General features: G+C 40.0%; 1 protein-coding gene across 6 annotated transcripts; it reads left to right on the top strand.

Annotated features, from left to right (window-relative positions):
• Positions 1-2106: 2106 nt before the first annotated feature.
• CACUL1 (CDK2 associated cullin domain 1) lies at positions 2107-54750 on the top strand. 6 transcript variants are annotated; one of them, XM_087764957.1, is made up of 10 exons: positions 2109-2576; positions 7811-7937; positions 12485-12587; positions 23110-23205; positions 28997-29099; positions 42441-42530; positions 43636-43685; positions 47142-47280; positions 50763-50806; positions 51812-54750. In XM_087764957.1, exons 1-9 carry the CDS (start codon positions 2273-2275, stop codon positions 50798-50800), a joined length of 1050 nt encoding a protein of 349 aa, XP_087621083.1. In that variant the 5' UTR covers positions 2109-2272; the 3' UTR covers positions 50801-50806; positions 51812-54750. The 6 variants fall into 6 exon arrangements, 5 of the variants coding, with proteins under 5 accessions (XP_087621086.1, XP_087621083.1, XP_087621087.1 ...); XM_087764960.1 differs by lacking the exon at positions 23110-23205 and having other exon boundaries at positions 2107-2576; XM_009476107.2 differs by lacking the exon at positions 43636-43685 and having other exon boundaries at positions 2111-2576.
• The last annotated feature ends 6198 nt before the right edge of the window (positions 54751-60948 follow it).

Raw genomic sequence — 60948 nt, 5'->3', positions numbered from 1 at the left:
TATGGGAGGCAAGAAAGAGCTTCTTGTTTGATTTGTAAGATGAGCTAGCTTGTTGCGCAAGGCAACTGAGGAGACGCTGTAGAGAAGTCCATAGTGAAATATTTCTTAAGCTTTGTTGGACTCCCGCCACAAGGGAGTGCAGCGAGTGTAGTCGCAGTGCGAGGAACATTGTGAAAGGGCTTAGAAAGGAAACATACCTTTAAAGATCATGGCAAAAAAACCCCAAACCCAAAAGACCTCAGCTGGTCAGTAAATTACAGAGATGGTAACAAAAATAGGTGTGTGCAACAAGAGAGTATGAAACAGAAAATAGGAAACCCTAGAACTGAAAAATGCTGGGCTTGTCTTACTTTTCCACTGCTCTTAGACGTTAACATAAGCGCTTTCGAAACTAGTAAGACAAAGCTAAAGCTGTGCTGATAAGTTCCTGATTTCTCCTCAGGTCACAGTGTTTTTAAGTACGGGCAAACAATCTGAGACCCGCTCCTGAGATCAGTGGAAGCGGATGAGGAGGAAAGTACGACGGGTGAAAGTACGACGGGTGAAAGTACGACGGAGTTGCTCTGCACGTTGAGAACACAAATGTGACTTTCTTGAAGCAGTGGAGATATGCAAACTTCATTTATGTTTCTTTGTGATTACCAGAAAATTGCAACACTTCCCTAAGCTAAAAATGGTTTGCTGCTTTAGCTTTCCAAGTTTAATATCCATTATAAATGACTCTACTGATATTCACATTGTATTACATGTCCCACTTGGTAAATGCAAATATGCAGCAGAGGTGAACAAAAACGTCCTTTTCCCAGCTGTGGTTAAGGCGTAGATAGAAATAAATCAACAGCCAAAACAGGCATGTGAATGTGCTGAATGCATCATCTCAGATCTACGTGTGATGCGCCAAATCAGCTTTTGGTCTCTGAGACAAACCGTGACCCGCTGGTGTTAACCAAGATAGAAAATGGAGAGGGCTGTACATTGGTCTGACCAAACCACTGATGTTCAGTGTGATCTTTACATCTAAGAAAAACACTGTTAGTTCAAATATGTAAGAAAAAAATGCAATAGGGACAAATTCTTTTCATCGCTTGCCTTTATCAAAGCAACTCGAGATAGACCTGTTCCACAGTGCAGCAAAATCAGTGGCATCTTCTGCTTTTATAAAATAGGGCAATTTTGTCTCATGCTAGAATAGAAATCAGTGTTTCTATTTGGAAAACAAATGACAGGCTTTTCACTTTTCATGAGACATTTTGGAAAGGCGGCTAGACACCTCTGCTTTTATCAGTTTTTCACTTTTTTCGTTTGCCAAGCAAGAGCAAGAACCCACACAGTGGAAACTTATTTTTAGTAAAAACCCACTGTTCATTTCTGTTCTTCCATCGCGGTAGCCAGAACGTTTAGTTGCAAGTGAAAATAAAACCTAAAGTAATTACACTGGAAGGAAACTATGCAGCAGTAAAAGCTTGGTTTTAGCTGTTACATTGTCCATTGACAATATAAATGATTTTATGGGTTATTTGTGCAGGCTTTTCCTCAGTAACAGGAGAGAGAAAACGCTGTAAAACAGCAGCGTTGCGCAGGCCCTTCACAGCTCACAAAACGAGAGAGGGGAGGGTGGTGTAACACCCACAGCCATGTTTTCAGTGTTATTCCCGTGGGGATGTTGCCGTGGCCGTGGCCGTTTCCCGCCTGGCCCCCGCTGCCTGCGGACGAGGCGGCGCTTGAACGGGCCGCTAGAGGGGGACGCAGCCGAAGGGCCTGAGGGGGAGCGCAGGCCCCGGCGGCCGCGGGGGCAGCTCCGCCGCTCTCCCCTCAGCGGCAAAAGGGAAGCCAAACGCGGGCCCTGCCGGAGCCTCCCCTCTCGAGGTAAAATTAGTGGCCAGGCCTGGCAGGAGAGGGAAAAGGCGAGCGCCAGCGCCAGCGCCATCCCCTCGCCACTCCGCCTCAGCGCCGGCGGACCGCGGGCCGTCCCACAATGCCCAGCGGGCGGCCCCGCCTTCTTCCGCCCTCCAGCCAATGGCAGCTCCTCCCCACCGGACTACGCTCCCCGGCATGCCCCGCGGTGAGGGTCTCCTGGCCCGCCCGCCGTCTTCCGCCTGCCGCAAAGTGTCGCGCTGCGCGGTGGGAGGCTGGGCTGGCGGCCGCGGGCCGTGCCCGGAGCCGTGCCGCGGCGAGCCCCGCCGGGCGGAGAGCGGCCGCCATGGGCGGCGGGCGGTGATCCCCCGCCCCGCCCCGCCTCGCTCCCCGTCGCGCCGGCAGGCAGGCAGCCGCCATGGAGGAGGAGAGCATGGAGGAGGAGGGCGGGGGCGGCTGCGAGGCCATGATGGACGACCAGAACCACAACAACTGGGGCGCCGGCGGCTACGGGCGGCACCTGCTGGGCCCCGCCGCGGTGCCGCTCGGTGACCGCCTCCTGCGCGGCCCCGCCGCCGGGCCCCCGGCCGGGCCGGAGCTCCCCGCGGTGCCCGAGGCCAACGGGGTGCTGCGAGGCTGCGAGCCGGGGAGCGCCGGGGGCAAGGGGGGAGCCGGAGCCATCGCCGCCGCCATCAACATCAACGCCTCGACCTCCAAGTTCCGTGAGTGACCGCCCTGCCCTCCGCCCCGCGGGCCCCGGGCACTCGGGGGGAGGGGGGGGCTTCTCTGTCACCCGCGGCCTCCGCTGCCCCCTGCTCGCTTCTCCCGCGGCTGGGCTCAGGTCTGCCCACGGCGGGTCCCTTACGGGGGGTCTTGGCCCGAGAGGCCTCTCCAAGCGAAATCAAATGGGTTAAAGCGTCTTGGAAGGAGAAAATAACCTTTCCTGCACGCACCCCAGCCTCTGCTGCTGCCATGTCACGGCAAGGTGATGTGGTAGGTCCGGCTGTAGAACTGGGAGAGCCAGCATAGGCAGGGCTTTCAGCTCTACAGAGGCACTATTGCTTTTCCTCAGGCTTTTGGCTCAGGTCGTGTTTTCCCAAAGACTTTTTTTTTTCTGCCTGAAAACCCCAAGAAGAGGTCCGAAACCTGTCCGTGATCACTGACGCAGTGGGATGGTGATGTGTGCGAGGCCTTTGCTATCCTGGAAGGGATGTGTGTCTGTAAAGGCCTCGTGAGAACAACAGAAGATGTATTTACCCTGCAAAAATCGCTCTGAAACGTCTTTTGCATGTAGCTTTTAACAGAAACGTCAGCTTTTTCTGTTTTGCTGAGCTAAGGTTGAGGGAAGATTTTTTTTTTGCTGTTCATTTCAATTCTACTTTTATTTCCAGAAGTCACACCTGTGGGCAAGATATGCCCTTTTCTCTAATGGCTGTTGGAAAACTTCGATTTGGCTAGTTGGAAGTATTCCTGGAAGTATAATCGTGTAACTGCCACGATGAAATTTGGATGGGAAATGCACCTTTTTTTCTTTGTTCCCCCCCTTTCCCCAGTGCTAGCTCACTTGTCTAGCTCCTCAGCAGCTCAGCTTCAGAGCTGATCGGAAGCTCAAAGTTCAGGCTTCTGGATCCCTGCTTCTCTGGTAGCCTGGGTTTGTGGCTCTAGGCACATTGCCAAGGCTGGCTGCTTTGAAGTTGAGGCTCCCAGACGCCATGAGCTCTCTGGCTCTCTGCCTGCCTTGCTTGTCAGAGCTCCAGGTACTTTGGGGTGGCTCGTAAACACCGAGACAGTTGAAATGAAATGTCGTTCAGCCTTGCTGAACTAAGCTTTTGAATTCCCAATCCAGAAATTTAGAGTCTTAGTTTTTCCTTCTATTTCAGAACAAAAATGGTTTTCAAGCTGGATCTTCACCAAATGGGAAGGTGACTTTCCAGCTAATCTACAGTTTATGTCTGAAGGGGAGAGGAAGTGGCTATGCATGATTGTGCTTAGGATGTGGTTTTTGAGTTCTTGTTTTCACTTCCCCAGCATTGGTATCCCAACACACTATCTGTCTTACTGATGTTAAGTATTGTTTTAAAGAAAATTAAAATTCCCGTAAAATACAAAATTCTCTGAGTTAAGTTCATTAGCACTTTTCTACACCTTTGTGTTGTGGATAGTTTTGGCGGTATGTGTATGTGAACGGAACCAGTCTAGTGAAGTAGTATGGACTGAGGAAGTACAGGAGCTGAGTTGGGATCCTGCCTGTTCTAATCCTGGCTCTGACAGAGGGTCCCTTAATCTCCTCTATTTAATTTTCATATATAGAAAAAGGGAGAAAGGTCACTTTCAGTGTAAACGTACAATGAAAAGGGAGACAGTGTGTGCTAGATCCCCTCCTGCCTGCTCTGTCTTAGCAACGGCAGCACATGTGTAGAGGAGCCGATTGTCAGTCTTAAGCTTGATAGGGAAGTTGTCTGTTCTCTGCTGCGTGAAGAACTTCTCGCAGTTGAATGAGCAAGAACTTATGCCGGCCTTGCTTCATGATGCAGAGGCTTAGTCTTAGTGTATCTTACAGGTGACCTTAAAATGTGGGTGACATACAGTTTCCAACAATCCTGTGATAGATTGGAGTGATTCTTTCTCCTGATTCTTTCCTCCAAAACAAACGAAAATCCAATGCTTGTGTTCCAATACATAATTACTTGCAGCATGTTGGTTTTGTTCATGGTCGTAGTTGCAGACTAAAGCTGTCTGGTGGGCCTTTTTTGGTCTAATTTAACTGGCAGAATAATGGGGGAAGAAGGTTAGATGGAAACCCTTTTAAAATCTTTCGAAGGGGCCAAATCCAATTATCCTTTCTTGAGATTTTGGTGAGACTGAGAACTAAAATCAAATGTAATAATGTGTAGTTCATTTAATAGCTTTTCTTCTAGTTAAAGCAACTTAAGAAAAATTTCCATGTTGTGGTAAACTTATGACTAAATCTTTATTTACAGTTGATCAGCTTCAGTCATAGTTATGGATTTATAAAGCAGTAGAGTTGTGAAAAATATTTTTCAAAGGCCATAAGAGAGAAAATAAGAGTAAGAGCATTTAATACTTTAAGCAAAACTCTTCTGTACTAGTAATTGCAGCGCATCTGAATTGTGGAGAAAATGGAGAGTTTTCCTTCTTGTTTTTTTTCATCCTTTTCAAGCAAGGATGACTATAAATGTATTTGATCCCAGTCCCATTTAGGATGGGCACATGTGGCTGTGAGCGTTGGCATATCCATTAAATCTGTTGACTGCCCTGTTGCGTAATGTGGTTCATTGCAATGCATGTGCGTTGCTGCGTAGGCAAATTGTCTCATGAAGAAAAAGTTTAACATTACTTTTACTAACCAGTCTTAACGCAGACTGAGAAACATGTAGTAAAAATAGACTAGAATTGAAAACAACTACAGGGCAGACTCATAAACTTGCTAATGTATGCTAGGATGCGTCAGGCAGGGGGGTATAGCAAAATCTATTGTGTAAACATGCTCATGACGTCTGAGAAAAAGGAAAGTGTAGAGGCACAGTGATAGCTACAAGTCTGTAGATTAGTCTCAGAGATCTGCTGGAAGAGGTTGTACACTTTGACAAAATATTTTAGGATTGTAGGGCGCATTGCTATTTAAGCAGTAAAGCTTTATATGTGTCACTTTACGAGATGAAATAAAGCTTCTGAAAGATGCCTAGCTGCTTTCTTTGATCTTTATTGTCGGAATAAATGACAGATAATTGTCAGACTGATGTCTGCTTACTTGACAGTAGGTTGGATTACCCATCCCGCTCTGTCCCCTGCTTTTTTAACTATAGCTTTAAAAGAAGGATGTGTTTTACATGTGAAAGTAGTAAACATTTTGAGTATGTGGGTGCGATTATACATTGACATCTTAAATCAAGACTTGGTCTAATATTTATGCTGACTTCAGTTTAATGTTTTCTGTGGAACAGAGCATTTCTATGGAGAGCCACCTTTTTGGGGGAAACAAAGTGAAATACAAATGCTCAAATTTTGCTGCTGAGTGTAAGCATGAATAGGAAAGCTACTGCATGGAAGCTGCTCCCGAGAACATCTGTCCAGAGCCTGAGCTCTGTAAGGGACAAGAACTTGAGCAAGTCATTGCGAGACAGATGAATATGGGATGAATTTACTGTCAGGCAGGTGTTGTGCTGTTCCTGACTTCATGGATGCTTTTACAATCGTGGAGCTGACTTGCTGAACATGTTAACTTACGTCCTGGTAGTTGTGTACCCAGACCTGTAACCTTTATCAACTTGTTAGCAAACGGTGTCGTACTTCCAGTTTGCAGGCTGGAGCGTTGCGACAGCATCCTGCAGCGTTTGGTGGTGGTGACCCGTTCACTAATCAGGCGCATACTATGTTAACTATGTTAACTAGATCCATTTCTGCAATAGGTATGAAGCAAAAGTGAACCAATGGCTAGCTGGGTGAAGAGGGGGCTAGGAGTACTGCACTAACGTGCTTCACTAAGCTAGGTTTCTGCTGAAATACCCTGAAAAGATACGCAACAGGAATCTGTAATATCCGCTCTTAAGATAGCGTGCAAACGCTTTCTTGTCTCACACCTCTCTTTATTCCACGTTCTCTTTATACTCTTCTTTTTCTCATGATAACTGTTAACTGTTTTGCCTGTTATTTCCCTAGAATTGTGCTTCATAGTGCTGCCAAAAGTGACTTACCCAGCTCCTTTCAACCCCTTGTGGAAATAACATTTCAGAAATCTTGCTCCTCAAGATTCCAGCAGCGAATCTACATTTACACATGCATTTAAAATGCAGCCCTATTCAAAATATTTCCAGTGCAGTGTCTAAACTGGATTGTTTGGGGTGGGAACTATCTTTATTCTCTGTTCCATACAGCCCAGACCCACATGGGGATTTCCTGGACTGGTTAGTTTTGATATGAAGCATACCCTGTGCTGTTACTTACCGAGGGCTTTGTTTTGAGTGGCTGCTGTGAAGCTATGGTGGTGTGACAAGCCAGCAAGGTAGTCCTGTGAGTACGTCTCTGAAGGGAAGGTGCTAACCCTTCTACCGTGGCTGCTGTTGAAACAGCCACGTGTGGTTAGTTCAGAAATCCTCCCTGAAAAGAGAGAGACTAAAGCTCTTCTGTGTCTATGAAGGCACAGAGTGGCTTGCGCAAGAGGGTGCAGTGGGGAAGCTGGGGAGGGAAATCAGGGAGTGATGGGGAATGATAATTTAAATGCCTCCTATTCTTCCCTGTCTTGATTGTTATCTGGAAAAGGAGTATTACTGTGCCTGCTAGAGGGGAAACTGTAATATGGATCCAAAAAAGTTGCCCGGGAGCTTAACTGCAATTGAAGGCAGAGGGAATTGCATCAGTTTTTAGGCCAAGGAAGTTGCTGGTCCCACCTGAGACTTGTAGAATGAATACATCTGCTGGGAAGGAGTATTCCAAAAACTACCAGTCTTGGCCAAAGCCTGTTCTCCTGCATGTGAGGACCCAGTGTTAATTGTTGATTCTGGACTCCCACAAAGTTGCGTACTTTATTAATCTGAACTAACTACTGAACTACTTTTAAAAAAATATTATCATTATTATCATTATTATCATTATTATCATTATTATTATTATTATTATTACTATTATTACTACTATTATTATTATTATTATATTGTCATGGTAGAACTCCCAGGAGTTTGTTTTTCCCTGCTACTTCGGCCCCTAAGAAATATCCAAGCACTGATTTGGCAGGTTTTCTGATTTTATTTTATTTTCTGTAAATAAAAAGGTACTAATTCAAGTCTGGGCTTTAGTTTTAGATGAGGTTATCATAGCGGAAGAACAGTTCCCAGTTCTTTTGGCCAGCCTATTGGTGTGATCTGAAATTGCAGAGCATTCACTTGCTTCTAATATTTTAGCTAAAGTTACTAAATGTAGTTTTGTCTTTTTCTTGTAGTAATGAATGTTATAACAATTGAAGACTATAGGAGCACATATTGGCCAAAGTTGGACAGTGCCATAGATCAGCTTTTAACTCAGAGTCCTGGTGACTACATCCCTATCTCCTATGAACAAATATACAGGTAAGGAAATCTTTTAAGTGCTACATTACTTTTTTTTTGTCTTTAAAGTTAAATGTTTGTTTTATCTTGCAGCCTATGTATATGTCATATTTTGTATTTATGAGGAGGAAAGTGGGAAGATTATGTGAACTACAGTATTGTTTAAATGGTTGGAATGAGTGAATAATAGATACATATCTTGACATCCCATGCTAAAGAATTAAAATGCGTAAGTGCTGAAAACATTAACATTAAAGTAAGCTCTACCACAGTTGCTTAATGTAATATATTAAGAAATGTATTAGTCTCAACATCCCTTTCCTCAAAGGGGAAGAAGAGGCTGGCATGGTAGGCGTTTGACTTATGGTTTCAAAAGGCTTCTTTGTCGTGTCTAATAGGAACCAATTTGGTGCAGTAGAGATGCAGAAGTAAATAGAAGCAACTGGTGCCGAGGTCCATCCCTGTAAACTGTCATTTGTGTGTTTTGCATCAGGTAGATTAGGTCTGATTTCCTCCTTGCCCAGCCATCTGGCTGCATGTGCAGTTAGAGGCTGTCTGAAGGACTGACACAAGGTTCAGTCCTTTATATCTCCATTCATATCTGGAGAACATTCGATTTGTACCTGGCCTGGAGTTGCTGTTTACTTTGCTTTAAAAGGGATCTAGTCACACACCAGAACTGCCCTGCAGACTAAACTAGTGCACAGTAGTGGGGATGATAGGGGATTTGCTTCAAAACCACACTACTGCTCTAAACCAAAATACTAAATGCTGTAGAGACCTGGCAGTTTCTTAGGAGATTGGTGAAAATGGAGATTTTTGTTCTGTAGGTGACAGGTATCCAGGGTGTTGGTAAATAGGATGGAAACTGGATAGCTGCTGCTGCATTTACTGGCCAAGATGCTGTTAAAACTGCTGGCCTTTGCCAGCAACAGAACTAGTGGCACTGCTGTCCTGGTTTTCTCTACCATAGTGTTGCACTCTATGAAATAACACTGGCAGCTCAGTCACTGATTGCCATTTTTAGAGGCTTTCCGCTCTGTTGTCTCCCGCCCACTTGCTCTTAGCCACTTTGTCTCTCCAGTTTGCAACTTTGGGTTAGGGAACCAGATCCAAGAATGGCACCTCCACTTAAAAACTTTAATAAACTTCCTCTTTTCTCTCCAAACTTTTGAAACTGCAGTTATCAGGACTCAGGCATTATCATGTGTATAAATAATTGAGATGGTCAATTTGAATTGAGAGACATTTTGCAGCTTTAGTGTAAGTAATCAAAATCCTTTTCCTTGCGTGACATCCCCAGTGTGCAAACAGCTGTCAGTAAGAGTTAAGCCAACATCTCTTGATGGTCATCTCTGATAAAGAGTAGGTGTGCAAAATGAATGCTTTAATACCTAGAGTAGATCTATACCTAGTTATGGTTTTCAGATAACTGCAGTTGATCTTTTGAATGTTTTTACTGCTCAAAAGTTTTATTTATTAAAGGAATAATGGGTTTTAAGTTTCTCATAGATAACCCTTATACATCAGGGTGACACTTGATGCAGTATTGTAATGATGCGCAGATGTCTGTTGCATGTATTTTACCAAAACAAAAGATTGTCTGTAGTTTAGTGTTACTGATAAAGCTAGTGTGTCAGTTTAAGTTTTCTTTTAAGAGTTGTATCTGTGGATGTAATTACTCTGACACAGCCTCTTCCATCTAAGAGGCTTTTTAACTTATTTTATTTTAGAGAGTGTCCCTTTGCTTGTCTTATAATCTAGAATGCTACAGAAAGTCTGTAGCAGACTTGAGGTTTAGATCCCCTCTGCTTCCCTAGGCTAGTTCTTTAGTCTGAAAATGGGGTGCTTTTTGAAGTGGTTCAAACAGCTACATAGCTTTTATATTTTTTTACAGTGAAACTGAGCTGAAAATACAGTGGTCTTTTTTTGTTTGTCTTTGTGCTGACTAAAGGAATAGAGGTTTCCATAATGCAAACTCAAAATATATTATTAGATACCCAAACTACTATATTTGACATGATCAGTGATAACTGTAGGTGTCTACTCCACAGCAGTGAAAGCTAGGAGATAACTTGAGGTGTGTATGCAGATATTTACTATGGATCAGTTTACCCATAAGGTATCAAAGTGTGAGTAGTGGCTGTTTTCATCTTTGAGTCCAACGCCTGCCTGTGCGTAGTCACTTCCTATTAAAAGGGTTAAATATATTGACAGAGGGATGTGACAGAAACTTTGAGATGAGGAAAATGTGAACAGCTAAGTTGTACTTCTGGCAACTGGTACAACTGCCTCCCAAGTACAACGCAATTAGATCACTATTCTTCAAGACAGCTTACAAATCTCGGGTCTTCATCCCTCTCAATAAATGCTTACCTTCTAGTGTCCTGCTTGGGTCTTCCTTTTCCTAAGGTGTTTGGTTATGCTAAAGGACTAACAGGCTGCTGACTTCTTTTGGGTAATAGCAGGGCAAGGATGATTCACAGAATCAGCCCACAATCAGGAACTGAAAACAGGATCTGAAAATGGGGAAGGAACCTCGAAATAGAAGTGTTCAAACAAAATGTAAACACACTCTGCATGTACATTGGAAGATTGGTGTTTGACTACAGAATGTGTAGCAGAAGTAGGTATAGCAATATTGTATGTAACACTAAGGAGATGTGTACTTTAAAATTCAGTTTAGTTACATCATTGCAAATGAAGTGGTCAAGTTGTGGAAGTGGCTATGTACTGGTTAGTTATGGAGCAAACAAACATACAGCCATTTGCTGTTGTAACCTAGCTGGCTGGTTTGTAAGAGATCACAGAAATCAGTCTGGCTTTTGTTATCAGTGTTTCTCTCTTTGTTCCAAATTAAATCGGTATTTTTGCTATTACTGCATCATACTAAAATGTCTTTTGCACTTGCTTGTTCCAAAATAGGATCTATTTGTAGACTGCATGTGATAGAAACAGGACTTCTTTGACTGTTATTTAAATAATATCAAACTACAGATAATCAAATATTTTCAAAATATAATAGCAGGAGAGGTATGGGATGTCTTGTGGTTTTTAAGAAATAACGTGGCTTGCCAAATGAGAAGACTTTGTACAGGGATGAATGCTATATTTTTGCTGCTTTTGAACTTGTCAAAGGATATAAATACATACTTCTGAAAGGTAAAGGAATGTTAAATCTCTTACTGATAATTCACTTGTAAAACCTTCTTCCAGAAGACTTTGAGAGTGGCAGTTATTGAATGAGAGTACTGTCTTGGTCCCTGAAGGCTTGGAGTTGGTGCCTAACCTCTCACTTGCATTAGAAAGTCCCAATAGCCCATAGTCTACAACTGTAGACTGTTAAAACAACTGTTTTAATCCAACCATTGCAGTTTGTTTGTCATTGTACCACCTTCTCAGTAGAGAATGGGAATGTCGTAATTCCCTTACAGAGACAGTGTTGCTGTACCATAGCTTTAGGCTTTCAGTGCTATTAAAAACCTGCAGAATCCAAGTCTGGGATGTAGACCTTGCTGGAAATAGTTTGTTTGCGCATGTCCTAAGGAGAAGTCTGTCACCTAAACTGCTTGCTGTCACAGTACTCTGTGCAGAGGGATGGAGGGAGAGGGGAGTGGAACAGAGGCATGGGGAGGAGTTTGGGCTTGCTGGGGATATCGGGTGAAGTCTTCCTTGTGCCTCTTGAGTTTTGGCAGCTAGCTTTCAAAATGCTGACTTCAAAGAAAGCAAGCACTCGAGGAGTAAAAGCTGCTTGGTACAGATAACGTTGGTGTTAGTCCTGGCAATGATGACTACCTTAATGTAACTTCTTGCTGAAAATGATATATGTATTTGTTTTACAGCTGTTGTAAATATGTTTTCAATACATAGCCTTATTTTGCAGATACGTTATATTGCAGTATGAGAGCAATAAAATGTTCTTAAAAAACAAAGGTAACACTAAAGACCAGAGCTAATATAGCCAAGCCATGGAATGTAGAATTCAAATTTTGTTGCTCTTTCTCTGCATCTTTGTTTATTACGAAAATGTAGGGTTTTCTTAGACTTTAAGTAACAAAGGATGGAGTAACACGCTTGGGTCTGTAATTTTAGAACTTTTGCTGTTTCCTTTTAAAACACTAGCACGGTTTTGGTGCAACTTCTATGACTGCTTGTCAGTGTTGCCCTTCTTTTAATAAGGGTTTTGCCCTAGAATATGCATATAATCCTTAAACCTGCTTATTTTAACAGAGGCTTGATTCACATAGGAGAGACAAAAGCCAGAATTAGGAGTGTGCTGTTGACAGAATTATCCTGGCTCTTCTGAAGTGCACTGTTAAGAGAACTCATTGCAAGTTAAAGTGAGGTCGGGGAGGGGGAATGGGATGCACACACTGGGGCCTCCAGGGGAGACTTACGAGCCTGCTGGAGTTCATTCCAAGCTTAGGGCTGTATTTAAAAGTTCAGCAATCATTCAGTTAACTCTATTATCCTCTAAATTGAGACTTGAACAAAATATTTTGAAGTCTGTTACCCTTCATTGCAAACTGTTGTAAGTTCATTGTTTGTTCCTATATTTGTTTCTGCAGTTGTGTGTATAAGTGTGTATGCCAGCAGCATTCGGAACAGATGTATAGTGACCTAATAAAAAAGATAACTAACCACTTAGAGAGAGTCTCAAAGGAGCTGCAGGTAAGAAGCTGCACAATCTAATTCTGTCTTTCCTGGGATCTGTGATTATATCAGAGCAGCATGTAGATGGCCCATGGAGGGGATTGCCATTAAGACTGATTTACATTAGCTTACTAAATTGTGGACTGTTTCATTCACTAACTGGCTGTCAGACAGAATACCAACTACTAGATCCAATTGTACGGCACTGATTAGCCTTAGAGATCTGAAGCATGTGGAGAAGAGTGGCTAAACTTGAATATGTAATATAGAATCAAAGACTAGAGAATGGGAGATCTACGGTATAATCGAGGATGTAAATGCTTCAGTCAAACATGATCAGCGCACATGGCATGGATGTCTGCCATTGCTGTGTTAATGTATATAAACGGTTTATGGTCCTTGTGCATCACAAGCAGCACAAAAGGGAAAATCTAAAGGAAAAAAATGAAGTAATTAATATGAATTGTGAAGTATAAATTAGGAATTATTGCATATGAAAGTTTTGTGCTACAGTTTATTCTGCATTTTTCTTGCCTATCTCTAGATGTCAGTGGTCTACAGCAGTCCTAATACAGTTTGTATATCCCTATCCTTCTCTGCATCTGATTTGTGCATCCATGTTTGTTTTCCTGTATGTTCCTTGTTGGAAATTCCTTTTAGGCTAGGATCTCCACGCATGTTCTTGAAATTGTCATTGCTGTAGCAGCAACACTGTTTTATTTCCCTACAGCTTTTGTCACTTCCATAACTGATGTTGGAGTTCTGTACTCACTTGCAGTGCGTCAAATAGAGACGCCAAATACAAAGGAATCCTAAACTACAGCAGCTCCTTCAGTGCTTCTAACAGTTGATAACTAATTTGTCAGTCAAAAGCAGTCTTACTACTTTTAACTGCATCAGGTACTTCTGGCTAAATGTGCATTCCCATCAAAATATAGAGCACTGTGATTGCTCTGATGTCCTTATTTCACTCATTTCTTCTTGTTGCTTTCCTTATAAAGCAAAATAACCACCCTGCATTTAATGGGCATGGTCTTTGGTGCAATCTTTGACTATAAAATAACTAGGTCATCTTGAGCTAGGTTCTTTGCTTCTTTTCTCTTTTACAATTTCTTTATTCCTCGTGGAATGACAGCCTTGCTGTTTTATAAAAATTGGTTAGAGTAGATAGACATAGTATTTAAAATAAAGCCTTCCCTTGGTTCTGCTGAGCTGGTGCAGCCTGCACATTTTTCTTCTGGTTGTGAGAACTACGAATCATTGCAGCTGTACAGGTTTGGCCAGTTCTTCTGATACATCCCATGGTAGTGTACTGCATTACTTTGCTTTGAATTTGGGAATACCCCAAATTCTTTACTCCGTGGTAGTCCTTGATTGTTTCCTCTAAAGTTCCAGAACTGACTGAGGCAGCTGCTTTTAAAGTTTCCTTTAGCACGTGGGTGCATTAAATGCTTCTGCCTAAAAACAAGGCTGCCTTCTGAACATCAGCTGTTGAAAGAATAATTGAGACAACTATTTAATGCAATCTTTGTCTTGCAAGAGTTTCCTTATGTAGGTTAGACACACCTTGGGGCAGGTGGCAAGAGGACTGTAATATAACGTGATATCATCTTTGTGTGTATTATGTGAGTTTTGTCTGATGTGATCATGGCTGTGGTTTTGGATGGTAAATCTGTCTTTTTGAGCTGCTTGAAGTAAAACTCATGTGCCTTAGAAAATTGTCCTGTAAAGAAACTGTTTTAACTGTGGCTTATGAAATTTACTCTTAAGAAATTACTTTACTACAATATATTTTATTATCCTGATACCTCTTTGATCTTAACCCATTTTGGTGACGCTCAGTCACTTGGGTTTGTTGAAAATGTTGAAAATGTGGTGCTAGGTCTTTACCCTAACAACAACAACAACAAATTACTTTATAAATGTTGGTCACTTGGAAGTTTCTGATTAACACAGGCAAACAATAAAAAAAAGCTATATATACAAAGCCTTTTAATGCACAATATGTGGTGTTTTGCTTTCTGTGACGTAAACTTATTCCACCTGCCAATGATATTTAATCTATTTGCAGAGTTCTGTTTAATTGGCAAGGTGTGACTTGATGCAAGATAATTTTTTTTTTAGATGCAGAGATGCAAATGTAGCCTGATATAAGCAGGAATCCTGGTTTGTGTGAGAAAGCAGATGATCATGAAAACTGAAATGTCAGGCAAATGCAATGTCTTATTCTGGACAAGCCGAGCAACTTCTTTGCATAGAAGCGCGACAGTTTAATGGCAGGTGGATTACAGAATATCTGCATGTAACCAACATGCCAGAGCAAGCTGTTTCTGACAAGAACCACTCATCAACAACAAAAGCAGTAAAACTGTCAGATACCAAACAGTAAAAGTGGAAGCATCTCAGGGGACTGGTCAGACTTGCTCTTGCATGGTTCTAGCCTTATTGGAGTTTGTCTTTTTGCATGGCATTCACTATAGAAACTCCCTTTTTTTTTTGTTTTGTTTTGTTTTTTCTTTTTTGCCCCCTGTGTGCTTAGCCCTTGGCTTGCCTGACCAGCTGGCCTCAGCCCAAGTCAGCAGAGTGGCGGGCGCTGGGGTGTCCTGAGCTGGGTGTCCCAGGCGCTGCCGCCGGGGCTCCATGGCCACACGGGGACATGCACACACTCCCTGGTCATCCCCTGTGTGACTTCTGCTCTTCCAGACTGCAGGACACCTTGTGTGGCATTGGTGTTTGTTGCCATGTGCATTCCTGAAGGTCTGCTTCACAGATTTTCATTTCAAAAAGATAAATTTTCAGTGGTGGCAGAGGCATTATGAAAAGGTGGGTGGGCTGATGTATTCTCTGCATGTTAGTCATTGGGTGAAAAGCAGTGAACATTGCCTGCTGAGTAATATTACGTTTAGATGAATTTCTTGTCATCAAACCATCAGCTCTTTGCTATGGGGCCTCCTATATCCCAAAACATTTCTACCTCCCTCCTTACAATGTGTGTAAATAAATGATCCTCTCTTCAGGCTGTTTCAGTTATGGAGAGGCTCTGAGGAAGGATTGCCTTCCATTCTTGCAATCAATGTCTGACCAGCTTCTCTGCATTAGCAAGACTGAGTTTTACCATGTGAAGCTTCCAGTAATTAAGAATTAAATTTCCCTAATTCTTGAGTTGATCAGAACTTTGGATTTAGTGTGCTTAAAAAAAAAAAAAAATGGGTGGCTGCAGAAAACACAAATGAAGATGTTTCCTGTTGTCTTGAGGTCTGTGAAGCCTGCAGTATACAGATTATTTTTCCAAGATGCTTTATTTGGAAACATTTTATTGGTAATGGACATAGCCCATTATGTTGTGGTTTAAAATAATGACAGCTGTTTTTGTGGATAAGTGCTGAGTCATTCAGATGTATGAGGTAGGGTGGATACACAGGCATATGCTTTCAAATTAAATACATCTCTCTTTTTAAAATGAATAAAACTATATTTGCATTACATATTAGTGTTTTTGGCTCTAATTTATTCTTATGATAAAGTCATTTAAAATGAAGTGCTCTGCCCATTATATATGTCTTCAGCAAAAGACAGTGGAAGCTACTTTAAGCATTGACAATCAAAATGCATTGAGGCATTGAGCTGGCCCATGACAGAAGTAGCTTTTTTTGTGCAAGTGCAGTGGAATATTTTCATTTGAGTTAGAATAATCTCAATAATTCCTTTAGGAAATGACTGAGAGCTGAAAAGCAGTTCTTTGTCATGTTACATTCTCTTTTATTTAGAGAAAAGAGAAAAAAGGGGTCTATAGTTTTCTGTTTGTGTGTGTTTGTTGTGGGTTTTTTTGTCTTGACCAGAAACAGTTGAATTCACTAACTGTATGTAATTTTTATGGTTGTTGAAGTTAATAAGTGAGAATCAGTCTTTAAGTAAATAAACACTGATTTGCTTGTGTTGTTTCTATTTTAAATCAAACAGAAGTGGTAGAGCTAAAACACCAGAATTTCTTGCTTAAATTCCATCTGTCTAAAAGCATTGGATTAAATTTGGAGCCAATTGCTGATAGCATACTTTGGCTCTTGAACGCTCCAGAGGGCTTGGGGTTTTTCTCCTTTATTATGTCTTGAGATATATATGAATGTAGATATGTTTGTGTGTATTTTTTTTTTTCCTATAATGAACATGACTGAACTGAGCCGTCACTGGTGTTGGCAGATGATTTGCATGGCTGCTGTGTGGCCCCCAGGACCTGCAGATTTAGGGTCTTCGCTGTTCAATGCCGGAAAGTTTTCCTGCCACATATTAATCCTTAAAACTTCTCAGCCTTCTGTCTTGACAGCTCTCAAACCAGTCAGTGCAGTGTATGAAATATCTTCTCACCTATTGTTTCCTTGGAAGAATATGCTCTGGAGTCAGGTTATTGTAAAAACTATTCTGCTGTTTTGAGGACTGCCAAATCTCTGGAAACTGAGTGCCTTGTATCAAGTCGCTGTCAGTTGCCATCTGTTCTTAAAAATATGTCAGCAATATCTGTTGTGGACAATCTGTTCCTTCCTTGCCTTTTCCTTTCTTCTTTTCTGTCTCACGTTTGCCTTCCACTTGTCCTCTGTGATTATATGGAGTTTTGCCATTCAGTGGTGAGGAGCCTGTCATTTCCTGCCCCAACTCTTTCGGAAACATTAATCTGATAAATACAGGTGTCTTACTCTAAACTTCAGATTAGGTTCTGAACTTTCTTATTTGTCTTTCAGAAACAGTTGTGTAACTTCCAGTATTTCTCCTGATTACAGGAATAAAAGCATGAAACTTCAGTGGCTTGTCGTGTTTACCTTGTGAGCTTTGCATGTAGTTAGGGTGGTATGAAAACGCATCCAAGTAGTGCTTTGAGGGACTGGTAAAACTGAACTTCTGACTGTGGGCAGTGTTACGTACTGGGTACCACCTCATAGCAGTTCTTGGTATTTATAGTTTAAGGCAGTTTTGCCCCAGATTGTTTTGTAGATATATTTTGCTTTCCTTCCAAGGTACAGTGATGGTTACGTTACCTTTATATATATTGTAATTGAACACTTATCCCAGTCTGTTAAATAGAACTTTTGACAACAGATTGGTAATGAAGTTATGATTAAACTGTAGTAATGTACTTACGGGAGGCCAGGTTATATATGCTATCCATGTGAAAAAGCCCATTCTTATTACACTGTTTGTGTGGGCATTGTCTGACTTGATAGCTAAATGAGAAACAGCAAGCCGCCTTCATGATTCATGTCTCATCTCTTGTTGCATAGAAATAGCACTCAAATTAGGTCTCGTTAGTTTGAAATCAGTTGATTCCCTGAAATAATTTCCATAGTTGCAGTAGTTTCTCAAACACTTATGTAGAAAACAAGTCTGCCTCCTCTGTGTTCTGCCTACAGAAGAGACCAGAAATAGAGGTGGAAAATGGAAACTGAGAACTTGCATTTCCTAACTCTTTTCTTACTAAATATGTTAAATCACCAGTGTTTCTTAAAGTCCATTTGGGTCAACTGCATGATCTGTTAATATCGACAGTCTGTTTTTTAAAGAGGAGACTCAGACTGGCCATTTATCTGGTCCATAATATTAAAAAGGGGGAAAAAAAAAATACAAATGAACAAATATCCAGTGCTGTAGGCATTTGTCTATTGGTTTTGCTGGGGGAACATTGCTTAATTGTGTGTGAAACAAGCCTTTACTGCTATCAATCACACTGAATTGAATCGGATCAAATGAATGATCAGTATTAGAACTCAGACGGCAGAAACCAGAAGTGTTAGAAATGTGTGCATCTTCATGTGTGGACATCAAAAAGATGGCTTTTGACTTGAGGTAGAGGTCACCATATTGCCAGAATTGCCATTAAAAATGACATTGTCATGAGCAAGCTAACCTGAGAAAATCATCCTTGCCTGCAGCTTTTTGAAAAGGCTTGTATTCCTGCAGTCATTTTTAGTTCCTTGCTCCGCTACGCTGGGTGCTGCAAACCCTGAAGCAATTCCAGAAAGATATAAGTAAATACAGCACAAATGAATATGTTTTTACTAGATGGAAAAGGTTCTGAAGATTTCTTACTATTAAACAGAGTTTTGATGGTCCTTAGATACAATGTCTTTTTGTTTTACAAACAGGTAGAATGGAAATGGAAACATGGCTTATATCTGCTACCCTGCTCTAAGACAATTATACAAGAGTATGTCACGATGCTGTACGGCTTTGAACAGCTTTGAGGGCAGACTTGAACAGGAAGACACAGTCAGTCTTTGAGTGAATTGTACTTTGGCTTAATGTCTGTTTTTCGTAAAAAGTTTTAATCATACCCTTGTCTAGTGTGGTAGGCCTGGGCATCGCATAAATTGTCTGCAAGGCAAAGTAAACAAATTACATTTTCTTGAGAAAGAACAGAAACTGGTTTAAAAGATTCAGACCACTTACGTGAATAGCAGGTTAATTTGTATAGTCATAGCCATTTTCCCTTTTCACTTGGAAGGCGTGGGAGAGATGCTGCAGCATGTATGCTGGCATTTTGGCAGTGAGCATGTTCCCAGGAAAATGGAACTGCCCATTCAACATAGGAATGTAAGCTTTACTGAATATATTGCTGATTGTGCCAGACGACTATTCATAAACAGATTAACTTTTGTGTTCCTCAAGCAAAGACCTGTTGTCACTGTTTCTTTCTTGTGAGCCATTTCTGAGCTGTCTTGAGCCAGCAGCATGTCTTCTGGTTTCATTCATATGTTCAGTCAAAGAATGATATTCAAATTGGTTTTCAAAGTGAAAAAACCCACATCTTTTTCATGTATACAGTTTCTTGCCCACGAGTTCATTGAAATGCCTAGATATTAAGATTTCCAGTAAGGGAAGGGTAATTTGGTATACTGGGTCTCTAATTGCTTCTTTTGTTTGAAGATGTCTGTCTTGCATGTCATCCTTTCTCAAATGTGTTCTCTTGGTGCTGAGATGTCCGCTATGGTGTATAAGGAGATTAAATGATGTCCTTAACGTCAGCTTTTAATAGCAGCCGTAGCATTTTATGCTAAGAAGTAGTCAACTCAAAACCAAACTGAAGATGTTAAGCAAATGCAACTGCATCACAATTTGAGAAACCTGACCAAACGTTCAGTGCTCCCGTGGACAGACGCGCTATAGAGTTGCTACTGGAAAACTGTTCTTAACCCTATGTGTGGTGGATGAGAGCAAATGAGAGGATTTAAGCTGTCTCCCCATATAGAGTGTCTTAAAAAAAAAAAAAAAGCAACTGAATTGACAGTTTGATAGGATTCATGATGAGGGGTGAAGGAATGAAGGATCCTCTTCCTTCCTGGAAAACCTTAGGCTAGCAGTATATTTTTCTTTCTTTGAATAGCTTCTGTAATACATCCCTCAGGTAAGATAGGAATGGTTTTTAAAGACTTAATATTTCCTGGGGGGTTTTAAGAAGTAAATGTCATGCTTAATTCCGCCCCTCCCCTGTAATTAAAACAGCTGAACGTACGTGTTTTATCTTTTCTTGACTAAGACCAAGAGTGACAAATGTCAGCCTAAGCAGTTTCTTTCTTTATTTTTTTTTATAATAGCTATAGCTGAATAAATATTGATTTTTCAATGCAAGTTCTACTCTAATGATGGCCATTTAATAGAAGAATCTTAGCAACATCTATTTACTCATGAATTTGGTGCTACACAGTGCTTTTTAGTTTATAAAATTCATGTAGTTTATATAAAGTTAGCCCCACTCCAGTTACCATCTTATTAATGTGAATGTAGAGATGTGGAGAAAGTTCCTATGCTCAAACAAGTAATTGATTTCAGTCTAGCAGTTTTGAGCAGCCATACAGTAACACCCTAATGAACAGAAAACAGATGGTTCTGTTTTCCCCACACAGATTACGATAATTCATAGATGAGCTGTGAAAATACTATTATTGATTTCTCTTTGGCTTGGGTTTTTTGTTAGTTTACAAGTGAAGCAATAATTGAGGAGAAGTTTTTTGTTTTGTTGTTTTGAAACAAGCAGAGTCAGGTACCATGTGCTTTCCTGTTAGTTTCTTGACTGTTGAGGCTTGACATGAAACACTATCAGGAGAATAAAACTGAAAGGTGACATCTCATGCTAATAAAGCAATTAACACTGTGATTTTGCATTCCAGAAGTTAAGACCAAGGCCTGATATTTGCCTGACGCTAGTGAGTGCTTCCCCTGAAGCTGTCAGGACTTTTCTTAGCTGTTTTGTCTTTATCTAGAGCAGTTGTTTTCTACTTGGTTGCAAGGTGGTGGTGGTGGTCAACAGGTATCCTTCCATTAAAGGACTCTTGATGTTGTCCTCAGGAGACAGCTGGATGTGCAGTTGTTGTTCCCTCTTAAAATATCTCTCTTAATGTGTTATAGGCTTTGTGAGGTGAGCTAGCAGAGTCTGGCTGTATACCATTGCCTAGAGTCTGTTCATGGGATTAAATCACATACTGTCCAGACAACTTCTGTCTCTTTTTTTTTTTTTGTTATATGAAAAGTGCAAACTGTCAGTGAGAGGAGTGGTGCCCTGTGTCAGACTATAGTCTCCTTTTGCCTGACATGTTCTTTGAAGTAGAACTTTCCTTTTTCTTTAATCTTAGAAGCTGCATGCCAAGTCTTTACAAATCAGAGAGTATAACCATATTTAAAGTTGAGGTTAAAAGGAGTGAAGTGGGAATACATACTGCTTAGAAATGCAGATTTCATTGCATGTTATTTGCAACAAATTATATATGTAAGTATATATGAAAGGGAGTCCTTGGAGTTCATAGCTGCTTTTATACGTTGTTGGCATTTTGAACTAAATTTGTTTGGCCACCCCTGAGAACTGCATTTGCAATAAGATGCAAAAACTTATGATCAAAATGAAGAATAACCATATATAACCTTTGGCAACAGCATATGGAATAACACTCTTTATTCCTTTGCCAGTTTTGCTTTCCTTTCTGAAACTTCTGCTCTGTATCGGTGTTTGCTGTGAAAATTACCCACGTGTCCATTAAGCTCATTAAGGAGGGAGGCAAAAGAAGTGAGTTTAAAGGAAAAAAAACTTTTATAAATTTAGAATACTTAATAGAGCAAAAAGTCAACATAAATTCTAACTTCTCTTAGGGCCCCTGGTGAATGTCCATACAAAGGTTGAAAAAATCTGCTTTAAGTTCCGATAAGGTGGTCAAGGTGCAGCTAGCCTTGAGCGTTTCTCATGCTACAGATGCTTTGGCTTTAGAAAAATCTTTGAGCTTGTTTTCTTGCAAGGTCCCAGTCACTGCTGCATTCTCCATCCTCTGCTGGCTTGGCGCTGTCAGAGAGGAAAACGGTGCAAGGGAAGAGAAGTTTTGCTTCTCATTAGCAAGCAATGCTTTGTCCTCGGGTATGTATAGGCGTGTATATGTATATGAACAGCAGAAACTCGGCAGCTACCCACCCCCTCCTCTGAAAAGACCATAGTAGGGAAAGCAGGAGGGATTTGGCCAGAGGCAGAGCACTGTACGTGGGTGGGTTGGGATGGAGAGGGGGATAGTGGAGGAACACGTTACCCCAGCTCCACTTCCATCCCTGGGTGTGTAAGTGCGCTCCTGGAATCCTCTAACACAGCTCCTCTGCATCCCTCCACGTAAATAGTTATAAAAGAAACGGTGGTTAGTGCTTCCCATTTTTCTGGTTCCCTTCTCAATTTAACTTACCTTGCTGTGGAACAGATCTTTTTAGCTCCCTTGTTTCCTTCTTTGGGAAAGATGGTGTTGTACACAGAAAATAGCAGTGCTGTCACTGTGAGCTCTACAAGGCCTATCATGAAGTTTAACACATTCAGGTTTTGTGTAGCAAAGTTTAAAGTTTTCCTTGGGGCTACAAGGTAATGCTGTGTGTTGGAGCACTGCAGTAGATTTTCATGGGCCTGATCTGGAGTGCAGGACGCCAGATGTGGAGCTCTGTCTGAAGACATTGCTTCGTAGTCCCTCCAGCTCAACACCCTGAATACTTGCCTTGCCTTAGGTGACCCAGTAAAAACTTAAAAATATTTTCTGTGAAGGACGGTGCTCCCTGGAGCTGGAGCATGTGCCGCTTGCCAGCTCGGATGCAAAGCAGCAGCTTAATGCCACCCTGCTGTCCTGGAGTACAAGCCTGCAGGGGGGTGGGAGCACACACCGCAGCACTTGTTGAAATCTGGTGATGAATTCTAGGCGTGACAGATAGTTCTTTCAAAATGAAGGTCTGATCTTTAATAAGTGTTTTTATTTGCATACGCTAAATGCTAGTTTGTTACAGGCGTACTGTATTTCTTATTGAATGGACCTTTTGCTGGGCACTGACATATAGTCCTAGGCAAAAACCAGTTGCTGAAGAAAACTGGTTTTGCTGGAGGGAGTTATAGCAGAAACTCTGGAATGATGTGTGGCTTGCTTTGTGTGGTCTTAGTGTATCAAATACTTCGTAGTTTTTTGAGTTTGCTATGAAAGCATAGCCCATGCTGTTCCAGATCTTTCTCTTGCTCAAATTACAACCTGACTTTTACGGTTTCTTGCAGGCCAGCCCTCCAGATCTCTATATTGAAAGATTTAACGTAGCTCTTGGACAGTATATGGGAGCATTGCAGAGCATTGTGCCTCTTTTCATATATATGGTAAGTTTTAGAAAATTCTTTTCAAATAAAGTATGTCCATACACAAGGTGCTGACTGAAAGTGAAAAGAATAAAATGCAGCTATAATGATTTTTAACTTGTAGAACTTAACGATTCATGCCTGGTTTTGCTACCTACATAACGATACTGATCAAGTTGTGTGGGGAGAGGAAGGGGAAGCCATGCTTTTAAATGTAGAGTTTTGCAATTGGTTTCTGCCCTAGTATTTCTTTCCTGGGAGTGGGGGGAATGGTTTTTATTTTGACTGTAAAAAAGCTTTCCCAAATAGTTAGGTCATTATTTATATTTTTTTCAACAGGGATAGTTTATTGGCTTGTTATATGTTGGCTTGGTAGTTTGGGCACGCTACAAAGATGATTGTTTCTTGCTTTTAAATTGCATAGATTCAGACAAGATGGAAAGAAATGTCTCTTGGAAATGTCTGTGTCACTTGGTAAAGCAATTTAGAGCCTTGACTGGATGAAGACAATATGTTCATAGCATGGTCAGGCATACTTGCAGAGGTTCAGAAACCATTGGCTATAAGTGTTTGTCATGCTGACTTTGTAATTTATGAAGTCTTCTATACCTCTGAAGAAGTTTATAATTTGCATTGTTTTTGTCAAAGTGCCAAGACTTTTATTGTGGGTTTTTTTGTTTTGTTTTGTTTTTTATGGTAACGGATAACTTAAGCTTGAAATTTGCCCTTCTCCCAGAAACCACCGTTGCACTGGCATCACTTAGAAATAAAAACTAAAGGAAGTACTCGTTGGGAAAGAACCGCCCCCCCCCCCCTTTTTTTTTTTTAAGGAAAAAAAGATTTAAACTGATTTTAATTAAATAAACCTCAAACTTTTAAAAATTATCCTCACTGGTAGCTTCCCAGAGTTTTGGAAACAGTATCTTTTAGAAGGATCTCCTATGTTTCAGTGAATGCACCTGAAACCAGGTAATTTGCTGTAGTCTTACAGCATGGTGTCACCATATAGAATTGTTGCATTAAAAGAGGGATTTGCCTTTCTTGAACTGGGTGTCTTCTAATGTAGTCTTTATTTAGTTAATACAGAATGAAGTCCGTTGCTAGAGCTTCATTTGTAAGCTAAGGGATGTGTTCCTGGTCACAATTTTTATTTTTCTCCTGGTTCCTATCATGAAATGCTGGGGAAAAACTAGGAGGAGTTTTCTCCCTATTGCATTCAGATATTTTTAGATGCTAGCCATTTTTTCACCTCTGTGTGCTTGACTTGTTCATTGCAGACAAGTGATTAAGCAATCTCATAATTTAATATCCATTTACAAATGGAGATAAGCTGTTCAGGTGTGTACTTTGATTGGGTGCTCAGATCTGTCACTGAGGTTCTTCCATCACAGAGGTCAAAATCTGTCCTTAACAATTAAGACTGCAGTAACTAACATCTAAAAAATGTTCATGATAGACATATAAACAGACAGGTTTTATCGTTATAAGCTTTGTCTATATGACCAGACAAGGTATAATTGCTGAATAGATTTCTGTATCTTTCTTTGTACACGGGTGTGATGTGGTGTTTGTATCCTCAAATGAGGAGCGCTCTGTATTCCTTCGTTTCTTTTTTTTTTTTAGAGTTTTAGTCTAACTGATATCTGAACATAGTAAAAATGGTTAATAAGTAATAAACAGACCTGTAAAATGAATAGTTAGATAGTAATTTTTTTTTATTTGAAAACAAAGAAAAGTGAAAATACTTATCATTTTAAAGGAGAAGCTTCTTTGAAGCATGACTAGTGATTTGTTCAGGCAGTAAAACTCTGTTCCTGCAAACCTTTTCTCATTTAAGTGATTAATTCAAGTTAGGCCTGAGAGTTAGTGACTTATGTGTTAGTTCCTCTTGCTGCCAAACATAATGCTGATTTGGCTCAGCTATATAGCTGGTTTTGAAGGCTAATGTAAAATTAAGTCTCATACTTTTTCGCAGAAATCATTTATTGATCAGTGTTGTGCATGATGTGCAAAATATCTCTAGGGAAGTCAGGATGAAAAATGTTTTCCTCTCTTAGTTTTTTCGCTATGCATTTGGAAGTACTTTTATGTACAGCCACTCCTGCAATTTTACATTGTAGCATCTAATCAAGTTTTCTCTCATACAGCAGCAGCAGTTTCCTTTACTTAGAGAAGAAAATACAATTAAAAAACAAATGCAAGAGATGAAAGCCTAATTATTCTACAGTATAAATTAGAGCTTTGTAGTTACTTTAATAGATACTTTCAATGTATTTTTAAGTGAAGACGACTAAGTTGTTGAACTCTGCCTTTTTATCAGAGATGGCAGGGCTTTCCTTTTTTTGGTAGTGATGCAACTGCTTTAATCAGGAGTTTGCAAAGCTGTTGAGTTGCACTGATAAACTTTGTTCTCAAAGGATAATTATATTGCTGCTTAGGAAAACTTTTAATATGCATTTAAATATTTAAAGAATCTATGAAGCCAAGGAAAACCTAAAGGTTTTTTGTACAACTGGGACATGGTTTGTCCCTTGGTGGCCAAAAAAGGCATAGTATTTTGCCCTAAGCTTAGTCCTGTGTGTTTTGATATCAACAGCAGCACTTTTCTGCTTTTTTGTGGTATGTACCAAACCATATTCTTGTGTGTGAATGGTGGGAATACAGGGAAGGCGTTTTCTTAACCTGCTCGTATGTGGTGACCAAGGTGTGTTTCAAAGCTTATCTTAAGTGATGGTTGAGAGGGCTGACTTTGCAATTGAGAGAGGGGTTCTTTTTCCTTCTTTTGCTAGGAGCACTAGCCATTTTCTTTTTCACATGGTGATGGATTTTTTTCAGTCTTATGCTGCTACAGTGGACTTTCCAAGAAAGCATGGAGGCCCAAAGCACTTTTGTCCCTCCAAAATTCTGTGGGTTTAAGCTCCTTCAAAAGTTCCGGGATGTAACCGCAGATAAAGCGAATTAATTTGGAAGTCAGCTTAGCACACAGTACTTTATTCCTAAGAATGATTCCTAGTGAATTCCTGGTTGTTTTGTAAATATAAATGAAGTTAATCAGTATGCTTACAGATGGTACATATCACAGTATGCTGCACGCGTGAATGAATAAAAATCATATTTCCACTTCAAGAAAAATTAAAATCGGCATTTAGATGATATACTTTTTTATAATAGGTTCTCAATTGTTAATTATACTTAGAGATGTAGATGAAAATCATTTATCTTGTGGCATGTAAATGAGCCTAACATTTGTGAGCACTGTGGTTTTAGGGTAGTTCAGAATTTTTTCATTGCCTCTAAAATATTACTATTCTTGCTGGGTGGTATTGCACTTCATTGCTTATCAGCTAGAGGGCATTTGATGTGTGTCTGTATACGCAAATATATGTGAGTATATGTATATGTGGATGAGATGATAAGCACTCTTATATACTGTTTTTTCCTCTTTCAAGTATTTATTGATCTCTTCCTAATAACACAACTATGTCTTTTAACATTTGCCAGATCGCTTTATGTTATGGGGTTTTGTAGAAGAAATGCTTATATCATATCTGACTTTCTCAGTTATTGGTATCTTCTTACCTTTTACCTGTCACTTAGACCCTTAGGTGACTTGACACACTTTTCAAGAAATAATGGTACAGCCTAGGTAGCAACATCTCATACAGAAAATCTTCCTGGTTTTCCACTAACAAGAATGGGGAAGCTGACAGCTCTTCTGCTATCTCCTTTCAGCACTGTGGTTTGGAAATGAAGTACTTATGTTAGGTGATTTTTCATTGTCTATTTAAATCCATGCAAGTGTAACATCTTTTTGGAAAGGTGTTTCCAAGTGAGAAAATGTGAAGAGTATTTTACAGTTGTTCTATGTAGAAGTACTGTGTTGTAGCTCTTCTTGAAACTACTGGGGGGTTTTTTTGTTGCTTTTCTAGTTACGAAATGTAAGGTATAGGCTTTCCAACCCTTAAACAAAAGAAAGCATCACAGTTTGCACATGTCTTTGTCAGCTGCTTTTAATGTAAGAAGGTCTGGAGGCTGGGAAAGGAACAGAGTAAGTTATTTCTTTAGCTGGGTGCATCTCATCTGTCAACTCTTAAGAATCAGTAGTTTGACATTGTCAGGTTTGATTCAGGTCCGTAGGCTTGTGCTGAGATGCGCTTGCACCAGTGGGTACCTGGTAGTGCGTGTCAGGAAGCTCAAGGTGTAAATGGTTTAGGGAGTTAGGTCTGATGAAAGACTGTAGTAGGGTGTGTGTAGCTTAACGCTTCCTAGAAGATGTATATCTTCAGTTGCTGTGAATTTCTGTTGCAATGGCAATTCACCATTGACCAAAAATATTACAGATGAAGTTGGTCTGTTTCTTACAAGACAGGTTATTCTGTCTGCAGAGCCTTTCCCTCAATCTCTGTTCAAAGAACGGGCCCAGGTGAGGGGCAAACAACTGAGTAATAGCGCTTGATAAAACCTTTACAGGTAGGATAGCTTCAGGGACGGAACCAGCAGTACGAAGTTACTAAATTTTTAAAAAAATCTTTTTAAGATTGTTGTCCATCACTGCAACAAACCTAAACTTCACGAGGGGCATATATTCAGCCCTCAGATTGCCTTTGTTCTAACAGGTTCCGTTTTCATTGAAGGTAAATAACTGCTGCTGAATGCTTGCCTTGAAAATTTAAGTGGTTTCTGCATGGACAGTTTATTACAGTACGTGTATAGTTTTGTTAATGGCCAAGAGAATGGGTTTCACAAAAAAAAGGTAAAGATTGTTCTAATCGTATTCTGAGGGTTTATTCCAATTATGCTAAATGCTTTAGTGCATAGGAGAACAACTTGATTTAAACTGTGAAAAAGCTTTCTCCCATAAGATATCCCTTCCTCTAGTAAATCTCTCAGATAAGTGTTCCACTATGTTATTTTTTTAAGTTGATTTTCTATTGCAGTATCTGTTTAACTCTTTTACACAAGTTGTCCAGATGAATTCAATTGTTCTACTTCCATGTTAGTGTTGTAACGATAGGAGATTTATCTTGAAATAATTATTTTTTCCAACATTTAAAACCCACCTATGAATAAAATACAGACAAGAAATCTTACTGTTAATTGCAGGCTGGGAACTTAGCAATAGCACCAAATAGTACATTAGGTATAGAGGCCCTCAAGGAACTCATGAATAGAATTCCTATGAGGGTTGAAGAGGTGAATTTGTTATTAATGCTGAGTGGGTCAAGATAACTGAATCCTAAAAATTTTAATGTAGTTCAGTGTTGTATAGATTTGTATATATCCCTTATTTCCAAAGTTGATTAGTTCTGAGTAGCTATCCTCTGGGATTATCAATGAGCCACAGAAGTGGATAGCTGTACTGATGATTTATTATGGTAACATACCTATTTTAATGGCTTAATCACTTTTAGACATTGGTAAAAATCTTTTCTTTCCTAATAAACATGATGTCCAGCCCTATTTTGGTGTTAGAGCATTTATAAAGTTGTAAAATGAAGTGTTTTTTCTACAAATTCCCCAGTCTGGATTGTTGTGGAGATATATCTGTAGATACAGGAAGAAAAAATATGCATGCCTGTATGTGAGTAGGTTTGTTACCAATAGTACCACATGCATTCTTGATTTTAAATACATGTTTTTTGTTGTACAGGAACATTCTATGTAGTATAAATGCAGTCACCAAGGAAACACTTTACAGGTCAAATATTCTACAGCTTTAAAATTTTGAACTGTTGTTATTCAAGGAAAAAGTAAGTTTACTTTATTTGCTATTATGAAAAACAAACTTGAAAACGTCTGTCTTATTTTCCAGAATAAATTTTACATAGAAACCAAGCTTAACAGAGACTTAAAAGATGACCTTATAAAGCTGTTTACGGAACATGTTGCAGAAAAGCACATTTACAACCTAATGCGTAAGTAAACCTATTGAATTTTTCTTATAATGGGAGTCTGGAAAACCGCAGTGCTTTCAGATATTGCAGAAATCCACAGCAAATAGGGAGAAAATGATAAATGATCAGTGACCTTAAATACAAATTCCTTTTTAAGGCATCCACATGAAGAAATGTGGCACACATCAACTTTTTAATGATCAGTGACCTTAAATACAAATTCCTTTTTAAGGCATCCACATGAAGAAATGTGGCACACATCAACTTTTTTTTTTTTTTCCAAAAATATGGCTTTGTATGAAGTCATGGTTTTCTTGAGTGTCTGGGGGAACCAATATATATTTTCCCGTATGACTTGTGATTATGACATAATGAATGTTTTATTGTCCTGTTGCTTATGCTGCTACTCTTTAATTTCATTATCAAAATATTGACAGGTATCATTAAGAATGTGCTGTGGTCAAAGAACTGTGATACCACTGGGGTTATTGTGATGGTGTACTTGAGTACTCCCTGCTAGGGACAGCGGTTTCTCTGTTAAGCTAATAGGCTTGAAGTGATATGCGTCCTGTTAAGTGCTCCTGTGGGCACCTCCTGTGAACTGCTGACTTTGCAACCTGCCACCATCAGTGTGCATTTGTGTGAGCATAGGGACCTTGCTGCTGGCCTGGTTAGCTCCTTGAGAGGGGAGTTAGCAAAGGCAGAGATAATCGGACTTGGAGTTCAAATTGGAAAAGTTTCCGCGGTGATGAGCAGCTGACCGATGTGCTCGGAGAATTGCATTTGTAGGTGCTTTGTGCAACTGGATAGTTCCTGTGCCCCGTGTTGAGTTTGGTGTCTAGCCTGGTGTACTCCTTTCTGTGACCCAGCCCTACTGCAGTGTCTCCGTTTTCATCTAGCTGCTCCGTCCTCTTTTCTCTGAAGCAATTGCTATCTGTATGCTAAATGGAGACCAAATGATGGGCGATTAGAGTAGAGTATATTTCTCCTTTTGCCTTTACTTGGGTAGTAATGCCCTTCTCTCTCTGACGAAGGGCTGGGGGAAAGGAGCTTTGCTACGTTTTTCAGGGTCACTGTGAGTTGGCATCCTGGGAGAACGGTGGGTGAACAAGGTGACTACCCTGAGGTCAGGGAGCCTGGTACCCTAGAATGATGGGAGATCATCAGCTCTGATGCCATCTTGTTCTTGCCATTTGGAAAAGTCTCTCTAAGAAGAGCTTTTAGCCATGTAGCAGATCAGATCGCCTTGGAAATAGCAGGATGATGAGGAATGCCTACCTATGGAGCTGATGTTTTATTTTGTGCCAGAGCGGTTTAATGGTATCATGAAACCTGGTAAGATGATTGCCGCAATAGGATCATGGAAAATACAGCTGATATTGCTTTAAAATTAAATACCTTTAATTTTAAGTGTACGCATTTTTCAGGCAATGAAAACGTGTTTTTTTTTTTTTTTTCAATGACAAAGTAAAGGTAACACCAGTAAATTCTTTAGAATGTAAATAATATCAGATGTGTGTTGCAATGTAATTAGTTTTCTGTGGATGATAATATGAGAAGTAAATAGAAATTGCAGATGAGCTATTAAAAGGAAAAGATTTGTGGCTCTGTGTGTGTGTGAAGTCTGAAATACTTCTCCCCAGCTCTGTGTTAGTTGCAGAAGTAAAATTAAAAGAAAACATTGACAAATAAAAATAAGCTGTCACTGACTGTGTAGCTGTATATGGGGCCTATTGTTTAATGAGCAACTTCCTTGGATGTCATTTCAGTCTCACTGTCAGTTTATCAAAACTCAGTTATTTAGTTTTTAGCGTACTTCTAAGTAAGATAATATATACTGACATGTATAAACTCCTAACTGTGATCTGACTTGGTTAACTCTTGGATAACAGGATCTTTAAATTGAGTTACAGTATGCCTAAATAAAATTCTAAACTTGCTAACAGATTCCTGGGAAATAATTGAAGACACACAGCACATGATACAGTACTGTAGAAGTGCTGAAAAAGTTCGTGTTGTATTATTTTCTGCCATTCTCAGCTGTTCTTTCTAGCTTGCTGAAATTCACACCATAATAGCTAAAAATATTACCTTCATTTTTGGAAGTGTAAGAGCCCTATGAAAATAGGATATAAGTCGGTGTTAATTACTTTACTTCCCGGTGTCATTGTCAGTGTGTGGTACTGTCTCCTGATATTTGATGTAGATTTGGTTCAACAGAAAAGTGGTTTTGGATTACGAAGGGGGAAAACAATAAGGTTTTGAGTGGGTGTGCTTAGGAAATTAAAGTCAATGAAATTGTGGTCTATATAGAGAAATGGAATCCTGGGGCTGTTTTAAAGAGATGCTGCAGCTGCCACTTCAGTGAGTAGAAGCATGCCTTCTCTCTATTTTAAAAAACAAACAACAAAATCAGTTTAATCAGTTTGTGATCTAGACTCAGAGGACAAGAATAACATCTGCTCTTGCTCTTGAAATTTGTTGCTATGTTTTGCGTACGAAGGGGCTTTTGTTTGTAGTATCTTGTCATTCTATCAGAGCCTGGAAGCTGGCATTTCTATTTGAAGTTGTGTTCAGGAAGGACTGTAAGTACATTTCAGGTTCATTTGATTTAAGAAGTAGTTCCTGTTCCACTTCAAAAGATGGGGAAAAAAAAATGTCAGAAAAGCAGTGCAGCACGGATCTCTTCCTCAGCGTTTGATCATGCTCCGACTCCCACTGGTTAAGTCAGCCCTAGTCCCTGTGCTGTGTGGTTGAAGGCAGAAGATACAAAATGAACTCCTGGTACAATGGCCTCTGTGGTGGGAGCACTTATCTAGCACTTAGTTGCAGAAAATAGTGATTAAGGTGTGAATTCATTATTTACAGAAGAAATATCACCTAAGTGAACTTGGACAAATTTTGGCTGTGCAAACACTGATTTTGTTCCTTTTTTTTGATAGAAGAAATGCTTAACAAAAAAACCCCTCCAATATCTAGAGTACTTCTGAGCAGTTAAAGTAAATACATAAAAAATATATAATGTACAGATCCATGAACACAGTTGTGTTTGTGAAACACTTTTACACATATTTATCAAGTCAATGCTCTTCAAATTAAAGTGGATACATTTGAACTAAGTGAATATAACCTGATTATTTTCCTTACAAAGCCAAAGCTGGTTCTTGCTGATAAGACTGCTGTATTAAAGGACTTGGTAGAAGTTGCTATGTGCAGAACTACTTAACTGAAGGTAACAAGCAAAGATACAGCATCTTATTTATGAGAAGCTTCAGAAATGAGGGGGGAAGGTGCAGGTAATATCCCCTTGTCACTAGGGAAGGGGTGGTGGAGAATGTTGTCTTTGTTCCTCTTGGAGTCCTGCATGAGATGACTTGTAAGCAGTAAAATTCAGAAATACGTGGTTTTTCTCCTTCTGCAGCCACTGTCTCTTCTGGTAGGTTAGACCTGGGTTTCCTGGACTGTAATCTCAGTGCCCTGGTGAAAATGCTGTAATGAAAATGCGATAATTTTCACCCCATGGTGAACATATAATCTCAATCCTGCCTGTTTGTTCTTGTGTCTAGAAGAATGGCAATTATTGCAAAGTTTGACTGTCTTCAGTGGTGAAAATGAGTAACAGCTCCTGAAACTCTCTACTTTTAGTACTTGCAGTAGGTAAAATTCAATGGCAGAGAGTATTTGCAAGTAACTGCTATTCTTCTCTTTTTTTGATATCGGCCCCTTAGTGCCCCAAACAAGGTTGCTTTTAAATCTGACAAAAGAGAAAAGCTATTAACAGTGTACTGTTGTCTCTGCTTGGTGGATAGATCACTTGGTTTCCAATTACAAAAGTTTGCAATTACCCCTGTTCTCTTTCCAGAAACTAAAGAAAGAAAGGTGAGCACTAGGCTGGAGTCCTGCTCTGGGAGGGTTGATGAAGTTCTCAGCATCTCGATATTGAGAAGAAAAGTAGCAATCCGTTAAACTGGTCATGAAGGTGAAAGTGGTTTTAGAAGGCAATCTGAGGAAAAGAATTCTCCTTATTCCTTGCTTACGACGGTGTTTGTGGTGGAAGTAGGATGTATCAGATTGGCTACGGCACTTCCAAATAAGCAGTAGCCTTAGCATATCACTGTAGCACTTAACGCCATTTCTGTCTCTGTGTGTGAGCTGCTTCTTTCTTTCCATGATAGTATTTTGAGTTCAGGAAGTGGTTTCTACTCTTGCAGGAGGGATGTACTGGTAGGTGTCATTCCGTACAAGCTGGTCCTTTCCAAAGAAGCACCTGCCTGTACTTCTGGACAAAAGTTCCTCAACTAGGAAGTCAAGTGACCTCTGTCAGAGGGAAAACTGCTTTCCTCAACACTTCTGATTTTGTTCCTATTGACTGGGGTAAGCGATAGATGTTTGCGTGTTCCCATCTTTGATCTAATCTCTCAGGAATAGATCATAGAAACAGGTCCTTTTCATCCAGAGGAAAGGAAACCTCTTGGACCATGGTGAAAATGCTATAGAATAAATAGGGCCCAGGACTTCATGGGTCTTAAAATTGTTATGAGGATCCAAGGGGATAATATGGCTTGTGAATGAGGCAATTCCCTGAAATGTACTGATTCAGAACCAGAGCGTGGGCTTGAAAACACATGAAATTTAAGCAAAATTATTATTGAGGGTTAAAGCATTAGATCTCCACGTCTGGCTGTTTTAGTTTTTTGTTCATGATATATATCAAGATAATTACAGATTAGGTACTGGAACCTGAGGATACAAAGCAGTTCTCTGTATGTAGTTTCTAATAGCATGTAGGCAGTTGTTGAATGTAGTTCTCCATGTTAGTGCTTGTGCGAGTTCGGAACTAAAAGCCAGCGTAAAAATGTATCCCATGTATTCACCAAAAGTAGCAGCTTTTCTCGTGGTTTTCCAAGAAAAAAATCTTTGTATAAAGTCTGGAGGAGGGGGAGGAATCGCAGCCTGTTTCGTTATGTTTGCAGTTTCTCATTAGTTACTGGGAAAAACTTTTCTCTGAAGATTCTTACATATGACAGCTTCATTTCTTCCCAGTTATGTCACTTGGATTCAGCTGAGGTGAAGAGATCTTGCTGTTCCATTTTCTTTTTTTTTTCTGGAGGTATATTATAGTTCAATAGAAGGGCCATTTGTGTTGGAAAAGGTTTTCCTTTATAGAGATGGCAGGAAAGTGTTTCCACTGCATTGGTGCTTTCAGAAAAGTTAACTCAAAAGTTGGAGAAGGCTGCTAACAGCTTTCTGATGATGAAGTTGTGCAACTGTCCTTTTTGGTTGCAGCAGGTACAAATTTAATGCAAAATGACAGAGAATGAATCAAGTTACAACTGTTAGAGGTTGCTAAATGTAGCAGGGAGCATGTTTCCTTTGCAGAGGTTTGCCTGTGGTTAGTGCAGTAAGCAGAGGAGAGTGTGTTTCTCCATGGGCATGTTTCTCCAGACCTACATACTCACAGATGTGTTTTGCCGTGTTGACCTCCAGAAGCCTGTTGATGTCGGTGAAGCAAGGGACCGTCATCTCTTTGGCTGCATACTGCTATGACATAATGCCTTTTGTTAATAAATTCCATATCTAGCTTTTGTTTGTGCGCACCCCAGGAGAAGAGGAGCAGTACAAAAGGCTGAGAGAAGGACCGTGGTTGATGCCAGGTTCACAGCGTGACTATACAGCTACAACAGAGAACATGGGGTTTATTTTGATGTGTTGGGTTTTTTTATTCACTCCCCATGCCTCACCCTTTGGCAGAGATAGACAAGAAAAAGATGGATTAGATTTACTTTTTCCCTGCTCTAGTTGGCATTTCTTTCCCCCCGCCTCCATTTTGACATCAGTCTTAAATGATCTGCATATGAGAAGCAAGCTGTCGTTGCCTTGACCCACAAGCTGCAGAGAAAATCCTCTGAAAAAGGGGGAAACATTCTTGATATTTTTCAGCTTCTTACAGAAACCATTGCCCCCACTCTTTTTGCATGCTGCCCTTCTAGATTTACATTCAAGAAATTGTTCTTCTTTGTGCTTCTGATTTCTATCTCAGATCTAATGCTTATGCCTCGTAGGGAAATAGCAGTTAGTTTCGTAAATGAACTTGTTCTTGAATGGCTGTACCGAGTTGTATCAAAAGCCAGTGTAGCCCAGTGTCCTGGTCTTGGCAAAAATGCATAGAGCATCGTTATAGGTTTGGTGCAGCAGCAGTTCGATGACCATGGGTTTGTATCTTCAAAGGTATGTGCCCTGTAGGAAGAGCTGAAGGGTTCCTGGCATGGTTTAGGCTACATTTACATTAATAAGTGGTGTGGTATGAAGGGAGCAGATCTACAGAGTATGAAACACCTACGTGTTGGTGTTGAAGACTCAGTGTTCACGTTTACATGCGTTTTGGAGAGTTTTATTTTACGCTTCCTAATGTCTGGTCCTGTGGACAGAATGCCAGTTAGTAGTTTGAGCACATCTGGTTTAATCTTGCCCCAAAAGAATTAAGTTAATATGCTCCAAGGCAGCTCTGTCATAGGAACCAAAGAGCAGTAAGTGGGGATGATCACTGAATTTGCTTCAAAAGCACATTTCTAATCTGAACTGAAGCATTAATGTAGAATCTTCCCTTAAGCATTTGAAATCACGGTTCTTTTTTCTTTGAGACACAGAGTGACTACTGTGGTGGCAGAAGCAATATGTCGTTAAAAAAATGTCCCATTCGATTGCTGAGGCTCTTTCCCTCTGTAATGTATTGGATGTTGCTCAGCCCCTGGACACTGCTTTGCTTACTGATTTTGCACACTTTAGGGAAAAAAGTATGAGAAGAAAATCTGCACAGCCTTACTCTGCCACCTTCATAAAGACATGTTTCTTGCTTTTTAACTTTTAAAAATGATACAGAAAAATAAAAAGGTATATTTCTTAAAAAAAAGGGGGGGGGGGAGGGCAGAATGACTTGCCTGTGGAGTAACTTGCTCTCTGTCTTTAGAATCAGCCTATGTGTCTGGATAGGTAAAATGAAATTAGAAGATTCCTTCCTGAGGGGTCTTAAAAATGAAGCAAAGCAGCAGAACACTAGGAGAAAATACTGATCTCTTCCCGTGTATTTGTACCAGACTAAAATGGGGTAATTTCTATTAGAATTCCTCCACAACAAAAAGCTAATTTACTTTTTCCCAGCTATAAAACTGTTGAAATATCAGCTTTAGACAGCAAACATTTTGGGGGGTAAGAGGGTTCTCTAGCGTAAAGGGTCCTTTTTGAGATGTACGGAAGGGATGCATTTATTATCAAGTTCTTCGTTAAAAGTAATTTTTAGAGATTTTTGTGCGTCTACAGGGTTGTGAATTTGTTCAGTGTTCAATTTCTGGCTTATTCTACATAGGCAAATAGTTTAATCCCATTACCTCCACTTCAAATTCCCATTCTAACCTTAAAACAATGTTTTCCTTCCTTTCCTTCCTTCCTATCTTCATTCCAAATATTGGTAGACACAGATAACTGATAGTGAAAATCAACGGCAGTATGTTCCACTTTTCCAGCGTGTGGGGAGTGTGCTGGGACGCTGCTATTGCAGGATAATTGGCCATTCCTTCTTCAAATCACTGAATTGGCACATTTATGTCAGTCCGTTCGTAGACCTCAGCAGGTACACCTCCACACTCAAGGCCTGTATAGGATAGCTTTTGTAGCTATTAATGTTTCTTATACCCTCTGTGCTCTGTAGATCTGATGGAATAATCAAGAATAACACACTCACCAGTTTAAGGGTGGTATCACTAATATTGAAGTGGTAGCTGTGATTTGACAGGGCTAAGTAATTGTATTGTAACCATATTGGAAACGGTACTGTTACCAAGTATTATAGAATAAGCTCATATTCTTTAAAGAACACTTAATCCACACATAAATTTTGTCACTGAACTGAACTTTTCATCAAAGAACTAAGTTATTTTAAAAAGTTGTAGCTGAGTTTCTTATTTTTCTTGCTTCATGTTGATTAAGTTGCAGCACCTCAAAGTAAGGCAGTTTTTTAATTGGAAAATAGAGTCTCAAATAGTGACTGTCATGTTTAATCTGGCTCCTCAGTAAAGAAATAGGAATAATGTTCCCTGACATGGGAATAAGCCTTCATAAAATTGTAAACATGAAAATATCACCTTATTTTCCAATAATAGAAGTCCCAAAGTCTGTATTTCTACATTTATAGCTTTGTTTTTCATCTTTATTCTTGTTACAACACTGAATATTTTCCATGTGATTAAGACACGGAATTTTTATTTTGTAGCATTTTTATTAGATACTTAATAAAGCTTTTGGGCTATGCAATGAATATTTTAAAAGTAATCTGTGGCTTTATTAAATGCCTAATGGCAAACACTTAGTAATAAATAAACTTTTCATGTTTTTTTTCTAATCTACATTTTAATTCATTACAAACTTTTGAAGAATTTAAGTTGCTAAAAATTTATTTTTAGTTCTGTTTAAAGGAAAATAAAAATACAGAGTCACAAGGAGTTTGAAGTAACTGCAAACATGAGGGTTAGCCAGAGGGAAGGTCGGCTTTCATGCAAAAGGCTTTTGAAGTTCTAGATCGATAGTTAACATGTACAAATTGTACCTGGGTTAAAGTAATGAAGAGGTAATATACGATCAAGCTTCATCAGTCAATAATAAAATAGGCAGCAGGCAAAAAAACCCCCAACAAATCCAAAACACCAAAGAATAACAACAACAACAACAAAAACCCCAAACCAACCAGCATCCCCAAAAATCTCAACCCAAAACAACACCAAAAACCTACAGCCACATCATGGATGCCAGCCGTAGCGGTTCCCTTGCTATTTAATCGCTGTTGGCATGTGGGGTTCAATCAAGCGCTTTGCATGGACTGGATTTGGGAGTAACGTTGGGATACGGGAGCCATGTTCAAGGTGAATCTGATGTTATCACAGTGAAGTAGAAGGGTATGTGTGGTCAGATGGACCTGATATAATTTAGTGGAGAGAAAGGTAATTTATTATACTACAGATTTGACTACATGTGATCTGATGATATTCCTAAAAGGCAGAACTGCCAAGTGTGCCTGTGCTAGTAAGGTTTGTTTAGGCTGTGCACTGGTGATAGCTCCATCGTTACCACCGCGCATCCCTGTCTATCTCACGTACCGTTGTGTAAGGGCTCAAATTCTGTGGAAATATTAGTTGTTATTCTGCAAAACAGTATAAATATTGCATCCATACTGGAATTAAGTGCTAAAGAGCACAGTTTGTACAATGGGATAACGATCTCTGGAATACATCTGTTTTACTTTGCAGCTTTGTTAAGCAATCGGTTCTGCTTCTGTTGAAGACTGGAGAGAAGCAGCTGGCTAACGCCTTAGTTGTGGAAGCTGTTGGAGTTGATTTTAATGGGAATATGCTTTATAATTTTTTTAAGTGCATTGTTGAATAATTACAACTTTGAACACATCTGCCTAAGCCATACTTATGTATGATTTGTTAAAATATCTTACTTTGAAGTTCTATTAGATTACTGCAAAGGGAGGAAAAAAAAAATCTTGTGCACTAACTGCCAAAGTTTCACTGTTCTGCCAGAAAAATTACATCTTTGCCAAGCAAAATAAATCTATTTTGAAAGGAATGTTGAAGGATAGAAAAAGATTTTTAGAACAGCTAATGTTTAGTTTTTGCAAGTGAATCTTGAGTTATGAACAAGTGAGTTTGAACTTGTGAAGATATCATCTACTGCTCCTGGAATTCCTGGGGTCCCCGAGTGCCCCACTGTAATTAGGAAGTAGCTTGAACCCCCGTCGAGGGACAAGCCGCTTCAGTGTTACTGTGCAATAATGGAGTAACTCGGTTACTGCAGAGTACCTGAAGTCCTGCAGGTTCATACCTCTATTCTTCCAATATGGTTCATCCATTGTTCCTCAAAAAAAATCCCGAGGCCATTCTGGGTATTGTGTCTTACCTTGGTTCAACAATATTTCAAAGCATCTTGTATCTTTCTGCAATTAAAGCATTTCATCATGGGAACCCACACTTCTCTTCTTTGATTCTGCCATGAGTTATTTTCAAGACTATTTGCAGGTTAATTAACTTCTTTGCATATTGGTTACTTAGTCTGTAAAATGCAGTATTAGTTCATAAACACTGTGGAGGTGGTCAGATAGTATCATAGTGTCATTACTGCTGTCATTCATCTGAGGTTTAGTTTTATTCTGCCTCACCCAGCTCTATTTTTGTAAGTGCCGCAGGTGGAGCTTCTGGGAGTAGGTAGAAGGAGTCTGTGCAACTTCTGTGTTGTAAAGTCTCATTAATTATTCTAATAAAGCAAGAGCCAAAGCCTTAATATTTGAAGGTCTTTCGTAAGATTGTAAAATAACAACAGAGGTAACTTCAGCATGTCTGGTACAGCTGTTTCTATTCCTTGAGTTTAAGTGACCCTCTCTTAAGAAGTAATATAGGATTGAACGCTTAGGTGGGTTTCATTGCAAAACTGAAGATGAATTTGTGTGCAGAGAAATTTTACATCTATTTACATCTTTGTCTATAAACCTGCATTGAGATTTTTTTGGGTCTATCCAAAGAGAGGAGTCTTGTTCATTCTTACAGAAATCATTCTGAAAATACATATCCCACAGCAGGGCTATTCATTCTTCAGGTATTGATAACTAGCTTTTGGGAAAGGTGTAGGCTGGATTAGCTTATACTGGACGGTTTAATGAATAGTATATTCTTTTAGTTTTCTTTATTGAGAAACAGGAAATATATGCCATTTGTTATATTGTTGTTGAATATAATACCATCATGCTTGTATTTGACTGTACCTCAGGAGGGAGCGATTTAAATTTGCAGTGTAGCATGTGGTGTGTGCAGTTGCAAAAACGAAGATAAACGTTAATTTCTGAAGCAGCAATGAAGTGATGAAGAAGGTATTTCTGTAGGCTTGATCTTCAGGTGAATTCTTCCACTGATTTTATTAATGAAATCCCTTTCTGATGCCAGGTAATGTGGTCAGTAATCAAGAACAGAAACAAGTGGCTGCTCATTATACTTGCTTTATATTGCAAATATGTATGTTGATGTTATCTCAAAGGATCACAACTGAAATGAGCTTCATGGGTGAATATTGCCTTAAAATGACAAATAATATTGCATATTTATAATGGTGAACTACACTCAAGATGTGGACTATCCTCTTAAACTATTGCTTGTGCAAATAATTCTGTTGGTCAGCTCCTTGAGCACGTTAAGGGACCACTTGTGGGAGTGCTGCGGGGGGGTTCCATTAGCTGGAAGGGAAGAAGAAAGGGTGGAGCATCTTGCACCCCCAGCATGTCTCCAGTACCACAGGCTGAGAGGAATGAGGTGGGCCGCCAGTCTGGTGTGCTCATCATGTCTTTGATCCATATATACCATAAAATAAAATTTTTGTTTCTCTGCCATCTACTCATTCCTTGTTAATTAAAAAAAAATAAAAATGGAAGATGACAGTATGTACGACTGCTCAGAGTATTTCATATTTCATCTGTAGATGGAAAAAGTGTGGCTTGCAATTTTCCCTTTACTCAGAGGTATGCAAGTAGTAAGATGCCCTCTAGTTGGTTATGTGGTTGTGGGCAGCTTCCGTTAACGCCTGTGTTTGTCCCCACAGCATCTCTGACCAGCTTCTTTCTCTCCCACAGTATGTCCTGTACATATACAGTTATATAAAGTAGCTTCTGAAATATTTTTAATTGCTTTTACTAGTTATAACTTGGACACTACTGAGAGCACAATTTTCAGTTTATCAGGAATAAATTCAAGAAGCCGTGTTAATTTGATTTTCTTAACATCTTTCAAAATGTTCAAGTGACTTTTAACTCTGGACTTTGTGGTCTTTATGTCAGTATTAATTCCTAGGCTTATTTTGTTTTAAATAATTTATTATACATATCTTAGGAATATAATTTGATGAACATATATATAATGTTCATCATATATATAAAATTAATATAATGAAGAACAAATTTACAGTTCTCTGGACACTTTGCAAATCTATTGGTGAAGCTTAGGCTGAAGTAGCTACAGTCTTAATTAAATAGATATGTATATATATGTATATACATACACATTGTTTGGAATGTGCATTACTGTCACATATCTTCCTTATAAATCATATTTTATGATTTGCAACTTCCTTGCTTGCCAAAAGGCTGTTTGAAAAATGTTTATATGTCATTACAAAACAAATCACAGGCTGTCACCCCCTCAAGGCTTCAGCTGAAAGGAGCAAGCACTTTTAAGATGGTTCTTTGTAAAACAAATTCATCTGTAACAGTTAAATGTAACAACTTTGATTGCTTGGAGGTTAGACAAAATACTTTCTTTTTTAATCTCCCTATTACATGAGCCACTTAAACAGTTTCAGAAACAGAAGAACATGCTACTGAAGATTTTTCTTTGTATGGTAAGTACTATAGTGGCAGATGCTGAAGCTAGAACTGGAGAGGCTCTGAAGCTTAAAAAGCAGAATCTCTACAATGTAAGCACAAGAGATACGCCCTTTAGGTAGAATTGTAAGAGTCATTTCTCCTCTACGTAGTGGGTACAAAGGTGTATATATTGCTCAACTCCTTTGTACAAGAATAAAAACTGAGAGGCAGCAGTTGGTTTAAACCTTGTGGTGGGTTTGGGTTTTTTGTGTGTGTGTTTCTGTAATTCAGATGAACGTACAAACCTCACATAAATACAAGACAGGATAAAGGCCTGGATATCGTAATATAAGCAGTAAATGTGCTATTGCCAGTTTTTTCCACAAGAGGAAGATGCAATTATTGCAATGTTTACTACAGAAGATGCCAAGAATGAAATAAAAATGTTCACTTGTGTTTAAAAGAGCAACTTTTCTTATTTGATTTTAACATTTTTTTTCACTCTACTTGTACTTCATTCATAGACTTTCAATCCATCCTTAGTTCTATGTACAAGATGCTAAACACTGTAAAGCGAGGATTTGTGGATCTTCAGGTGTTTAGCACACTCGGTATGAGAGTGCTTCTAAAAATAAATTGTTTACTTCAGTTCTGCATCTGAATACTTCGAGCCATTGCTTGCTTGGTTTTTCCTCACAACTCCTACTGCCTGTCTGAAAACGGATGAAAAATAAGTTATTTCACATTTTCATCATGCATAATTTGAACAGAATACTTCTGTTTAAAGGTGATATTTTATTACTTTTGAGAATTAAGTTGTCAGTCAGGTACCTGTCTGCTTCCTTTGTGGGGACATCAGATAACAAAAAAGCACAACTACTGTATTTCTTTGATACAAAAATGTATGCATAAGAGCCTATATTTCTTGATTAGAAAAATTGCTAAGTTTCTTAATTTTATTTCAGCTTTACTTTTGGAAGCTCAGTCAACGCCGTTTCAAATAACTCCTTCAACCATGGCAAATATTGTGAAAGGCCTGTATACACTACGACCAGGTAAAAAAGAAAAATGTTTCTAGGAGTCTCTCATGCTGTGGTTGTGATATGTTTTCCTAAATATGTACGCGGTCACTATCTAGCTAATGCACATGTAACAAACAAATGTGTGTTGTGTTCTGTCCATCGCAATGCTTAGTTTTACTATGCAAAGGCCCTGGTTCTTCTTGTTGCCCATCTCTGTGACCTGTGCAAGGTACCGTGTGAATACCAAATTCATTTTAAAAAAACAACCCAACCCTCTATTCTGGAGGCGAAGAGAAGACCTATTTCTTTCGCTCAGTAGAAATAAAGGAAGGAGGCTGTTTAACGAGTCAGTCATGGCAGAAGTTTAGAAGTCTTGAAATGGTGACAGTTATATTGTGAGTTGTACTTCAAACGGCGAGATCTTTGACGTGAGATGAATGACTGTTTCTTCTATGAAGTCATTGGTTGGTATTATTTCACGGAAGAGCTTAATTTAACTCATGAGTATATCATGACATCTTGTGCAACAACAATTATATTGAAAGGAAAATAGTATTGCAGATTTTAATCAGTTTTGTACCAAAATCTTTGATTCTGTAAGTTTTGGAGAACTGAGTAGAGCTCTAGCCTGTGTTTTAAAAGACTTTAGAAACAGGAGGTATTCAAAATAGCCATAAATAAGTGGTACCTGCTTCCCTTCCTTTTACAATACTGATACTTTCTTCTTACCTTGGTGTGAGTGAGAGAAGGGTTGTGTCTGAGCTTCAGTCTGTTTTTGCTTTGCAATCCCCATTTACAGAAATAGAAACGAGGATGGGAAAGCTTTACAAAAAGCGTTAGTGCAACGTTTAGCATGTGTACAAGCCAGGAATGTGGTGGACTCTCCATTTACAAAATGCATGGATAAAGCACTTTTAGTAAGCAAGGATTATTTTTACAACAGCAAAATTAACATCCTATCATCATTTTTAAGGCAATACTAATTTCATTTTTATAAACTGCTCAGTACCAAAGAAAGGAAGGGTGTATACATAAGTATAAAAGTATAATTCTTTTGAAAGCAGCTCAGTATGGTTTTCTTGTACTGCACTTAATATTGTAGGTGATGGACTTGTGATTTCCCAGTTTTCCATTTCAGATGATCCCTGTCTTGCTGTCTACTTCACAACACAACAGATACTGGCTTGGGTTGGTATCATGGGCTTAATCAGATTTTGAATAGTTGTCTTATGTCTGTAAGATATTCACGTATAAAAATTGTTCCTACAATTTGCTATATCTGCTTCCCACAGCTGGGTAGGAAGACCCAAGTGATTGACTGTAAGCTATTGCTTAAACAGATAGACATTTGCTCTAATTACCTCCTCCTCAAACTTCTCAGCCTCTGAAAAAATGAGGAACTTTAATGTTGTTCCAACCAGAAGAGCACAGGATAGACTTCTTGATGTAAAAGGTTCTTGAGGATGAATTCTGAAACAGTCAGGGCAAGAGTTCCTCTGAGGTAGTGCTGCTCACTTATTCTGTGGGACATGCTCCATTGGATGTATCATGGGGACTGGCCAACACATAACTGGGGAAGTAAAGCAGAAAATGTGGCCAGTGGGAGGTGCTGGGGGATTAGAGCAGCACTGGGAAGTGTCTGTTTAGGCAGTGCAGAGGGCAAAAGGAGAAGCGATGCTGGTGTGGCTGGTGGCCGTGGGCTTTCTCTTCTCTTTCTGTTCTTTTACTTTCTCTTCAAGTTGAAAGTATTTGACAGCTGTTAGACTTCAAATGTTGCCAGAATAGACTGTCTTCTAATTCTAGCTCCAGCACATGGTGGCTACAGTAGAAAATGCTGAAGCCTGGGCAGGTGCTTAGGCTGCTAGTGGGCCCACTTGGATTTAATCTGAAATACTCTTTTCACCTCACCTATAATGATCTGGCAGTGGCATCAAATACCCTACCACAGTATTTCATGCTGTGAATTCCAAGTCAGTTTATTAGCTTGGCTAAATTATTCAGTAGCAGTAGGTTTTTTGTAGGTACCGTGTTCTATGTGCTACCTTTTTACTGTATTTCATAAGATGAAAAGTACTGTTTCATGTTTGTAGAGTTGTTTTTTTGGGTTTCTTGAGGGTTTTGGGGTGGTTGGGTTTTTTGTTTTTTTTTTTTTTTTGTTTATTTGTTTGTTTGGTTTTTTTTATCGAATGCTGCTGTGATCTGGGGGATCTGGGGATCTGGGCCTGTCAGTCTGACCTCGGTGCCAGGGAATATTATGGAGCAGATCACCCTGAGTGCCATCACGCAGCCCGTACAGGACAACCAGGGGATCAGGCCCAGTCAGCATGGGTTTATGAAAGGCAGGTCCTGCTTGACTGACCTGATCTCCTTCTATGACAAGGCGACCTGCTTAGTGGATGAGGGGAAGACTGTGGATGTTGTCTACCTGGACTTCTGTAAAGCCTTTGACACGGTTTCCCACAGTGTTCTTCTGGAGAAACTTGCTGATCATGGCTTGGATGGGCATACTCTTTGCTGGGTAAAAAACCAGCTGGATGGCCAGGCCCAAAGAGTGGTGGTGAATGGAGTTAATCCAGTTGGCGGCCGGTCACAAGTGGTGTTCCCCAGGGCTCAGTACTGGGGCCAGTTCTGTTTAGTATCTTTATCAGTGATCTGGATGAGGGGATCGAGTGCACCCTCAGTAAGTTTGCAGACGACACCAAGTTGGGTGGGAGCGTTGATCTGCTGGAGGGTAGGAAGGCTCTGCAGAGGGACCTGGACAGGCTGGATCGATGGGCTGGGGCCAACTGTGTGACGTTCAACAAGGCTGAGTGCTGGGTCCTGCACTTGGGTCACAACAACCCCATGCAACGCTACAGGCTTGGGGAAGAGTGGCTGGAGAGCTGCCTGGGGGAAAAGGACCTGGGGGTGTTGGTTGACAGCTGCCTGAACATGAGCAAGCAGTGTGCCCAGGTGGCCAAGAAGGCCAATAGCATCCTGGCTTGTACCAGAGATAGTGTGGCCAGCAGGACTAGGGCAGTGATTGTCCCCCTGTACTCGGCACTGATGAGGCCGCACCTCGAATCCTGTGTTCAGTGTTGGGGCCCTCACTCCAAGAAGGACATTGAGGTGCTGGAGCATGGCCAGAGAAGGGCAACGGAGCTGGTGAAGGGTCTGGAGCACAAGGCTGGTGAGGAGGGGCTGAGGGAGCTGGGGGTGCTCAGCCTGGAGAAGAGGAGGCTGAGGGGAGACCTTATTGCTCTCTACAACTGCCTGAAAGGAGGCTGGAGCCAGGTGGGGGTCGGTCTCTTCTCCCAAGTAACAAGCGATAGGACAAGAGGAAACGGCCTCAAGCTGCGCCGGGGGAGGCTTAGCTTGGATATTAGGAAAACATGTCCTCACTGAAAGGGTAGTCAGGCCCTGGCAGAGGCTGCCCAGGGAAGTGGTGGAGTCCCCATCCCTGGAGGTATTTAAAAGCCATGTAGATGTGGTGCTTAGGGCCATGGTTTAGTGGTGGGCGTGGCAGTGGTGGGTTAACGGTTGGACTTGATGATCTTAAGGGTCTTTTCCAACCTAAACGATTCTATGATTCTGTGATGAAGGAGGTTAGTTCATTGTTTTTTGTTTAAACCACCTGTACACAAGTAGTGATTATTTAGTGAGTTTGCTGATTAAAGGCGACTGTCGAAGCTTAGGATCAACCAAGTAAACATATGTGGGAATTGGATAAAAACTCATGATGTGCCTTAGTGAATGTATTTAAAAGCATCCCTTTTTTTCCAAGTAAAGATGAAATTTAAGATAACTGCTATAACCTCTGGAAAGTCTGGCTTCAGAAATACTTGAGGAGTATTTCTTTTTCTCAGAACTTCTTACGCAGTTGCTATAAACCCAGTTTTCATCCTTTGCTCAGTCTTCTGTATTTTGTGTAATCAGCCTTGAAGCAGCTTTAAGGTAAACTGTCTTGCTCCTGTAAGGCAGTGTTTAGTGTAGTGAAATTAAATCACATTTTTATCCTGAAGCTGAAGTAATACAGGTTAAAATTTTACAATGAACATTAAAAAAGTGTTTGTCTAAGCTTTGGAAGATCAATGAGAGAATTGCATTAACTCATTTGAAATGGGGGAGGAAGAAGCAGGGTTGTGTGGTGATATTACTGTGCTTTCTAGAAGTACGGCTCAGGGAACAGAGGTGTAAATTTTGTGAATATGCTTCCTGGGCTGAAGTGTTACAAATGATCTGAGTCTCAAGGTGAGTTTACTGATCATCAGTCCTGTCCTTGAGAGTGTCCAGAGACTCAGCAGGCCCTGTGAGATGCAGCAAGAACTGAATATCAATATGATGACGAGGTTGATGACCAAAAAAATAGTAATTCCTTTATTTACATGTAAGTATTGGATTTTAACAGTCTGGTTATTTGTTCTGCTTTAAGACTTGGTTTCTGTGGATTTTCATCAGATTTTAACAGTCTGGTTATTTGTTCTGTTTTAAGGCTTGGTTTCTGTGGATTTTGGGGATGGTTTTGGGTTGTTGTTTGTTTGTTTGTTTTTGATTCAAGATTCTAAAGTGTATTTAAAATAGAGCAAAGTTACTTTTGTCAAAGAGTAAAATTTTCACAAAAGATCTCCTCCATGTGTTTTGTTGTTGCTTTCCCTCTTCTTACAGAATGGGTACAGATGGCACCAGCTTTATTTTCTAAATTCATCCCAAATATTCTGCCCCCTGCTGTGGAATCTGAGCTTCAGGAATATGCTGCTCAAGACCAGAAGCTTCAGAGAGAGCTTATGCAGAATGGATTTACTAGGTAATAATTATTAGTCTTCAGCAGTAATTGTGCTGGACAGTGCTGAAATGGTAAAAATGGATACACCTAAAAATACTGAAGAAATAATTTAAGAGTTAATAAATAACCTTCATAACTCAGTATCTGAAATACAGCCTTATTTTCCACACGTTTTGAGCACTACTAACCCTGCAGATGGTACCAAAAAGTAGATGATCGGAAGTCTTGAAATATTTTTGTGAACAGACTGCTTACAGTTCATGCATCCCTGTGTTTTGATTGTGCTTCTAATGCGTGATCATGTTCTTGTTCAGCCTTTACTTCGGCCGTTTATTTTCTATAAGCTGACTTTTTTTTCGTGATCCTTCTGAAAATGTCAGTTGATGACTTCTCCTTATTCCACTTTCAGAGCTATTTATAGAGTCAAGGTGTTTGTTTTAAATAGGCATTTCTCTTCGGAGTACTGAATTGGGGGGGGGGGAAAGAAGAAACAGTACGAGACAGCAGGCATGTTCATAACCTACGTTGTTCACTCCGGCCAGTGCCTGTTGCTCTATGCTCTTCTATTTAACTGCCTAGGCAGCGCTTTCGCCACAGGAGTGTACCACTTCTGCAGTAGTCTGACAATCCAAGATCAGACTGGGGAAGCTATCGTGCTCTGTTCCCGAGAGGTTTGTTTCTGCATGAAGAGAGTATATCTTCATCTTTCCTGTTACCTGTGCAACACGGAGAATCTGGTCCTGTAGTTTGAACACCCACTAGATGTGGGTATGTTTAGTGTTAGATGTACTCCTGGATTTCATACTCTTGTGTAGTTTTCCTCAAAGGTAATCTCTCTCTTCAAAGCTTGGTAAATTATTGAGCTTCAAAACTCTGCTACTGACCCAAATGCAAATGGTGTTGTAGACTCACTCCTTATAAGGCTTTCTGTTGAGGAAAATAATTTTTTTGATAGATAAGCGTGAGCTAAGACACTAAAAAGAAAGCTGTAAGAGCTTAGGCTGAGAAAAGCAGTGCATTTGGCCCAAGAAATAGAAGTTTGAAACTGTTTGAAACTGATTAGGCATATAATGCGGACAGTAGAACAAAATAGACTATTTCAGTTGGAAGGGACCTACAACAATCATATAGTCCAGCTGCCTGACAAATTCAGGGCTGACCAAGTTAAAGCATGTTATTAAGGGCATTGTCCAAATGCCTCTTAAACACTGGCAGCCTTGGGGCATCGACCACCTCTCTAGGAAGCCTGTGCCAGTGTTTCACCCCCCTCTCAGTAAAGAAATGCTTCCGAATCTCCAAAAGAAAGTAATGCACGGAACAAAACAAAAAAAGGAGTGTTTTACTTTTGTTTAATTTTCAATCTTAATTCTGTAGGTGGCTTAAAATAGTTCGGCTCACAACTGCATTTAACTGGTTTCACACTTCATAGAGAATTAAAAATGAAGTTGCAAGTAGTAACAGTCCATATCCACAAAAACAATTGGTTTCAAAAACATTTTTCCCTAGGTACCTGAAGATAAGGCAGGCTTGTCAGCTTGGCTGTAGAGTTCTTTGGCTGGTACTGTGAGGAGGACACTGTATAAAAGGCTAGGAAGGGTAGTAGGAAGGATACTGACCATTGCAAAGGCTAGATGCCTCTGTGGTGTTCTCTTCTTAGAGACTTGGGATCCTCAGAATATATTTTAACAACTCCTGTTTTATGCAGAAAAGTAATTCTCTAGCACTGGAACTAATGCAAATCCATAGGAAACTGTTTCTGTCCTGTGTGATGGGTGGGGACAAAGAAGAGATTAGGGCTTGAGGATAGTCATACAGGGGAGAACTAAGTAAAAGTTTGTGTCACATATTCTTTGCAGAGTCTAATTTCCAGGAGTTCCTCTCCTTTTTGGCTTTCTGCAGTATGTGATCTGGGTATTGGACATGTGAAGAGTTTTGGTATGTCTTGTAGATTTAGAAAACTGGCCCACCCTAGCCTATGGTTTATTGCAACTGCTGTTTCTATGTAGCTTGCTTTCAATTTATTACATAAAAATGCAAAATAAAACTTTGCAGTGGAGTAACTGATTGATGGCATTTAGTCTCTGATAAATGTGTTTTACAGAATATATTTTTTTTATGGTTGTACTGCCAGGGAGTCAGTGCAGTCTGATACACACGGAGGTTATATAAAGTGTTAGAGCAGAGTCTGTCATCATTAAAAGGACACAGGTAAAAGAAAACTGAAGTACAGGTGATATAATTTGCTACATGGCATTTTGCAGTGGTATTTGAAGTGCATTTTGCCTTGAAATGTATTTCAAGATGTAATATGCTGCTTCTGATGTTCAGGAACATAGGTTGTGTTTATTTATAACCTTTCGGAATTGTTTTGAGGCTATATTCCTACATATATAAACGTATATGTATATATGTATAAAAGGGTTGTTTTTCTCTTTTACCAAAGAGTGTGCCAAGTTTGTTCTTTTCTGGGTTAGCATGAAGTGTCACCTGTTCTCCTATAATGGCGCCAAAAATGGTGATGTCTTTGCTGCGCTTCCTACAACAATAACCATGAGGAACACAGCACAGTGAGGTGTCTTCATCAGCATTAATGGCATGTCAGGTTCGAGGTGAAATAGCTTATCGACACTATTAAATACTGTTGCTGCAGAAAGTGGGAACACAAGCCAGTTGCTTGGCAGTATGTCTCTTGTGAAAGACCTTAATCAAGGCATACACAGCAGGTCCATCACCTTAAGAGTGGTTTCAGGGAAGAATACTTCGTATTATTAGAAAAAAACCCAATTTCTACCAACTTCCAGCACATGAATGTGAAATTATAACAATCGTGGTGAAAATATATTGGAATCTCTTCCTTATATAACAGTTTCAATAGCATATCTATCATCACAAGATGCTTGTGAAGCAGCAAGATTTTCCAGCTTTAAGAATTTGTGTGCACAAGAATAAAAGGAAAAAATGTTTTCCAAATAGATGGGAATTTGACTTTGGGTTTTCAGGAGCAATGATGTCAACTGGTGTTTATATAACTTTAGTTAGTTATTTAAATCTTTGCTTGAAGAGGGAGTGCTGTCAGCACAGACTTGCTTAGAGTCTGACTGTTGGGTTTTCAGGAGTGTCTTATCTTTTCAGACTGATAGATGCAGAGCTTTTCATATAGTTCTATAAAGTTTTTTTGTGAGGTTTGAATTAAGGAAAACAATTTTATGCATGCCTTAAGACCACACTGCGTTGCAGCAATTTTTCCTCATCTTCATTTTGTAAAAAAATCATCCTATAAAATTGAACCTACCATCTTCAACAAAATGATGAGCTAATTAAATCTATAAAATATAGCTTATGCTTCTGCTTTAGTAAATTGAGAATCCTGCAGTTGTGTGTTATTGCTACTATGTTTTCATTTTGTTTCTAAAGTCTGTAAAAGCTGATGATTGTGCTGAGGTATTTCACTATTGTTTTCCTTTTCTTAAAATGAAAATACCTTTCTTCCCCTTCTTTCCTAGAGGTGACCAGTCACGCAAGAGAGCTGGAGAAGAGTTAACTTACAGTAAGTATGCATCTAACCCTGCCCTCCAGTGTGCCACAGTCCCTGACGGGTTGGGCATACAGGTAGCGGTGGGCTTCTGGGTTCTCAGCGGGGTGGTGAGGTGTCGGAGGCTGCACCTCCACATCGTAGCTAGCTGTCTGCCAGTGTAACCTTTACTATTCTAAGGAATGATACAAACTTTTTGGGTCTAGAGCCTGGCTAACTGTGCTAGAGTCCCACAGCCACCTGTAAGGTAGTAAGATGTCCTAGCTACTGAGGCCAAGCTACTTCCACTTCATTTAAGTACACAGCTGTGGTCTTAAGGAAGAAGAATGTAGTTGTCCCAAGTCTCTGCCTGGTCAGGATACACATAGCAGGCAATGAAATGATGAGACAGTCCACCTCTGATATAAATCACCCGCTGGTGATGCGTGTTTCTGTCTGTTGACAGAAAAGAAGGTTTGGAAGGGTCGTGCTTTTCAACTTGAAAGCCTCAATTACGTGTCTAATACAACATGGGATCCACCTGTGTTGAGATACTAAAGGCAGTATTTGGGAAGTTCTCTTCCATTTGTAGATGAAGTCTCTTGCTGCATGTTTAACTATGAGGTTCTTGACTTTGTAACTCCCTCAATTTTCCCCAGTATAGATGAGGGGGTGGTGGGGAAGAAGCACAGGGAGGATATTTCCATTCTCAGTTGGTTGCTGTACTCCAGACATCCCTAATTTGGGTGCAGTCAGTCAAAGGTCTCATCGTCTGTGCTGACTAAATATTTGGCCAGGAGAGAATCTAGTCCCATACATTCCAGGTTAGGATTTAAATACAGTGTCCTGATTGCTGGTCATTAAATAGCATTGGGGATTGGGAAATAGTATCCGTTCTGGTGCCATTGTTAATTTCAGGTCATCTTATTGTATTCTTTCGCAGGCAACGCTGGTTTTCAGGTTGTTGGGGAAAGGGGGGCAAAGGACATAGGGTGAAAGTTTAATATGAGAGAATTTGTTGAACTTTTTATATAATTTCAGATGGCTCGTCAGCTTGTGCAAGCTCCAGGGGGTACAGATAGTGAATATACTGGATCAGCTTCTATTCCTAGCCAGAACAGACACTGGAGGAGCACAGGTGGTGTCCGGAGCTTCCTTTAGCAACTGCTGATACGCGAGCTCTGACACGAACTATGCCTCAAAGAAGAGTTTTGGACTTTCTTCTTTATATAATAAAATGTCAGTTGCTGCTACAATTGGGATGACTTTGAAAGACACGATTCCTTGGTCTGGCCTCTCAACAAGTTCATGTTCTGCGATTTTTGTGAGGAATGCACCTTGAAAAACAATCCTTTCAAAGTGGAAATGGGCAGCCGAAATCAGCAGCTTCCAAAAGCGTTAGAATGGAAGAACCTTTTTTGCACTCTTTTCTTAATATTAAGGACGTTCTTAAAACTAGTTAACACGTCAGTGTATTAGTTTTTAAACTTCAAGGTATTTTCTGGAGCTTTTACTGAAATAATAAGAATAAAGTTTCGTTATTTTGCAGTATTTGTTCATTAGTTTAAAAATTGTCACCTTTTAAGAGTTGGTCCCATATAAATGTATCTTCTGTCAGGGAGTTTTAAATTCCAGATTTTTCTTTTGTCTCTTTTTTTTTTTTTGTTACTTGGTATTTTGAAATCTGTTTTCCTATGTGTGTGTACTCTGTGCCTTCAGCTTGTGCACTTTGCAACTTTATAGACCATATTTTGTTACTGCAAAATGTGTTCTTGAGGAAAAACTTGATGTGAACAAACATGCTGCAAAGTTGCACTTTTCTCTTGCATTAATGGGAGGTGAATTTAAGAAGGAAGAAAAGTTGAACCTATCACCATCACTAATAGAGACTTGGAAGTTTGTCCCCTTTTATTTTTCATATGTATTAGTGTTTAATGCTGGGACCAACTCTTGTAGAACCTCTCTCATTAACTTTTCATTGGCTTCCATAATTGCAATAGATTGAGATGTGAATTCCAGACTGAATGAAATATTAAGATGTGTTTTATGCTGTGCTATGTAGAAACATTGTGGGCAAAACTCTCCAGCCTAGTAGGTCTGCAAAGTGCATCTCCGTCAGCGCAAACCAGATTTGCACCTAACTGAGCAGCGAATGATGGTACCTGTCCAAGCTCCTGTGCCATTTCTCCTGTTTCGGGGATGTGATGGGGGCATGATAGTGGATGTTGTCAGAATCAGGGAGTTGAGGAGTGGTGTAATGCATGCATGTGTACACATCAGCCTCCTGTTTCCAGTATGTGTAAACTCAGCTGGAGATCCAGCTGTGCCCAGTTCCAGGAGATCTGGACCTATGGTCTGAATCCTAATGATTGACGTGGGTTTTAATCAGTAGTATGGGTAATGCAATTCTTTCGTGAGGGGAGAAACATACTTGAAAAAGCAGTTTGACTACAGGTTTTTTTATTATTACTATGGATTTGTTTTTTATCACCTTTAGTTATGAAGAGAAATGAGTTGGTAATATAAAACCTTTCTGAAGTGAAACAAAAGTTTGTTCAGTTTTGTCTTGCGCAACTCTTATGCCTGTTTAAAAAAAACAACACACAAAAAAGCAAACACAACCCCCATTATGCTTGCACGAGTTCATTACAAAATGCAGGAAAAAGATAAAAAATAGATGCGGCAGGGACAAAGTTTCTTTTTCTTTTTGTTTTATAGCCAGACTTCATGTAAATGAATTTGATTCTATCAGTTTCACATCAGCCACTTTGGCAATGCTGTTCGTGTGGAGGGTGGGGGGAGGAAGAATGAGGAGGGCACTGCTGTGATTGACAGATTCAAATCTGATTTACCTATATATTTCTTTGCATATTCGCAAAGCCTATTTAATTTTGAGGAAGTTTTTCTTTAAAAATAAATGCTTCAGTGTTTTGTTTTCTATGTAGAACAATGCCAGCAGTCTAATCTCATCTCCAATAGTGGAAAACCAAACCACGAAGTAGGGATTTTCAAGTGTTGATAGTGTTTGCTTTGACTTTGCTACCAGCTACTTAAGTTGAAGCAGAATTAGACAAAACCAGGAATTTTGAAAATTTTGCTGAAGTACGCAATGGAGAAGTTAACCAAGGCTAATAGGGAACAAAAATGATTTGCCAGCTTCCAGATTTTTATTCGTTTTGGCTTTAAACAAAAATAAAACCTCTGATAGTGTCCTTAGCTTTAAAGATCACTGTTTGCTGAAATGACAATATTCTTGAGTTAAGAATAGATGCATTAACCTAATTTGGTTAAAATTTGTTTACAACTTCGTTACCATTCTAGTTCACATAATGCAGTAATCAAGCTCTGTCATCTTGTCAAGTGATCACAATGTTTTTCTGTTTTTAAAGTGGTTTTACTGGTTCAAGTTTGTAAATAACATGTAGTCCTTTTGCCTCATGTTTGAGGCAAGGGTTCAGCGTTCATTTTACGTTGCATTATGTTTGGGACACAAACTTCTAAAACAATAATTCCATCAAAAGATAAAGCATTCCTGTCAGTGTGGTTCACTTTGTATCCACTGGGTAGTGCTTGGATGCTCCTCAGTCCTGTGTAGCATTCTCACTTGGCCACCATAGCTGAGAAATCTGTTTGTTAAGCACTGTATTATGTTGTAAATTTGGCATTAAAATTCCTGTATGTTTTGGCATTATTAACATAATGCTGAAATATTGTTTATCTGTCAAAGGCGTTATCATTGTGACTGAGCATGAAACAGAATACAGCATACTATACTAAATTATTTTGTTTCTCTGTAAACTTGCATTTTACTTACAGTAAAACTAACTCAGCCAACTTGAGCATTGGTACTGTAAAGCCACAATTACCAACAGCATGATCCTAACTGCAGTATTTAATTTAACCAAATAACTTGTGGTAAATCCGTTGCATCTGTAGCTTACTCTGTTAAGATTAAGCAGTAAAGTTGGTTATACAATGGGTGTCCTCTTTATGTTGCACTGGTTCTATAGCCAAACTTGCTACATTAAAATATTTTTAGATTAATTTCATTTCTTGATTTGGGAAGTTGAAATATTTATATTCGTTCTGCTGACTACTGTAATAGGCAGTTGTCAATATATGGTCAAGATGGTCTTTGATACAAATGATGAAGGGGGGGGTCTAACTAGCTAAGTGCCCAACTCTTCTACAGTTGGATCTCCTTGATGCCTTTCTGCAGTTGTTGAGGAAGTAGTTGTGGATGAATACTGTGAAGCACAAGTTTTTGACTCCTGTCGTTTGATAGAAATATGATCAGCCAGATTCATCCCTTTTCATTTTTCTCTAATACGATTGCTTACTTTCTACAGGTTTAAAAAAAAACCATAGAAACCTACCACAAAGGCCATGAAAAATGTTTTCCATGTAAAGGAGCTAGTAAAACGACTATTCTGTAGAACTGCAGAATAAAAACCAGCTTCTTGAATTTGACTCCTGTCTCCAACCCAGCTCCAGTTGAGAGAAAACAAAGATGTTTTGATGACTTGAGATGCACCAGATACCCAGAGGGCACTTAGTTCAGCTCACAATGTGCAAGTTATGGTACCTTCAGGATCAATATAGTTCTTGACCACAATGAGAAGGTCCTGCTAGGGAGGAATGGTCACCGCTTGGGTTGGTGTATTTCCCTTTCTGCTCTGCTGGGACTGCGTGATAACATGGGGATAGTTAAAGATAGTTAAAGCCACTCTAGTTAAAGATTCCTTTTTTTGAGGGATGTCTTGTGTTGACTGCTCATTTAACTCTTGAGGTTGCTTTTCACAGCTGAATACTGTAAATAAGTCTGTTAATGATAGTATATGCTTTCATCAGTGGTGTTTGCTGCTCTGAAGAGTTCCTTCACTGTTCTTAGAGCACCTCCACTAGAAGCCTTTAAATGCCCATTAACGATGACTGCATCGTTGTGGAGGTGTTTGCTTGGTGTAATGCTGAGCTGCAGACTGTGCTCCCAACATTGTCACTCGGCAGGAAAAATCTAGATGGTCAGGCTTTGTGTGTCCCCCTTTCTCTGACCTGGGGGACTGCAGTAACAGATACCCGTGCCTCGCTGGTATGAGGTGCAGCCTTCTCCGTGCTGCTCCTTTGGCAGGGGAGGCTGGAGCCCTGCAGTGCTGTTGGCTTTGCCGGGCTGATGCATGCAGGTCCTGTCAGCGCTGCAGCACGTTCTCAGCACGGAGTCTGGCCTCAGTCCTATTACAACTTTTGTGAAAGAAAATGGAGGTCTCAGTCCTATTCAATCTTTTATTTCTAGATAAGATAGGGGAGAATTCGCAGGTAGAGTCTGATCTTTCCTTCTGGAGCTTTCTTGGGAAATATTCTCTGGCTGGTCGAGGACAGGGATCTTTCCTCCAAGGAAGGAGGCACTGAGTCATCCATTTCTGATTTTTGTCTGCTGGTCTCCAAGGCAATGTGATGCAAGACAATCATATTGAGTGCACTATGCTTATAGCACGTAATTCTGGATTTAGTCTAGGATAAACAGTGATCTTTTTGGTAGGCTTACAAACTAAGGTAGTGGTAATCACAGAAGGTGTGAACCAGGGAGGGGCTTACTCTGGCAGGTGTCATTCTAGCAATTACAGGACAGAAGTTATTTTGTCCCAGAGGACATCATTACTTTTTATACCATAAATTGGTGTGATATTGGCCCAACAAGATATTTTTATACCCGTGGCGTGTGTTAGCAGAAAAAGGTCGGAGAATGTAAATTTAATCTTTATCAGTACTTAAATACCCTGGCTTTGAGTGGGGAGCAGAATCACGTGCGAGGGGGAAGCCTTACCTTCTGTCAGGAGGCACAGATCATCAGTGGTACTGCATTAGCAAAACAGGCACGCTTGCTGATTTGGCCTCAGTTGAAAGCTCCCTGACAAAGAGCTTTGTACTTTGCTAGAGGGAGTGGAAGGATTAAACCCGTACATCTTGACCTAACTTGAATGACTGGTTTAAGGGGGTTCCAAAATTTCATGGGCAATGAGTACTCAGAAATCCCTTCTGGCTGTGTCTGTCCCTGGGATGCTCAGATACGCTTTGGTTAATGTTCCTCTTTCTGAGCTTCTGCTAAGTGATCTAATTAGCACAGAACAGGAAAGTTGACTCCCCTAATGATGACAACAGAATGAAGCACTTATTGCCTCTTCAGTATTGTTTTTCAACTAATCATTCCTTAAGAAAAACCCGTTTCCGAGATGACCTGGGTTATCACCAGTTTCTGTTAGCAGGCAGTAGGGAATTTGTTAGCACCATTGGCCATTTATCAGCAAATTGAATGTTTTTGTACAGAGAACAGTTCATAAATTAATCTCGGGATGGTGGGTAGATGTTACCCTTTGGACGAGGTGCGTTGTCAGGATAAGGGCAGCTGTTCAGAGTACAAGATAGGTGGAGGTCTGAATGTACTGCCGAAGAGCTGAGCTGGTGCACCCACCTCGGTTCATGCTGCCGTCCCATGGAAGTACGGAGCGACTGTGCGCTGAGTTGCACTGCGAGCTCACCCCCAAAAAGAGTCCACAGAGTCGCTTACCATGGGATAGCTGATGGACTGCAGCTTCACGTCTTATCTTCATAGTAACCTGTTCCCGGGGCAGGAATGGCTGAGCAGTGACATGTGCCTCATCTTTGAAACGGGTCAAGGCATGAAATGTTAAAATTACCTCTTCATTAAGGTGCCTAACTTAAATTCCCTATATGGTCAATGTGAAGCAAAAGATTTCTCCAGCAGGTACCACACAGCACTAAATGAGTGTACTTCAAGATTTCCATTTCTGGGTCTGTGTTACTAGCCATGGCCTGCTGGTACTTGAACCCTTCTCATCAAAGGAGCTGGAATCAGAACTTGCCAGACAGGACCTGACCTACCTGTGCAAGAGCAGAAGGAAAACAGGCCTGTTTGGTTCTTTTTCGTAATGACTTTTGTGTGAAGTCTTTACTGAGCAGGCACCTGCTGTTCCCAGTTGCTTGGATAGCCCAAGTTGTTCAAGGTACGTGGTTTTGATGTTTTAGTCTGTTGGAATGAATGTTAGGCAGAATTTTATCCGAGCTATAGAACCATTTCCCTTAAAATACAGAGATCCATCATACGTGATGATTATCTACTTGTAGTCTAAATAATCTCATTATCCTGTTTGTTGCCTCAGTTACAACTTCTGAAAGCATGTTCAAGTGATAACGTGCTTTCCAGTTATGGTTCCAATCTTCTGCTTCAGAGAATGTCGTACTTTTTGAGTACAGATACGCAGGAGAGAGAGAGAGAGACTGACTGGCCCATGGAGTAAAATGAAATTCTCCATGCATACTTGTGTTTCATGTTTCCCTCCAGCAATGCGTCATGAATGGGAAAAGTGCACACACAATCGTTGATATCAATCCTTCAGCTCATTCATGTTTTGGCATAATAATGTTTTGTTCTTTCTTTTCTAATAGTTCCCAGTGTTGAATTTACCTTTTCTTCATAACCAGTATATACCAAGCTAACACTTCTTAGAGCTATCTGTTACAATCCCAAGATGTCATTTGTGGGTAATAGTAGCTCCTCCTTGTGAAAGTAAAATTAGGATCGTGTTTTCCCAATGCATCATTTTGTCAGTCAATGTAAACATAAGTAATCTGGATCTCTCAACCCATTGCTTAGTGAAATGAAGTCCTGTAGCTCTTTGTAGTCAGTCCTCCTCTTTACTTCCCTGGATGATAGCATGTGAACTTTGTGTTTCAGTGTTCACCTCCTTTTCAGCTTTTTATGAATACAGCAATTAGCACAACCCCAGCGCTGTGTTATTCTGCTGGTGACCAACCTCTGTTGTGAGAAGTGTCAGTTCCTGCTCCGTAGCTTTCCAGTGGCAATTTATTCACGTGGAAAAGCTTCTCCATTATCTCATGGTAGCTCTGTAAAGCACTTTTGGTAAGAAGGCTTACTAAACACTGTGGAAATCTGTATCAAAGGATCTCACTTGCCACATGCTTGGGGGGTGATCTGCCCTGCTGTAACTCGGCTACATTTGTTGTCGTAGGAAGGCATGTATCCATGCCATAAACTACTGAAACAAGCCCTCATCATTCATGTTTTACAGCTCACCATTTTAGCACATAGGTATTGCTGGACAGACTCAAGTGTCCAAACTCTGACATCACAGATGAGTTCAAATGCGAATTTGTGATGTCACGCTCTGATTCTGCTGATGAATTGGGTATTAACAAGATGATTTCCTTGGGTAAAAGGAAACAAGAAAGACTTAGCGTGAGAATATTTCATTCATTTTATTTCACAAAGAGTTTCTACAATTTTCCTTTGCTGCAGATTCTCTGAACTCAGACTAACTGATCATCAGCCACTTCATGATTTGCTGCTATAGGACAAGAAAGCAGCCAAGCTTATAATTTGCCAGCTTCTCTGGTCTGCTTGCCAACACAGCTACTCATCTTCTGAGAACCTACTTGCATCTGAAGATCCAAACTGAGCAAAGGAGACTGAGCAGAGCAGTTTGGCAGCAATTCAGCCGCTGTGGCTGAGGTTTAACCATCTGCAGTTGTTGCTGCAGAATGGTCTCTTTCATCTACAGGGCACTTTAATGCCTTGAAATTGCCTATCATCACACTTGCTTCTTCGTTATATTAAAATAAACCACAGTCAGTGATCTGCAAATTTCAGGAATATTTACCAAAGCCACTGTGTCCCTCCTGAAGCATGGCAGAATCATAGAATCATTTAGGTTGGAGAAGACCTTTAAGATCATCAAATGTTATCTCTGGGCTCTTTTGTAAGAAATCAAAATTGTGGCTTTCTAGTTCCAAAACCTGCGTGGGATTGGCACGGCTGCTCCGAGGGTCTTGGCTCAGCCATGCGCAGGCTGGGTGCGCAGCGGTACCCGAGGCCCTGATGTGTGTGCCGTGTGCGTCGCAGTAAAGCTTTTAATTATAGAGGTAATGACAGTGTGCAAATGGCACATGGCTAACCTGTGGGGTTTGTACCTGGTTTGCCTAATAAACAGGGAAAGAAAAGATTGTCCTTTGCCCTGAATTTACTTAAGTGAGCAGAAAAGACAGCTCTCTCTTGGACTTTGGGGAAGAACGGAGTAGAAAGCTGAATTACGCTGGGCAAACCACAAAACCAGTCTCCTGCCAGAGCAGCAGTGACTGCGCTCTTGGCTAACAGAGGGCACTTTTCCATATGCTCTGAAGCGTAGAGCTACGTGCCGAAAAAAGGGTGCTGAGCAGAGCAGGATTCCCTGGCGTTTGTATAGGTACTGATGGTGGGAGAACTGCTAGCCACGTGCCTGGGCTGGACGCGTGCGTTGGGCTGGGGAGGGTGTTATTATTTGTACCACCAAATGGTGCTTGTGTTTCTATTTAGCAATTCCCAGGGCAGAAAAAACCTCCACACTTAAATTGATTTAGCTACTTTGCAGCCACTCTTTGGTTGTATTTAAGGTATTTCAAGAGCTTTATTGATCTTTAAAAGCATCCTGAAAAATAATGCATGTGAAGTTAGTTCCCATGGAGCTAATTTAACTTTCTGTTGGTCTGCATCCTCAGAGTGACTTAGTTCAAGCTTACTTTAGTCTGATGAATTCCTCTTGTGTTGAATACAAACAAATGCTTTGGCCATTATTAAGTTATTCTCTTTATTTCTTCCATGGGCTACATCTGCACAGAAAAAAAAAAAAAAACAACCATATCTGGCTGCTTTTAATTGAGCCGTTGTGACTTACATTATTTTTATATCAATCAAATTAAGGCTAATAAACTGAATTTAAAGCAGAAGAGTGATATTTGTACAGAAGAACTAATTCTTCTCTTGACTAGATAAATTTCAGAAAACAACTGGCTCAGCCCTAGATACTAACCTCTGAGACTTTTCAGAATCATGAGGAGCCAATAATACAACTCCCAGGTTGTGTAGGACATGGCGACTCACAAACAGAAGGGAGGGAGCACTTCACCACTTGGAAGAGCTTATCTTTCATCACATGCTGAGATTGTGCAAAGCTTGTGTGTGCCTTTATAGGCACGATTTTAGCATCTTTCAGCTTCTCCAATGTATTCCCTGAATTGTGTCTGAAATTTGCAGTTTTCCATGTGGATGTCAAATATCATCTCTATTTTGGTTCTCCGATGTCTTCTGACTTGCAGATCATAGAACCATA

This window comes from Nipponia nippon, unplaced genomic scaffold (assembly GCF_047370975.1).
Source record: "Nipponia nippon isolate SJK-2023a ecotype South Korea unplaced genomic scaffold, ASM4737097v1 scaffold_3, whole genome shotgun sequence".
Taxonomy (NCBI): Eukaryota; Metazoa; Chordata; class Aves; order Pelecaniformes; family Threskiornithidae; genus Nipponia; species Nipponia nippon.
This window is presented reverse-complemented; position numbering and strand designations above follow the sequence as displayed.

Coding starts and splice junctions, on each gene's coding strand:
- CACUL1 (XM_087764957.1), top strand. CDS start 2,273: ATGGAGGAGGAGAGCATGGAGGAGGAGGGCGGGGGCGGCTGCGAGGCC. Junction 42,531..43,635: donor CCTGTATACACTACGACCAG/GTAAAAAAGAAA, acceptor TTTCCATTTCAG/ATGATCCCTGTCTTGCTGTC. Junction 43,686..47,141: donor CACAACAGATACTGGCTTGG/GTTGGTATCATG, acceptor CTCTTCTTACAG/AATGGGTACAGATGGCACCA.